The sequence below is a fragment of the Dryobates pubescens genome, chromosome 1, assembly GCF_014839835.1.
Source record: "Dryobates pubescens isolate bDryPub1 chromosome 1, bDryPub1.pri, whole genome shotgun sequence".
In the NCBI taxonomy this organism is placed as follows: domain Eukaryota; kingdom Metazoa; phylum Chordata; class Aves; order Piciformes; family Picidae; genus Dryobates; species Dryobates pubescens.
The window spans coordinates 12,382,563-12,454,651 of NC_071612.1; the positions used below are offsets into that span (position 1 = coordinate 12,382,563).

Consider the following 72,089-nt stretch of genomic DNA (forward strand, 5'->3'; position numbering starts at 1 on the left):
ATCACAAGGGAATAACTGAGGCTGAATGAATACTTTCTCTGATGCTCATTAGATAGAGAAGTATGTCCCAGACTTACAGGTGTTAACTAATAACTCTTGGCTCATAAGGGAAGGGAGTGATTGCTGTACTACTTTTCCTTGTAATGGGTTGTGTGCATTTGGTAAGATACCTGCCCAGGAACGATTTCAGTGATACTTTTGTTGGAGGGCTTTTTATTTTGTGACTGTGATTCATCCATTTCAGTACCTGAGGTGCTCAGAGGATGTGTATTACACTGTTCAGCTTTCCCTAAATTTCATGTTTAGATTAAGACAGCTTTCACTTTGTTTTGTGTGTCATAATGGTTTCCATTACGTGTACTTACAAGTTTTTTATTTTGATGGGTGGTGGTTTTTGAGCTGCTTCAACACCTTTAAGCACAGATAGATATGGGGCATCTTGTTTTTGACGTCTGTATTCTTGTGAGAGAAAGATGGGTGAAATCTTCAGCTGCTTGAGTTCTGACAGCCTTATCTGTCTGATTGTTTCAATGTTCTTCAGTGGCCTGGCTGTTGGACATGTGAGCATCTACATGACATACCTTTAGAACCTTGTTTAGGCAACATTGTCCTCCCACAATGCAGCAGCAGCAGCACAGATAGGTTTGCCCCTCTGTTTTCATTGCTGTAACTACCCCTATAGAGCACTTGACACCATCCAGGAGTCAGTACAGAAGTTGGATTCTGGACCTTTATTCAGCAATCTAGGACTATTTGGATGGCTTTTATTTTTGCCAACTCATTTGATTTGCTGTCTCCTTCAGCAGCTTCAGTCACTTGTGTAGGGCTCCACACAGCTTTCCACTTATAGTAGTTTTCTACCACACAACAGGATCCATCAGTAAGCAAAGCATAGTACCATTCATCTTCTGATTACTCATTATATGGTGGTGCCTCTTGGACACAAGCCTCCTCCTCAGTTAATGCTTCTGAGTAGTCCATGCTGTCTTCCAGGACTTCTGGATAGTTGGATATCTCCAGATGAGGTAATTGTGGGATCAGTGCTAGCTGTTTACTCCATGTAGTGCTGGTTGCATGACATATAGAGGGAATGTTTCCTTTAATCATGCAATGTAGCATGGGCAGTAGTGGTGCCAAGAGGCAGATCTGCTTCTGTACCAACTTCTGAAGCAGCTCTTCCTAGTGCAGGCTTTCCTGAATTCAAGCTGTCCAGATGCTCTTAGCTTTCCTGTGTGAAAGAAAAGGGTTCCTTCCAAAGTTTTTTTTTTCCTTTCTCTTTCTACTAAAGAACTTCACAGCTCTGTCTTTCCATGTTGTATGCATCAGTGCTTCTTGAGGAACAATACTTTTTAATCAGGGGAAGCTTCAAGCAGTTAGGTGTTAAAAAGTTTAATTGATGTTATCAGTTGAAATTTTAGATGTCACAGGAATTTCAGATTTTGTCAGAAGTTTTATGGCAAAAACATTTGGACAAAATTTCTTCTAAACATTCAAATTAACAACGTTGAAAAGAGGCTTTGGAATGTATTAACCAGGTATTTAGGTTAGTAAAATGTATTTATTCCCCCCCTCCCCCCCAGAATGACTTCTGGTTTAGAAATCTTCCTCTCTGATAAGAAATACTACAAATGTTCAAAGGAATCAAATGAGACTTTTCTTTTTGGCTAAGCACCATTACAATATTTTTTGGGATTGGATTGGAAGGGGTTTTCATTTTTCAAGATTTTTTGATTGATGGCTTAGCACCATTAGAGACTGGATTGAAAATCCCAAATCTTTTGAGTAGTGCAGTAATTCTTCTCACCTTCTTACTTTTCTCCTCTGACCTTCTTTGTTTGAAATAGCAGGTTTCCCTACTGTTAAAATTACTGATTTTCTTAATGGCCCAGAAAGATTGCTTTACAAATAATAGTTCTGGCAAATAATAATTCTGTTTCAGAAGCTCATCCTTTCTCCCCCAGAAAAAGCTAATGACATTAATCTTACTGGATAACTGGAGCAGTGGGTTTTGATGGGTATTTAATTGTTAAATCAATTTCTCTTGCTGTCTTTAAAAAGATGTACTATATTTTCACGAGGCTTTCATGGCTATTTTGATAAGACAAATGGAAAAGACTCTCACATCCTTCAAACAGGAGCACTTTTCCATTTGGAAGCATTAGACAAGTTGTTTCTCTTTATTTCTTGCTGTGGTGCTGGTGGCTTTGTCAGTAGTTGTTTGGTTTTTTCCTTCTGAAATTGAATGTTCCAGATGTAACAGTCATTCATGCAAGCCATTGTTTAGGCTTTCATACATATCTAAAGAAAACCTCTCAGCCCCCTTTCTGTTTCGGTACTCTTGCGGAGGAAGAATTGTATGGCAGAGAATAAAGGACAAGTAAAGAATCCATTTTCTGGTGCATGCGAGTGAAGCCTGTGTCACAGAGGTTAAAGCAATTATGTTATGACTTTCCAGTCTATAGCCCATTAGCTGTTGAGGTAATAGATTCATAGAGTAGTTTGGGTTGGGAGGGACCTTGAAGATCATCTAGTTCCAACTCCCCCACCATGGGCAGAGACACCCTCCACCAGACCAGATTGCTCAAGGCCTCATGCAGCGTGGCCTTGAGGAACCCCCAGAGAGGGGGCATCCACAACCTCCCTGGGCAACCTGTTTCAGTGTCTTACCACCCTCACTGGAAATAATTTCTTCCTAATATTCAGTCTAAATCTACCCTCATCAAGCTTTAATCCATTCCTTCATGTTCTGTCACTACAAGCCCTTGTAACAAGTCCCTTCCTGGTTTTCTTGTAGGACCCCTTCAGGTACCGGAAGGCTGCTGTAAGGTCTCCCCAGAGCCTTTTGTTCTCCAGGCTGAGCAGCCCCAACTCTCACAGCCTGTCCCTATAGGGAAGGTGCTCCAGCCTTCTGATCATCTTCGTGATCCACACATCTGGATCCACCTCTGCAGCATGTTGATGTCCCTCTTATGCTGGGAGCACCAGAACTGGATACAGTACTCCAGGTGAGGTCTCATGAGACCAGAGTAGAGGGGGAGAATCGCCTCCCTTCTCCTGCTGGTCACACTTCTTTTGATGCAGCCCAGGACACAGTTGGCTTTCTGGGCTTCAAGTGCACATTGCTGGCTCATGTTGAGTTTTTTTGTCAATTTACACACCCAAGTCCTTCTCCTCCAGGCTGCTCTCGAGCCACTCCTCATCTGGACTATATTTGTGCTTGGGATTGCCCCGACCCAAGTGTAGGAGCTTGAAGTTGGCCTCGTTGAACTTCATGAGTGTGGCTGGGGCTCACTTCTCAAGCTTATGCAAGTCCCTCTGGATGCCATCCCTTCCCTCCACCTTGCTTTCTGTGCATTTGCTTCATGTTTGCAAAATATTTCCATGGGCAAGAAGCAGATTGATCTGAAATGTTTTATTTCGTGTTTGCACAAGTTGCACCAATTTAAGATCTGGGATGTGCAGTGTTGAGCATCTTTGGCAAGGTGCCAAGCTACTTTGCAAGCATCTTTCTTGACTTTGTTTGGAATTGGAGCTTTTCAGTACTTCAGAGAACAATGCTCTGTAGTGTGAAAAGGCCTTAGTTTGTGTGAGCTAAATGACTTAAATAGAGGTGAGAAAGTGTGTGAAGGTTTCAGCCCTTGGTTTCTCAGTTGAGCTAGTGAGTTCCAGATATACTGGTGAATTCACATCCTCAACTCACTGAACTGCCCTCCCATGATAGCTGTGGTGTCAGGGGTGCTTTGAGAAGCTCTGTATCTTCTTAATAACATCACTGAGATCCTGAACTCAAAACACTGTAGACCAGCTGCAGAATAATGCTTATTAGTATGCAGATAAGCAGATCTCTTGCTTGTTCATACATTCATCTTATTTTATCTGAATTATTTTATCTGTTCAAGTGATTTTGACTATTTACAAGTTCTTGCTGTTATGCAGCTAGGAAGCAGGGTTTGTGTATTTGAAACATTAGGGCTGTGGTTGTGTAGCCTTGCAATCAAGAGTTCCATACGTTAACATGTACTGAAGGATAAATATCAGATAGGTGTAGAACAGAAGTCAGTTGCAAAAGATCATAAAATGCTGGTCAATAAGGTAAACAAGTGCATTAGAAGTTAGTAGTTCCAATGGACTTAAACAAAGAGAAAACCGATCTAGCAGAAACCAGACTGCTGTGCAAACTGCTCCCTTTGTTGACTCTGTGTCTACAAGTAAAGATTTGATTTCACCCATCATGCCTTCAAAATGTCACCAGGTTTTGAGAACAGATCTTGGCTGTTACATTTCCAATAACTCTAAGATTTCTCTATCCAAACCCACTGTTGTGCATCAGGAAAAGCTTTTCCTCTTACATTCAGGAAATTAAATCATTTGAGTAGCTTAGCAGAAATACCTAAATGCTCATTAATGATTGGATGCTAGCAGTGCTTTCTTCTTCCATCTCTTTCAAAAAATCATGTCATTTATAGCTTTATAATTTTAACAGATTATCAGTTTCTGTGTAAAAGGATGCATTTGGAGCAAAACTGGGGAAAATAATGCCTAATGTTTTCTTCTTTCTCCTCGAGTGAATACAAAAGAAACTCTGTAAAGAAATTATCTGAGTGGATTTTGTTCAGTTATATCAGAGTGAACTCTGGTGTAATTTAATTAACTTTATTCCATGCAAATGAAATGAATATAGTATTTGGTCTCAGATACTCTTACACAGATCATTCTGTGAATTCAGAGGTAGCCTTGCAAGAAGAGAAGTGTTGTATTTTTCTACTTGAGAGAACCAGGAGAAGTTTTGAAAGCTTTTTCTAATCAAGTTGCCGAGTATTATTATCAAGCCTATTTTCATCTGTCAGTCATTTCTTGTGTTGCATTTAAATTGTAAGCTCACTGAAGCAGCAGTGTTTTTGTTTTCTGTAGTGTGAAGTGTGCAGCACCATTGCTTCATGGCAAGAACTGTGGCAGTCTTATGTTACTAATATTAGAGAAGTAAGTAGATGCTTATGTGTTATGATTATAAAACAGTATTTTCTCATACTACCATCTATGAGATGAGACATATTAATTCCTTATCAAAGTTTTCAGTGTCATCTTCACCCAGTGCCAGCTGCACAGCTTGACATATAAAAAGAAGTATCACTGTTAAAGGTTTTTCAGGTTCCTATTGCTTTTCCACATTAGAAGGATACAGAAATTTGTACTTTGATATTATATGATCTGGAGAGGGGGGATCAAAAAAAGCTTTATTGGAATTTGTGGGAAGTCAACTAAAAAGAAATTACTTTTGGCCCTCATATATGTCTCTTTTTAAAAAACTCTCTATTTCCAGGAAAAGCTTTTCTGGTGTATTGTAAAATACTGGACCTGAAAACTCTATATTCAGTGATTTCTGTAGCTTGAAGGCTGACTGCTTTCTCTCAGAGTGGGAGACAATACTACCATCTTTTTTGATACCCTTTCCCCACTTTTTCTTCCTTTTACTCTAAGGTCTTCAAGACAAAATGAACAATCAGATATTTATTACAGTCTTATTTAAAAACATTTAATGGCACAATGCACCTTGGGAGAAACATAATACAGATACATAATGGTAGCCATCAGCTTCTTTTTTCTGCTCTGAATTTGTGTAATGTTTGTTTTTCTCCTGCTGAGTATCAACGCATCTCCTGCAGTTCTCACTTTTAAGATAATGAGCAAACTGAATATCCCCTTCTCATCTATGCAGATTGAGACAAGACTTTTCACAGAGGAAGAGCTGCAGACTAATGTCTCTCAGCTGTAGTGGCCTAACTACACACTCTTCTTAGGGAGGTCATGGTGATTCAGTGGGACCACTTCCAGAGGAGCTTGAAAGCCCAGAGGAGGAAGATGAAAGAGGTGGAATTTACATATGTAGGCAGAAACGTGAGACTGATGGCTCTAACACTATTTAATCTATTGGAGAAACTTCAGATATTTGCAAGGGATTGAATTTCATCAGTTTCTTACACTGCAGTGATGTGATTTTTAAAAAAAATGTTCATTATTTTTTTTTAAAGCACTCAGCCAAGCTGTGAAAAGAGAAGAAAGTAAAGTACATGTTTGATTACTCATGTCATGGTAAAGTCCAACTCTGGGCATCACTAACTTGTGGTAAAAAGTTATTTACATAGAATACATAGAATACATAGAATAAACCAGGTTGGAAGAGACCTTCAAGATCATCGTGTCCAACCCATCAACCAATCCAACACCGCCCAAGCAACTAACCCATGGCACCAAGCACCCCATCAAGTCTTCTCCTGAAAACCTCCAATGATGGCGACTCCACCACCTCCCCAGGCAGCCCATTCCAATGGGCAATCACTCTTTCTGTATAGAACTTTTTTCTAACATCCAGCCTGAACCTCCCCTGGCGCAGCCTGAGACTGTGTCCTCTTGTTCTGGTACTGCTTGCCTGGGAGAAGAGACCAACATCCGTCTGTCTACAACCTCCCTTCAGGTAGTTGTAGAGAGTAATAAGGTCACCCCTGAGTCTCCTCTTCTGCAGGCTAAGGAACCCCAGCTCCCTCAGCCTCTCCTCGTAGGGCTTATGTTCCAAACCCCTCACCAACTTTGTTGCTCTTCTCTGGACTCATTCCAGCAAGTCAACATCCTTCCTAAACTGAGGGGCCCAGAACTGGACACAGTACTCGAGGTGCGGCCTAACCAGTGCAGTGTACAGGGGCAGAATGACCTCCCTGCTCCTGCTGGCCACACTGTTCCTGATGCAGGCCAGAATGCCATTGGCCCTCTTAGCTGCCTGGGCACACTGCAGGCTCATGTTCAGTCTACCGTCAACCAGCACCCCCAGGTACATATGCTGATTTAATTTGTGTGCACAGTTCCAATTCTTTATAAAACATCAAGCTGATGCTCAGCTGCCACAAGTGTCAGCTGCTCTCATGGTAGTTATGCTACTCGGGAAATGGCTGGCTCCGAAGAGCTGATCCCAGCATAGACAACAGAATTCTTTGCCTTGCTGTCCAAACTAATTACATATCCCCTGTGGAGAGGTAACAGGTAAAGTTTCCTGAGAGAGAATCTATAGTGTATCCAAAAAAAAAAAAGAGAAAAGGCATTGTGCAAACTGGGAGAATGTTTTGGGAATTGGTAGCACTATTACTGCTGTGAGCACCAACTAAATTACTGTGATTGTGGGGTCTCTCCAGGGAGGAGACACTAGTAGCTCTAGTTCCTTGGTGCAGAGTCTGGCTCCCCACCTCTTTATTTAGCACTGCAGCACATTGGTGTGTGGACTCCTTGTTCTTTAGCCTGACCAGTGTGTTAGGATTGCTGCCTTTGATGCTCCCCAGTGCCAGTGTACATCTCTCCAGAGACAAACCTTTCCAAAATGTAAATTATGGCTGGCTGGCAAAAGATAGCTTTTTATTGCAATGTGTTCTCTTCCATCTTTCTCTACTCTCATCTTCAGGCAGGAGCTGTGAGCCTTGCAGAGTTAACAGCCCTGCTATATCCTCTGCTTTCTCAGCAAAGTTAATTTAGTGCTTGACCTTAATTCTCAATACCTTTAGCAGTGATTGGAAAGACAAAAGCAAAGTTAAAAGTGCTTCATCAGTTAAAACATCAAGGCTTGTCCTAATATATCCAGAAACATGGTGGCTAGAGTAAGAGAAATTTAATTTAGTTTCTGTTTTCAATTATCTCCAAAGTCAAGGGCTTCTGGGTATTGTGGTACACAACCTGCAAGCTCCTTTATCACCTCCTCAGAGGCCTCAAAAGAATTAAGGCCCTTCTGTAATTATTAGTCACCAAACCATTTTTTTCCCTGTGCAACAGGAACATGCATTTTGGGCTGTAGGTCACATTGATTGGGAAAATGGTGACCTAGATACTGTCAAAGCTGTACATCAAAATAATATAATTAGCACACTTCTCCCTGTCATATCAACCTCTGCTATTGGGAGAGACAGGGACATGATTATCTTCCAGCTATTTGTTTGTCCCAGCATCCCATTTGTGAACTCCTGCTGGGTATTTGTTGTGTCACTTGCAAATTCTTGCAAGGATCTGGGCTCTGTGAATGGGCCCCAGAGCCACCACTGAGAGGCCAAGATGTGCTAGGAAACTGCATAGCTCTTTTCCATGGATGAAACTCATAAATTTCATTCAAGGTCTTTCTTCCCTGGAACTTGTGTGTGTATGCATACATTGTTTGTGCTATTTCAAAATTTGTTTATGTTACACTCTCTTTGGTTTGCCCTGTGACAGGCAAGGCAAGTGGAATTGCCTGGTAGAAAGCAATTAGAATTGGGACATATTGCTCCTGCCTTATTCAAATCTGTAGGTCTGTGTACAGAAAGATTCTAGAGCTCTCTCTGTCAGAGCCTGCAGAAGCACAGCCTTGCTGGGAAGCCTGTCTGGCTACATCGACGCTCCCTCATGGCCTCAGGGTCAGTCTTCTTTTGAGCTGAAATGAGGAGAGGTTGCCCAACAGTCTTGTTACAGTGGGATGATGGGAAGTGAGTAGGGTGCATAAGGAATTTTGCCATCTTCTTTGGAACAGGCAGAGCTAATATATAAGTATTAAATACAAATATAAATGTTAAATGTGAGGGCAATAGTTTAATAATAACTTCTCTTCCCTTGTGAATCACAGCTACCCTTTCATTTGCTGGATTTCATTGTACTTTCATTTACAACCCAGCCTTCCCATTCATGCCTGTGGCCATGTCCTCAGAAACTGAGTGTATTTCCATGAGCTCCTATATAGCCTCTGATAGCAGGGTGATTGATGCTGTAATGCACATAATTTCTGGAAGGTGCTTATACCAAGTTTGTAATAGGAAAACAGTAGTTAGCTAAGCGCATATAGGTTATGTAGCAAATTGGTTAAATCCTGCTGAGCTGTGGGGTGAGCCTTGTATAGAGATAGATCCCACTGTTGTATTGGGTGACATAGTGGCATCTGAGAGTGGGAGCTGGCCAGATGTAAAGTTAGCCTCGTCTCTTCCTTGCATGAGAGACTGGCATAACTTAATTGTGTTTCCTCAGTAGGACAACCAGCCTTGATTCAGATGCTTAATTAAAGATAATTTCCTAATCAGCCTGCCTGATCCTTGGGAATGCGAGCCACTGGTGCTTAGACTGTTTGAGATGGAGATAACATCCAAGGTAAATAACAGAAGTTGTTGGATTTGTTTGGTAATGATTTTCTGGTTTTTAAAGTTGCTTGTGCTATTCTATTTTTAGAAAGCATTTAGCTAAAAACGTTTCCTTTGTGGTAGCACACTTGCAGACTGTAGGTTTCAAGCTGATTCAACAGTTCAGTGCTGTTCATCATGCATGGTTTCTTGCACAGTACAGGCATGTAAACAGGCTTTTGATATGATCTTTCAGCGCGTTCTGTGGTCTGTCAATTCAGCATTCAGATACCAGTGCTGCTCATAAGAGCTGGGGCAATGACTCTTCCAAATTTGCAGAAGTATTAACAGAACTCTGACCAATTCTGTTCATTGGTCTAATTGCCTGACAACTCTGCTAAATCTGGACAGCTCTGTTAGTTATTTGGAATATTCAAACAAGATTTCCCTCCCCTCCTCCCCCTTTCCCCCCCCCCAGTTAATTGGTTTCTTTTTCTTTGCTTTCTATACCACATATTTTTCCAAAGATGAGATATAGTTCAAATAACACTCCTGTGGTTTTCCTCAGGATAAGACCAGAAGGGAAGGGAGCTGGGATTTTATGTTAATATTGGAAAAAAATTATTGAGGAACCATAGAAACTGTAAATTCAGAGGGGAAGCTACAGTAATAGTGAGGGTATTTCTGACACTCTTGTCTATTTCCTAGGGAGTGCTTCATTCCTAAGAGACAGGTAGCAGTATGTTTATTGATACCAAACAGCAATTTAATGTAGTTTGGTAGTAATTGTGACAGTGGCTTAACAGGATTTGCTGGCAGGGTACATTTGATTATTTACTACATAGAGAGGATAGGGTCAGCAAAACTGCCCGAGAGACACTGCAGTTGAATCATGCAGTTCAGAAAGAATCCCCTTGTGTTATCAACTCCTTCTCAGAGGGGAGTTGGTGTGACTGGATCCAGACTTAATCCCAGACTTGGCCAATGGTTTGTGTATAAAGGACTATATGTGCGCAATCAATCCTTTATATCGTTTAGTTAGGATTTCAAAGTTTAGCCTGCTATTAATCACTCACTGAGAATCTGTTGTGGCAAGGACTCTCTCAACCTCATTGAGTAACCTTGAGAGGTGTCCCTACTCAAGGGAAGATCTTGGCACACAGCTCACTGTTTGTGGAGTAAGAAAATTGACTTATGATCACACTTACATGCTGACTACAGATGTTAGTTTCTTTCAGATTTGGCTTGAGTTGGACATTGGCCAGCATTGTGGTTAGATAGGCACACTGTTCACATTAGTCCTTGGATATTGTGTTGTTATCTCTCTCCCCTGAATCTACATTGAGCTGGATATATCCGTCATGACATGACCAGGTGGATCCATTACAACCACCACTGGTAGTTATCGCTGGAGCAAGATTTTGGGAAGTAAAAATCAGACTGGGGAAGAGGGAGGCACATCACCACACTACCCCACCAAAACACAGTGAGATTATCAATGGATTACTTGTCCAGAAGGTCATACTCTAAAGTACTTTGTAAAGTGAAATTGTTTCACTAATTAAAGACACAAGTGTGAGGAAGCCACCATTTTTTCCTCAATATTTGTCAACCAAGGATCATAACTGTTAAATGAGAACGAAGTTTCATAGGTTTGTGATGCCATATCTTTATATACAGCTCTTTAAGATTTATGCTCTCCTTTTAAACTCAGTAACTCTCATTACAACCATGTTATTCAAACTTACATTCATTTATTGATGCTTATCAACACTGATTTTGTAACAGCCATAGTTAGAAAACACATTTATTTAACAGCTATATGTTTGCTGTACGTTCCTCAAAAGCTGTACATGAGGCAGAGGATGTTACAGCATGGGTTTGTAATATGTCACCATCAGGCTTAACATGCTTAGGTACATTTTTGGGGGGGTAGGTGTATGGATACCTTGAATCCTGTCAGAAGAGCTGATAAATACCTGTGAGGATTTAACATTCTTTAAAGAGGTTATTTCAAGGGAATAGAGTAGAAAGCTATTTTTATAGGCGTTGTACAACACTTGCTAGTTTATTATACCCTTTGTTTTAAAGCAACAGTCAAAGTACAACTATGGCATGATGGAAAATAGAGCTGTTCAAGAAATGCAAGCCAAAAGGAAAACTGTTAATGAGGAGAGCTCATTGCTTCAGTGGATTTAAGATCAGGCCTTGGACAGGAAAAGTGTGAGTTTGGGACTAATGATACATTTTTATCAGAGTACAATGTTCTATGACCGTGTTCTTCATTTATTGCATGTATGGAGGGCTTAATATTAAATACTGGGTTTGATGACATTTCACCTCCCACAGGATTTTAATTTAGCTGAGTGATACAGCAACGCACTGAAATCACAACACAGAAATTACACTTAGCAGAATACAGCAGCTGACTACACAGAAGAATCACAGCACAAACATGATTCTCATTACTGGTCTCTTATGCTTACTGTCACAATGCCTTGCACCCCCAGTTGCTGAGAAGGAATGTTAGCTAAAGCCAGCTCAAGCCTTTCTCTCTTCAAACTTTGTTATAATTGCTCAGCTTTGGTAAGGTGTTGAGTTAAGCCAATTATACATTCCCCTGTTCCAGTCTGGCTGACTTAGGAAGACATTCACACTCTCTCGCTTAGGTTTCGATTAACTCTTTCAGAACATACACAACCAGTTGATGAAGAAAGGTTGTGGGACTTGGGGACTTTTAGCCTAGAGAAGAGAAGACTGAGGGAAGTGGATCTTACCAATGCTTACAAGTACTAAAGCATGAGTGTCAGGAGGATGGGGCCAGTCTGTTTTCAGTGGTGTCCAGTGACAGGACAAGAGTTAACAGGCACAAACTTGAACATAGGAAGTTCTGTCTAAACATGAGGAGGAACTTCTTTACTTTGAGGGTGATGAAGCACTGTACCAGTTTGCCCATAGGGGTTGTGGAATCTCTATCTCAGGCATTAGGGCAGGTTTCCAATGACTCACTTCTGTACAGCCCGCTCTAGGCGAACCTTCTTTGGCAGGGGGCTTGAACTGGATGATCTGTAGAGGTCCCTTCCAACCCCTATCATTCTGTGATCCACACAACTGATAACAGCCATTTATCTAAAGCAAAAAATGTCTTCTGGTTTTTCGGTATTAAGTTCAGCTTTCTTTGCAACAGTGACCATCAGTGGATTTTGACTGAATTGGGTGGGACGTTGTTTGTGTAGTATTGCCTGACATGTTATCAGATGAAGACAGAGGAGTATTTTTTCATGCATCCAGCTATGGGAAATTTGGGAAAATAGCCCAAATGCTAATTTTTTTTTTCCCATTGTGAAGGTGTCTCATAGTGAAATATATGTACCTTCTACAAAGAAAAGTTCATTAATGGACACGTGAGTATTTTCCTTGTGTGTGAATCGCCAGTTTAAAATCTGAGATACAAAGCTATAGGACATTAAACAATGCATCCTCCTGGAAGTACACTTTCCATTGGAGTCAAATGTTCACTGATATAGAAACTTCAGCAGAATCTAGATTAGTCTCCTAGAGATGTTCTCCTTTTTAAAAGCAAGGAAATGAACAAACAAAGCAACACTTTTCATATTTGAAAAATGTACTGTTGCAGACAGGGCTGAACTTGAATAGACTTGGGGGCCATTAGGTCTTTATAAAGTTTTTTTTCCTCTTTTTATTTTAGTCAGCTCATATGTAATTTTGTTACTGTAGATTAAATACTCTCATAATAGAAACCATCATACAATTCAGCTTCAATACACAAAGGAGCCTGTTAGATTTCAGTGAGTGAAATGTAAGCGCCACAGATCAGGTACAGCTGAAACAATGTCTGGGTTTGTGTCTGTGTGCCCTTAGCTTATTTTATGTAACACCTACAAACATTGCCTTGTAGAAGGTGCAGTTGTGCTTTTGAACTGATGCATGCATATGTCTTCAGGTTCCTCTTTCTTTCCAAAGCAGAAAAGTAAGTGATGCTTGCAAGTCTTGTATTTATGCCTAGGGTTCATCAGTGGAATTATGTTTACTTTCCTGTAGCATGAATGTCTAGTCCCAAAGCAGATGATCATTGTCCAGTGCTGCCCTTTCAGCAACTGTCACCATGAAATGCTTAGGAATAATCATCTGCTGATGTATGCAGTGAACTGATGAGACTTGAGGCTGTGGAGACAGTCTTGGAATTCCTCTGTGAGCAGCCGTTGAAACTTGTGTCCCTTTGAGCTGCTCTTTTCTTACGGCTGGTGTGGATGTTGTCTCCATCATTAGCGTCGAACACCATTGTCATGCTGGACTCCATTCTGGACACAGCATATAGGCTACTTTGCCTGGTGGGATGAAATCTGGCTGCCTTGAGCTCTAGCTCATCATAGCTGGACACCTCAATGAAGGGACACCAGCGGAAAGCTCGCTTGAAGCCAGCTCGAAACCTAGGAGGAAAGGTAATTGGTGAAAGCCTCTGCTTGCAAGACCCAGCCACAGGTTTTCATTACAGAACACACACAGTGCTGACAGGACACTGACTTAACTCATTATCTTGCCCCTGATAGTGTCTGTGGTCAAGTCAGTGGGAGGTTGCTTGATTAAAGTCTAAGGAAGGTAAAAAATATAGCTGTCACAGCTCATTTCTGTCTCTAATTTTCTGTGTACTTTCCCTGCTTTTTAACATTGTTGTTTTCCTGGTGCTCAATTTTGCTTCCTTTGCACATACCTAACTAAAAAGACACAAACTTTCATAGCTCTGTCTTCACAGAAATTGTTTTGATGTGACCTATGATGAAACTTCATCACTTCTCAGCAAGAAAATTTGTAGCCTTCTTGTCTCTAAAATACCAAGGCAGCTTCCAGCTTCCAAAATCCTTTCTGTGCTTCCTTACCAGAGATGCTTAAATGGGAAAAATGAGGAAATGACTGATGCTTGTACAAATCATTTTCCAAATATTTTATAATTAAAGAAAATCCCAGAATCTTTAGACCTGAATGTGAGCAACATACCAGTGGCAATTTTGAGGCTCTAGTTGTTAGTACCTGCAGCAATCCCAGAGGCAGAGATTTACTCTAGAGACTGTTGCTACTTCCTGTGTGAAAGCATTTCAGGAATGGAAGTTATACTAGAAAAATAATTTTGGTGTATACTTACGGAAAGAACATCTTTGCAACTTGACATAAAACTTAGCTGACTTTCTCCCCTGTCTTGCTTCTCTTATTTTTGTTTCATTTTGTCTGTAAGCTTTTCCCCACACACACCTTTTTTTTTTTGAGAAATAGTTCCACTATGACAGTGATGACTACAGATAAAAATTGAGAGCAACCTTTCAGCAGAAGTTGACTGATCTGACAGAAAGAAATTTGTTGGGGCCTGCCTCTCTCTCTCTCTGCCTGCCTCTCTCTCTCTGCCTGCCTCTCTCTCTGTGCCTGCCTCTCTCTCTGTGCCTGCCTCTCTCTCTGTGCCTGCCTCCCTCTCTCTCTGTGCCTGCCTCTCTCTCTCTCTGTGCCTGCCTCTCTCTCTCTGTGCCTGCCTCTCTCTCTCTGTGCCTGCCTCTCTCTCTCTGTGCCTGCCTCTCTCTCTCTCTGCCTGCCTCTCTCTCTCTCTGCCTGCCTCTCTCTCTCTCTGCCTGCCTCTCTCTCTCTCTGCCTGCCTCTCTCTCTGTCTTTTTTTCCCTCTCAGCTTTTAATGTTTGCCACAGAGTTGTCTTACGGTGGTGAAGAAGGAGGTAGCTTGCTGCTCAGCATTCCTCTGTTTAGATGCAGTCCACAGTACAAAAAGATATTAAAAGAACCTCTGATGGAAATAGGCTTAGTGAAGGAAGATGTAAATGTTTGTAAATGGTATTATTTTTTGTCTCATTTTCTACCCTTTTTCTCATTCAGAACATGACTTTGCTTCATCTTGAAATCTTGATCTAGAAACATAAGTAATGTCCTAATTAGCCTGTAAGATGATACTAGGAACAAGTATTTCAACTCCATCTGATACTATACCCAGCAAAGGTGTCAATACTGTATCAGACTCTCAGTGATAGGCTGAATTTTCCTACTGCATGAAAAGTAACCAGGCATTCTGGCTTCTTAATTTCAATATGGAACTTAATTAGAAGAAAACTTTCATCAGTGTTTCATTCTTGCATTAAATTCTGAACAAGATGATCTTTAGTGTGCCTTAAAATGATTTTTTTGGGGGGGTTAATTTGTATTCTTTACTCCAGACATTTAATTTTGCAGAGTATGAATGCCAACATAAATCACATTAGAGATTATTTTTTTTTTATGAACAACATCTGCCATAATTTTATTTATTTATTTAAAGAAAAGGGCAACACTTTTGTGACAGCAGATTTTGTGACAGCAATTGAGAGAATGTGAGACCTGGTCCTTCCTCACCTTTGGTTTTGCAGATACCTTCTGTCTTTTTCACTGGGGACAGCCAGTGAAATCTGATTGGTGTTGAAATTCATGGGAAATTTACTATTTGAGTTAGCATTTCATTCTGACATATTAGAGCTTTATCTCTTCCTTACACAGCTGTAAATGTTCAAAAGGAACAGAAGGCAATGTGAGATCAGGCATTGCCTTAAAAGACTGAATATTAAGCACCACAAGCTACCCTCATCAAGGAGGCAGACTCCAGTGTTTTTACACCAATAAATCTCAACAGGTTTTGATCACTTCATTAACAATTAGACTTTTTTAGGCTGGTATTGCATGGTCCATAGTGAGGTCTTATAAATATTTAACAGATTTGGTATAAAGCTTGTCAGCAATTAAACTTCACAGTGGCTGCTCATTCAAAAGATGATGCTTGTTCAAATAATATTTAAGCTTATTAATTCAGCACTAATTCATACTGACTTTTCAAACTAATTCATTGTTCATAGCACTCTTTATCCAGTAATACTAGAAGAAACACTGAAAAATAGGGTGGCTAGGATGAAGTTTGTCTAGATCCTTGTCCTACAAGAATGAACATGAGTTCAGGCTGCAATCCAGTAGTTTAAAACTGCCAAATATCTGTAAAACATCACCAAACTCAACAAGTGCAGTGTCTCTGGAATTCAAAGCACAATGTTTTGCTATCAAGTACTGTATTGTATTGTAACTTATGACTGAGGAATGAGAATAGAAATATCTGTTTTCTTAGCCTGTTACAGACTTCAGAGCAGAAATCTAATGGAGAGGTATGAAATACGTAGTGAATCACTTTTTTGTGCTATATCCTTCCAGCACTGCAAAACAAATTTGTGGCTACAGTTAGATAAGGAACATACAGACTGCACTGTATGCTATTAATGACTATCTTTACTTCTTTATGCTAATGTTTGTAAGACAAAAAGTACTAAACTGCTATAGATTTTAAATTTTACTTATGGAAACCATAAGAGTTGGTTTTTTTCAAATTTCAATAGACTAAAATACTCACTGGAAGTCCTCATTTGGTTTGTTGAGATGTGTTTCAAGCAGAAACCTAAAGGAGGATCTTGTTTTCTTTCCCATTAACTGAGAAGTATTGAAGTGAAAATTCTGTCTTTTAAACCGTTTATGTTCTCGTTCATGTTCTGCATACCAATCGTTTAATAACCATCTCTTACCTCTTATTAAGACAGCAGTAGATAATGGGATTGTACATTGTGGAGCTCATGGCAAGCCAAAAGCTGGCCAGATAGATTTGCTGAATGTATTTCCACCGATTTAGCTGTTGATAAATCCCAGTAACTATGAAGTAAATGTGGTAGGGCAGCCAGCAGATGGCAAATGTCAGCACGACCACGATCATCATTTTTACCACCTGAAAGAAGGAGGTAATAATGCTGTTTTATAACATTTCGACATCCATTAGTAATTTTCTTGCGTTTCATTATTGTTAGTCAAAGCAAAGATGAATATGCTTTTGTATCATTTTCCTTTGAATCTGACCCACCTAAATTTAATTTTGTTGTTGTTGTTGGGTTGGTTTTACTGGGTCTGTTTGTTTGTTTGTGGGGTTTTTTTTGTGGGTTGGGTGGTGGTGGTGGTGTTGCTGGGGTTTTTTTGAGGTGGTGGTGTTGGGGTTTTGTTTTTGTGTTCTCTCTTGGCTGAAGATCCTCCTTTCCCTAAGGAAAATAACATTAATATCTTCTCTAACTTTATTTTTATTGATTCTTCCAAGTAATATATTTGCTTCCTTATACTTGACTATCTAAAAGATAACTTTTTGTCTCTGTAGACATAGTCACAGAATACAGTTACAGGGTGGATGTTTTTTTGTTTTTGCTTTTATTGACCCTGGTGTCTTTTTCTGTTGGGATCTGCAATTACAGTCCTTGTCCACAATTATTTGATGTGATTTGAGTAAACACTAGGACACTAGGTTGTAGGAAATGAGCAACTGCAGTATTCTGTTTAATTTCAGAGGCTAACAGTTCCCTTGGCTGGTGATCATTATTTGTTGTTTTCTGCTGGCATTGTAGCATAGTTTCCATAAAGCAGAAATGAAGAGAAGCTCTGTTTTGTTCTTGAAACACAGGAAGAAGAGCTGTGAGCCATGTAAAATTTTTTACTCCTGTCTTTCTCTCTTCAACTATGCCAAGTACCAGCCCAGCTACCATTTTCAACAGAGTATGTCACAACGTGTCCTGTTAACAGATGTACTTCTTGTGTGTAAAATGAAACCAGACGTGATGGATCTGTGCTGGGAGGTCTCTTGTCCATTTGTACTGTGAATACTGAGGAATATTAGAGATGGTTACCAGCAGTTCCTTTCATGTCTGTGTGCAGGCTGTTGTTACCTATTGTCTCTAGTTTTGCCAGGAGGAAATTTTAAAAACCAGAGCACTGAAATTTCCAATACTTGCATGTTTTAGGCTGGTAATTTTATAGTATTTCTGCAAATGTAATTAAATAATTTTGCATATAAATGCCATGATGCCATCTTTAGCTCTTATCACAGCTTCCTGTGGGAAGCTCGACCGACTGGACAGATGGACGGAGTCCAACAGGTTGGCATTCAACAAGTCCAAGTGCTGGGTGCTGCACTTTGGCCACGGCAACCCCATGCAGAGCTACAGGCTGGGGTCAGAGTGGCTGGAGAGCTGCCAAACAGAGAGGGACCTGGGGGTGCTGATTGACACCTGCCTAAACATGAGCCAGCAGTGTGCCCAGGTGGCCAAGAAGGCCAATGGCATCCTGGCCTGCATTAGGAATAGTGTGGCCAGCAGGAGCAGGGAGGTCATTGTGCCTCTGTACGCTGCATTGGTTAGGCCACACCTTGAGTACTGTGTCCAGTTCTGGGCCCCTCAGTTTAAGAAGGACATCGAGACACTTGAACGTGTCCAGAGAAGGGCAACAAGGCTGGGGAGAGGCCTTGAGCACAAGCCCTATGAGGAGAGGCTGAGGGAGCTAGGATTGTTTAGCCTGGAGAAGAGGAGGCTCAGGGGAGACCTCATTGCTCTCTACAACTACCTGAAAGGTGGTTGTAGCCAGGAAAGGGTTGATCTCTTCTCTCAAGCATGAGAACAAGGAGACACAGTCTCAAGCTGCGCCAGGGGAAGTTTAGGCTTGAGGTGAGGAGAAAGTTCTTCACAGAGAGAGTCATTCGCCATTGGAATGTGCTGCCCAGGGAGGTGGTGGAGTCACCATCCCTGGAGGTGTTCAAGAAGGGATTGGATATGGCACTTGGTGCTATGGTCTAGTCATGAGGTCTGTGGTGACAGGTTGGACTCGATGATCTTTGAGGTCTCTTCCAGCCTTAGTGATACTGTGATACCGTGAAACATAAAGCAGCCTTGCATTTAGTATCTGGCACCACTTTACAACCAGTTTCCTGCTGGCTTGGACTGTACTGTACAAGATTTTGTTTATGAGAATGCTTATTATTACTGATACATATATTTAAAGAAACCAAAGGGATGTCTGTCCACACACACAACAACGCTGTTAACATTCAGTTCTCCTAAAACACTTTTCATCAGTGAAACTGTGAATAATTGCAGAAGGGAGACCAGCATTGCTATAAGGGAAGGCAACACACCAGAGTGTCACTGTCACCTTTGGTAAGTGTACATCTCTATCTAGGCAGGTACAGAGGCATATGAGACTCTGTGCACTATGTGATTTGGAGGAGGGAATTCACTGTATATGAATAGACATGTCTGGACTAAATCATATCTGAAATGATGCCATAAAAATGTTGTCAAGTCACAGTCTATCATTAAATGACATATCTTTTTTTACTCTGTTACTTCGCTGGGGATTTACACAAATCAGCAAGTCTACCAATGATGTAAAAGTGGGAGGGGTGGCTGATACACCATCAGGCTGTGCAGCCATCCAATGAGATCTCATAGGCTGGAGAGCTGGGTGCAGGCAAACCTCATGAAGTTCAATAAGGACAAGTGCAGGGTCCTACATCTGGGGAGGAATAACAACAGACTCCAGTACAGGTTAGGGGTTCTAAAGAAAGACCTTGGTGTCCTAGTGGACAGCAAGTTCTCCATGGGCCAGCAATGTGCCCTTGTGGCCAAGAGGACCAGTGGTATTCTGGGGTGCATCAAGAAAAGTGTCCAGCAGGTCCAGGGAAGATCTCCCCCTGTACTCTGCCCCAGTGAGACCACACCTGGAATGCTGTGTCAAATTCAAAGGAGACAGAGACCTGCTGGAGAGAATTCAGTGGAGGACCATGGCAATGATTAGGGGACTTGAGCATCTCCCCTATGAAGAGAGACTGAGAGACCCCTGGGGCTGGTAATTCTTGAGAAGAAGAGACTGAGAAGGGATCTGATCAATGTCTATAAGTATCTGAGGGGTGGGTGTCAAGTGGATAGGGCCAATCTCATTTCAGTAGTGCACAGTGATAAGGCAAGGAACAATGGATACAAACTTGGACATAGAAGGTTTCTCCTCCAGATGAAGAGAAACTTACTTACAGTGGGGGTGAGAGAGTACATTCAAAACCTATCTGGATGCATTCCTGTGTAGACTACCCCAGGTGATCCTGCTTTTGGCAGGGGGGTTGGACTTGATCTCTGGAGATCCCTTCCAACATCTAATGTTCTGTGATTCTGTAATGCCTTGCACAGATTGTACAGGTGGAAAACTCTAACTCTGTAGTTTTAGCACAGTACTTAACCTCTCTGTTCATTGATTTATGGGTGCACTTTGCTTGTTGCTGTGTCTGTATAGCTGCCAGGAATGGTAAGTATTACTTCAACACTGTTCAGTACTTCTGTAATTTCAGGACACTTGAGATTCTAATTACTTGCCTTGATATTTAATTAGGAAGTATTGCAGTACCAGCTGTGCATGTGAAATTATTCCTAGAATTATTTATTATTGGACTGTCATAGGTACTAGATGGAATGACTTTTATATCCAAGTTTTCAAAGTGTAATCAAGCAAAGGCATATTTATAGCGAGCATTGCAGCTGTGCAGTGCTTGAGCACTGAACCAGTAGAGATTTCCAGTAGTTTAATATAGTTGATTACTTTTGTCATTTATGCCCCAGACCCTCTAGAAGTCACATTAACAGTGCAGGTAGCCAGTTTGGCCTACTAAATTGCATCAACAAGATTTTCAAAAGAGAGTTGCTTGTCTTTTTTCTAAACCCCAAATTCTTTCTGGCCATTTTTCTGTGCTACATTGAAGGACAAGGCAAGCAGTGCTTCAACAGCAAACCTAACGGTCTCCTAAAGTTAATAAACCCTCACAGGCTGTACCAATAACAGCTCTTCGATTTCGACTGCTGCACTCAAAAATTAACACAAAATGCATTAAGTTCTGGTTTAACCCAAATATGGTATTTCAGCTTTTCTTCAGGAAAAGAGAAATCCCAAAATAGGTATGTACACTATGACCCAAGTAAAATCCTTAGCTAAATTTTTTTTTTGTCACACATTGATTGTTTTTTTTTTACTCTGAAATGAAAAAATCCAGATCACCCCCAGAATATCCTGCAACTCTACTGTTTTAAAAGCCATGAAATCAGTGTAGAGTTGGCTTGTTGCTCTTTTTGTCTGGATATCCATGATTAGATATTAAGTCATTGTCATCCTGAAAGCAGATGTTTCTGCAGCAAATCATCCTGAAAGCAGAAGTTTCTGCAGCAAATAATTAAACAGACAAAAGCAAAAGATGATCTTAGGTGGAAATTAGTCTTTGATTTGTGAAGTAGTAAGTTACTGGAATGACAGACAATGAAGCATGCTATATTCTTAACCATTCAGGTGTGCAGCTGTTTTAATAAATAACAAAAATTACCTAAACATTCAAAGTATCATTTTTCTCTCAAGTCTCTATCAGTCTTAGTTTCACTGAAATGAATGGTAATATGCTGGTACCTCCCAGTTTAGGGGGAGACACACAATGGGCTTTCCTTAGTAATGGGTACAGTGTATTTCCTGGAACAAAAAAGTGCTAATCTTACCAGGAAAAAGGGTTGTTTAAGACAAGGTTAAGTTGCCATACTTTTGAGTACTTATGTAGTGCAATGCACTTATTGACATATTTATTACCTAAGGAGAAGATAAGTGAAATGTTGCAGGCTTTTGTGGCACAAAATTGTTCAAAACACAGGACAGTTCCATTTGAATTTGAGATCAGCCACAGAAGCTAGGAGAGGAATCCAAGGCACTATTCTGTCTTCATTTCATCAGCTAAGAATGTGTATGTGCTCACAAAAAAATGGAGAGAAAGAAGAGGAAGATGAAAAGAAGGGAGATTATTCCAGTTTGCTTTCCTATTTCAGAGACAGGCACACACAGTGCAAGGCCATACTTGACAGTTTATGGCTGCAGTTCTTGGTCTTTCCAGTGTTAAGTTTAATTTCATGATGATTTCAGTAGTGATGAACAGAAACTGCCTTCAAGGTCTATAAACCTGGGACACCTTGATTTTACATGGTATAAATCCTGATGTGTAAGTGCCAGTAAACTGTTAAGCTCAATCAAGGCACAGGGAAAATAAATGCAATAAGCCAAGTATGAATTTGCTGCAAAAGCCTGATTGTCTTTTCCCAGTACACTGTGATATTTTGCTAAATAAGGCTGCAGTGACACTCTGAAGGTTCAACTGCAAAGTGAGAGTCTCAATGGTGGTCTGGGTTGGATTTTATTTTATTTTATTATAATTATTTATTTTTGTTTTAACACTTAGGCTTGCAACTCTGACTATACAAAGTTGTTTTATTTGGTGTCCTTTTAATACTCTTGTTCTGGTTTTATTTAGTTAATTATTTTAGATACTACCATTTTTCAATTGCTTTCGCCTCGGCTCTGCGTCGCATAGAATCCATTAATAAGGGTTTGCTCTTGTGCATTAGCAAACATTTCTAAAGCAAGCAAACCAGAAAATTACTACACTCAGCTGTGCTTAATCTCTAGCTCTGTTCCTTCCTTCTGTTTGCCCAGGCAGCCAAAAGGGCCAATGGCATCCTGGCCTGCATCTGGAACAGTGTGGCCAGCAGGAGCAGGGAGGTCATTCTGCCCCTGTACACTGCACTGGTTAGGCCGCACTTTGAGTACTGTGTCCAGTTCTGGGTCCTTCAGTTTAGGAAGGATGTTGACTTGCTGGAGCGTGTCCAGAGAAGGGCAACAAAGTTGGTGAGGGGCTTGGAACACAAGCCCCATGAGGAGAGACTGAGGGAGCTGGGGTTGCTTAGCCTGGAGAAGAGGAGACTCAGGGGTGAACTTATTACTCTCTACAACTACCTGAAGGGAGGTTGTAGTGAGGCAGAGGTTGGTCTTTTCTCCCAGGCAACCAGCACCAGAACAAGAGGACACAGTCTCAGGCTGTGCCAGGGGAGGTTTAGGCTGGAGGTTAGGAGGAAATTTTACACAGAGAGAGTGATTGCCCATTGGAATGGGCTGCCCGAGGAGGTGGTGGGGTCGCTGTTGCTGGGGGTGTTCAGGAGGAGACTTGACAGGATGCTTGGTTGCATGGTTTAGTTGATTAGGTGGTGTTGGATGATAGGTTAGACACAATGATTTGAAGGTCTGGTCTGTTCTATTCTATTCTACCATCTCACCATGGATCTTTCCGAAATGCGTGATTGTATTGAACATCACTAACCTGTGTCCCAGTAGCACCATTCTCCCCTGGTGTTCAGTTCAATCTCTCTTTGAGCATTGTGGGCAGCATTGCTGCAGGAAAAGTTTTTTCCTCTGTTTCAGGACTTTTGTTAAAGAGAGTTGTATGGAATCTTTCAGTTGTGCAACCTGTAGGCAAGTCTTGAGGCTAGATGCAGAATATGATAAAAACCCCAAAGCATTTTATATTTTGGCTTTCAGTGTGTTTTGCTGGTATCGTTGTACTTCTGCGTATGTCTAAGGAAAACTGTGTTTATAAATGAGTTGATTTATGTGCTGCAGTCTTGCTTGCTCCTTTAAATCCTTCCTCTCTAAGAAGCATTCTTTCATTAAGTGATATTTAAGGAGAAAAAGAACATTTAAATGAAAAAAACAGGCTTAAGTTCATTGGAATTGGAGACTTCATATTTGCTTTTGTGGTGAAACATTTGAAATGGTGAAAGTGAAAAGGAGCTAACAGATTCTGCTACATTTGGCAAGAGCAGGAAACACATTTGTCTTTTCCCTCCTGTTTTCTTTTGCATTAAAAATAGCTAGAAAAAGGAGCCTGATTTAAATGTAGCATTGAGAGCAGCTCTTGAAAGATTAGGAAGAGAATATACTTTTCTGAGAGACCCAGTTGCTACTGGGGGGGCTACAGCAATTCACATTACAAGGCATTGATTTGCCATCAATACCTAAAGATTTAGGCAATGGAACAATTTCCTTTTCAATCAGCAATGCAACCTTTCTAAGTCATCTTTGTTATTACTGCTTCTGCAAGGTCAGGAATTTGGCTTCTGATTTCATTGGCACCAACATCGCACACTATTGTCTCATTAGTTCCAGAACTTTTGCTCCTAGGTGTTAATGAGAAGCAGAGGAAGTACTTTAAGAATGCATGTAGCGTAAGAATGTCTTTGTTTACCCACTCATGGTTATTATCTGTCCATAAATACAACTTAAATACAGTTTGCGGATAACCTCCAAGACTCAGAATGTTTCTCTCTTTCTACTTTGTGCATTCTTGCAAGAGGTAAAATGGCAAGCTTAATACTGCGTAAAGTATTTGTCCCAGCAGGTTAAGGTGCAATCACTAAACCTACATCCTGATCATTGGGACATCCGTGGCATTTGTGCACTGAGCGTCAGAGAAAAGGAAACACCATTACATCTTCCACTTTGCAAGAAAAGCAGGATTCAAGGGTGACTCTACTGGTATTAGGACAGAAATAGGGCTGATTTCTGAGATACCAAGTACCATGGGTTTTCATAAGAATTCAGCATGGGGATTTTCTGTGCTCTTTTCACCTGTAGAAAGGATAGATTCTTAATAGCTGAAGTAGTTCAGAGAGCTTGGAAGTCTTCCTGTCAAATAAGGTACTTTTCAGTTCCAGTGCTCAACAAATAATGTTATTCTTCTGACTTACACTTTCCAGCCATTTTTTTTTTCTCAGTTGCTTGAAATAAAGTAACTACCTTTCATTTTAGTTTGCATAATCCCTTACTGCAGAGAGAATTCACAATCACTTACTTTGTTATTTAAGATGTAAAGTTGAAAAAGACACACTATTCCGGTAGGAAGCCATTCTGAATCAGATTGCAGTCTTACAAATGTTAAAATGTGAGGTGTCTGTCCCCAGTCCAGTCAAAGCAGTTCTGTAATTTTTCAGGAACATCCTTTACCACTGCCACTTTTAAATTACAATTTTCTAATGTTGCATGGCATGCATCTTTAACAGTGACTTCAAGACACTCTCAACCTGCCAAGAAATATCTGTTCTATTGAAGACTTTTTTCCTTGAGAAAACATAGTTTAATAAGCATCTGATTGGAGGACAGAAGGAAGAGTTGCCACAGGTCTTATGCTACTTTAGAACACAATAGAATTAATCAGGTTGGAAAAGACCTTTGGGATCATAGAGTCCAACCTATCATCCAACACTATCTAATCATCTAAACCATGGCACCAAGCACCCCTTCCAGTCTCTTCCTAAACACCTCCAGTAATGGTGACTCCACCACCTCCCTGGGCAGCCCATTCCAATGGCCAATCACTCTTTCTGTGAAGAACTTCTTCCTAACATCCAGCCTAAACAACTGGTTAGGCCACACCTTGAGTACTGTGTCCAGTTCTGGGCCCCTCAGTTTTGGAAGGATGTTGACTTGCTGGAGTGTGTCCAGAGAAGGGAAACAAAGTTGGTGAGGGGTTTGGAACACAAGCCCTATGAGGAGAGGCTGAGGGAGCTGGGCTTGCTTAGCCTGGAGAGGAGGCGGCTCAGGGATAACCTTATTGCTCTCTACAACTAACTTAGGGGAGGTTGTAGACAGGTGGAGGTTGGTCTCCTCTCCCAGGCAACCAACACCAGAACAAGAGGACACAGTCGCAAGCTGCACCAGGGGAGGTTTAGGCTGGAGGTTAGGATGAAGTTCTACACAGAGAGAGTGATTGCCCATTGGAATGGGCTGCCTGAGGAGGTGGTGGAGTCACCACCATTGGAGGTGTTTAGGAGGAGACTTGATGGGGTGCTTGGTTGCATGGTTTAGTTGATTAGGTGGGTTGGATAATAGGTTGGATGTGATGATCTTGAAGGTCTCTTCCAACCTGGTCTGGTCTATTCTATTCTATTCTGTTTCTTTTCAAAGATTGAAGCAGAAGTGTTTATTACTAAGAAATAATAATAATGTCCCCTGGTCTACTTTAATTTAAACTGAGTTGAAAGTGTCAGTGATGCCTGAGGTTTATATTTTGCATTTGAGGCACTTAGAGTCATTTGTGGATAACAAACTATCAGGGCTATGAATTGATTAGAAGTAGACTTGCAACTCACAGACAGGGCATCTTGGAAATGCTTGGTCAGTAAAATGGTGATATATGTCCTGGTCGATATTCTTGCTCAAATGTATCAGGAGTGGTATCCTGACAGCATCTGCTGTTTCTGCTTTTGTGAAGACATTTTAGTGTTACTTCAAGCATTGAAGGATCTACACTGCTTGCCCATAATGGTCAACATATTGATCATTACTGCAGTGTTTGGTACTCCTATGGAATAAGGTATAATCTGACCTATGCCAGGGTGGCTGAAACTGTTTCCCAGGAAACCAGCTCCAAAGCCAGTAGAAATCAAAGAAACTCTATCCAGCTCAGGAAATGAGTAATGACATAAAGGTGCTTTGAATAGGTTGTTTACAACGTTGCAGTACAGAAATTTCTAAAGCATGATGTACTTGAGTTAAAAGAATTAATTTATTAGGTGAAGTTATCAACAGACATAATACAGACACCCCTCTGTGTGTAGGTGATAATTGTAATCTGCTCCTAAAAAGGCAAATTTGGAATATTGTAGGTTCTCTGCTGTTCAGCTCCTGCCACTGTTTCTGGTATCTCTGGGCTATTTCGACTGCTTTCCTCTGTAAGCTTATGCTGTAGCAGGAGTTTAGTGAGGTCTCTCCTGCTAAGTCTTAAGGAATTAGTCATACAGCCTTCTGCTTTAACTCAGGAAAAGATATACTGAAATTATGTTTTTTTACATGAATGGCAACATATAATAAATGTAGAAGTCTCTTAAGTGCAATACTGGAACTGCAGTTCTGCTCTGCTGGAATGTGCAGCTCTCAGCAATGCAGTCCTCCAAAACAACCGATCTGTGTCCAGTTTCCTGGACTTTTCACCACACAGGTTCTGGGCACTATGCCAGAAAGCTCAACATACTCAAAGCTTATTTTATTCTAAATTAACTTGTTCAGTACGTCCTTACAGAGAATCAATGAAGAAGGGGCTTCTGAGGTTTTTAGTGTTTGTGAAAGAATTTTCTTATAACTTGAAGAACCTACTTTGTCCTGAGTGGGACGTTAAGGTTATCTGGCTGAAGGATAGGATAGGATAGGATAGGATAGACCAGACCAGGTTGGAAGAGACCTTCAAGATCATCGTGTCTAACCTATCATCCAACACCACCTAAACAACTAAACCATGGCACCAAGCACCCAATCAAGTCTCCTCCTAAACACCTCCAATGATGGTGACTCCACCACCTCCCCAGGCAGCCCATTCCAATGGGCAATCACTCTCTCTGTGTAGAACTTCTTCCTAACCTCCAGCCTAAACCTCCCCTGGTGCAGCTTGAGACTGTGTCCTCTTGTTCTGGTGCTGGTTGCCTGGGAGAAGAGACCAAGATCATGTCTAACAATTGAAGAGAATTCCACAGCAGGGGAGGTGGGGGTGGGGGAATAAACAAATCATCTTTCTGAGGAAAAAAGTAAACAGCCAAATCAACTCCATAGTTTTAACCATGGGGATCATAATCTCCATGCATAAAACTGAAATTTTGAAAAAGATACAGATTTGATTTTTCATTTATTTCTTCTGGTAGGTGTCTTGGTTTCAGTATTAAGGATCCTGTATGGTTCAGTTCAGCAATGCATTTAAAAACACACTGCATTCAGTAACACTGGAGTGGCTTTGCTGAAATTTTTTGTCTGATTAATCCAGTAATACTTTTTCATTAGACAGTATCTAATACTAACCTCCCTCCAAAGCAGGGTATATTCTGTGTCAAATCAGCTTCATTTCATGTATTTGCTGAGGAGTTTAATACAGGAAAAGTAAGAACGTGACAAGTAAGTTCGGTGAAAACATTTTTGTGTGCAGCTGTGCTGCTGCAGAAGAATAGCAGAGGAAGAAATTGGATGTTGAAGAACTGCAGGAGCAGAAATGCCACTTCAGTGTGTTAATCATATACTCACTGTGGTACCTGTAGTGATTGTGTCTCTAAGAGGGGTCATGGCTGTAACAGATATCACAGAACAAGCAGAAATTGCTTGATTGGTACTGTGCTAGTTTGGGGGATTGTTTTACACTGTCCTTCCATAGGTAGGAAAAAAAAGTGTGGTATTTGCTGAATTAAGGACTAATAAATTTTTCTGCTCTGAGTTGTGGAATGAACTGTTGTGAACAAATGAGGAGACAGATGTACTGATCCATTACAGCACAACCAGTTCATCAGTTTAGTGAAAGGAATAAAGAGGCATTAGGATGTGCCAGATGAGGCATTTTCAGTAGAGATAGGAAAGTGTGCAGAACCGAGGTGAGACTTCATTGATGGCATTCTGCATCTGGGTTTGGTCACTTGTGGCATGCAGATGTTGTATGAAAGAAGACCAGAAGCACCTTTTTTGTTTATGTAATGGATCTAAATAAAAGCTGAGAGAGGATATGGCTATAAAAACATCTGTAGATGTGGCATCAGTGAAGGATAATAAGTAATTAATTAAGGTAACACAAAATAATTGCATAAACAAAGCTGTCCATAAATAAACTTTGCCTGGAAACTGGAACTCTAGGAGTGGTGAGATTTCTAGAACACATTCTATTAGATGTAGCAATCCAGAAGGGAAACTGGTTTTAAGATGAACATTTAAGATTAGATCAGAGGAGTTCTGTTAGGGTTGTCTGTGATGGCAGGTCTTGGACCCAGAGGCTGGTTCCTGTCCTGTTTTCATTTAACAATTTAATATTGAAGGAGACAAACTGACACTCAACGAATAAGTGGAGAAAGTTCTGGACACAGTTCAACATCTTCCAATGTCTGGCAAACAAGGGACAATTTTACATTTGAGGGAGCTTTCAAAAGCTTCTGAGAACTCCTTCTTTATAGATTGTTTTTCTCTTTACCTTAAGAAAGAAATGTGACAATGTCAAACACAACCCCAGATAAAAATGGTATTTGAAATTTGCTGTGGCTCATTGATATGGAAACCTTCAAATTGATTTAATTTCTAAAGCAGTTTCACAAAGTCTAAGATATGTGACTATGTGAGTCTAAGCTCAGAAGAGATTCAGTTGAAAGTATGAAAACGTAGCAACGTAGTTTTATGATAAGAAAAAGAGAGGTTCAGAGCCAATCACTTCAGAAACTTTTAGTTCAGTTCTTTGTGTATTGCATGAGCATAACAAGCTGCCACTTTGGGTGATATTTTGTCACAACTTTATCTGCCTAAGGAATAGATCATTGGACTTTTCCACATAGGTGCTGAAATAAAAAGCATCTCTTTTTTGGTTGTTGCCTGACAACAGAGCAGCAAAATGTGCAGAACTGGTGCTAGCTGGCATAAACTGTCCTTCAACCTGGTACTACTTAGCCTTTTTGGTTTGTTGAATGGGCTTCTCTCTGCTCCTCCTTTTCTAGCACACTCCTATAATTTTTTTCCTTCATTTTATTTTCATTCTCAGTCTCTGCCAAGTCAAAGAACAGACCTATTTACAGAAGAAGATTACTGATAGACCAAGAAATTACACAGGCATCTATTTTTGGCAGGAGCTATATATTATTCATAACAAATTGAATTTCTGCACCTCATTACTCCATGATGGAATGGGTAAGTTGTTTCGCTTCTGACTCTCAGAAATGTCAAATCAACCAAACAGAAGGGGTACCTTCCCAGGGGGAAGCATGTGCGCGCCGTTGTACATGCTGGTATATGCTGTTCTGGAGTGAGCCCCTTGTCAGTACGTAAGCAAAGTGCTCCTACATCGCTATGGTAGGACTTTTTGTCCACAAGCACACATGAATCTGCAAGGTGGAAACATGCCCCAAGAATAACTAAGTAGTGGGAAAGGCACAATGGCATTTTTTTCCCTTCCACAGCCTGTTGCTACCTGGCTAATTTGGATGAGTTATACCCCAAAAGCCTTTCCTACGTATCTCTGTGCTTCAGGATTTGTTTCTCTTTGAATACAGAACAGGAAGAAGTGAATATTTAGACATACATGAAGCTTGTTAGACCATTACCTGAATAAAGTCTAAAAAAAATAAACAATCTGTGGTTATTTCTGTGTAACTTACAAAAAATATTTTTAGGTGAGGAGTCAGCTGTGACGATTGGGTTATCCACTGAAGTCTGCAGTACCAAGCTGTACAGACTAGCTGGTTGGGATATTTTTAATGGAATTTAGGATAATCAATTCTTCACCATGAGAGTGGTGAAGCCCCAGAATGGGTTGGCCAGGGAGGTGGTTGAGGCCTCATCCCTGGAGGTGTTTAAGACCAGGATGGATGAGGCTCTGGCCAGCCTGATCTAGTGTGAGGTGTCCCTGCCCATAGCAGGGGGCTTGGACTTGATGATCCTCGAGGTCTCTTCCAACCTGGTCTGGTCTATTCTATTCTATTCTATTCTATTCTATTCTAAATATGTGTAAGTGGCTGCTTATGAATTGTTCATTAAATAGTTCTTAGAGACTATTTGCTCAGATCCTTTCCTGTTGCTTACTTCTGTCGACTTCTGTCAGGTTGGACTCGATGATCCTCGAGGTCTCTTCCAACCTTAGTTAGTTATACTATGACTACAAAAAAGGGCAAATATCTCATGTAGGTGTTTCAGAAAATTGTTTTAAATAATTTTGTAGTATTTACTTGTAGTCCTTTAAACTTCACCTGGGTGTTTCTGTTTAGCCAGCTCAAGATTTTCACAGTCTTTTGGAGGGATTTTTGAATTTACATGTAACCATTCTGACCCTGTGTGACCGTTTGACACCGTGCCTTTAAGAACAAACACTGCTGGAACACACTGGCTAAATGTTTTCGGTACTAGAACCAAAACATTCTGATATTCTAAACGAATTTCATTGGTGGATAGACAAAATGCAACTTTAGACTGTGGAGCAGTTGGAATTTTTTTTTTTTTCCTCAGTTCAGTTTCGTTTGGGAGTTGGGGGAGTGTGGGTTTTCAGCCTGTTCTCCCTGCCTGCTCTCTCTGCGAATTGCTGGAGTTGGCCTTCAGATAAGCAGAAACTAATCCTGCATGGGCTTATGAAGCTTACTAACAACTCTTTCCCTTAATAACTTGCCTTTCTTTCTCTCTAACCCCTTTTTGGGAAAAAAAGGGAGGTGAGGGGGGAGAGAGGGGGTTACAGGGAGGGGAACCCTCCTGGGGGAGGGATTTTTGTTGTGTTATTTCCCTTTGCTGTATATTTCTGTGTATATATTGTAAATACCTGTATATATTGTGTTATATATAACCTGCTTTCCATATATGCTTGTAAATATATAGCTTTGCTCCTTCGACTGGGCTAGTTGTGGTTTCTTACTCTGTGGAGGAGGGAGAGCTAAGCCCTCTCAACCTACCACACCCTGACATGGAATGGTTACATCTTGGCTTCCCACCATATCTCATATTCAAGTTAATAGTTAAAAGCGATTCTTGTGACATCGTTATTCCTACAGGCCTACCTTGTTTTGAGTATCATTTTCTTTTCAGATGGAAGTCTTCAATTGTCTACTTTCTAATTTTCTTCTCCCCTGTGGTGCATATAATGTATTGACTAATTAAATAGATGCATTTGACTGTAAATGGATAGGAGATGTCTACTTTTGCTGTCAATACTGTGAGTCATTAGCAAATGTGGGTTTTTTTCTGGTTTTAAATGTAAATTTGCAGAAGATTTTTGATATTGAAAAAAAAGTGACTCTTAATCCATCTTCATTGCAGTTAGAAGTTGAGATGCTACATCAAGCAGCATTAAGAGAAGGAAAGAATGCAACCAAACCCAAAAGTATGGAGGAGTCGTGAAAGCTGCTGAAAAAGATGCACAGCGATATATTAGCATAAAGTCAATAGAGGTAAGGGGAACTGTAAAGAAAAGTTTAAAAAGTGGGAGTGTTTTCTGTTCTTCTGATGCTTCCTATTGGGAGAAGGCAATGGTATCTTCTGTTGAGGGAAACAGGTTTTTTTCAGAAGGCAATTGGATCAGAACTGCAATTTTTCACACTGACAAGAGAAACTGATTGATTTTACTTACAGTGCATCATTATCCTCTCCTAGAGGTTAAATAAAATAAGCCATTGGAACAGATCAGACAGAAAAAGCAGAGTGTGGAGACCACATCTGGGAGCAAGTCTTTGAAGTATATATATGAAATTATGAAGAAGACTTTGGCCTAGTAAAGCTGATAGTTACACTATGAGCCACCTATATAAACTTCAGTTATGTATAAGAGTATTGAAACTATAATTCCATCTTGTGAAAATGGAAACTGCAGGACACTAAATGATGTTCAGTTGAACATTAGTGACTCTCATGCCAGGAGATGTAAGAAGAACAGGTAATGACTACAGTCTTCACATGTAGTGAATGTTACAAAGCTCAAAAGACTGATGTCAGGCAATGTTAAATGGGTCAGTGCCTGAGATGTTTGATCTATGGAGAAAAAAAAGGAGGGAGATAAAAAAGGTAAAAAACCTCAACAAGTGATGCTAGTAGTCTCATGTGGCAGTAGTCTCATGCAGGCCTGAATTTCTAATCATTGCAAGTCTTAGACCCTTAAAGCATGAGTTTGTGTTGCCCAGCCTATGGTGCACGCTGTGAGTGTCTTTGAATCCTCTGTTATAGAATAGAATCACAGAGTGTGCTGGGTTGGAAGGGACCTTTAAAGGTCACCTAGTCCAACACTCCTGCAGTGAGAAGGGCCTCTCGCTCTTTGATACTGCTTTGAGGAGGACTCAGGATGTGTTGCACAGTCACATGTATGAAGGGATAAGACTACCTATTGAAATACTAACAACTTTCTCAAGCTTCAGATGTCTTATTGAAAAATTATTGCTTTTAAAGGTCTTACATGAGCTGTTCACTATCTTCTCAACATTAAATACCATTTCAAGCAATCCTAGTCAAACATCCTTTTCACTTTATTCTTGCATAATATGAAAGATGTGGTCAGCTATTTTATCTTTCTCCTTCACTATAAGTGTGCAGAGTTTCCATGTGTCTGGGTATCTTCGTGCTAAACAGCAAAAGAACCAGATGATTTCTTTGTTTGAATAAAGGAAAAGCAACAGGTCTGTTAGAAGCAGGCTGAGTGATGCCTTTATTTGAAATCTAGTCTATTATTTCATCTCTATGAATGACTAATTATGATTCATCTTTCCAAATACCAGTTATTTCATAAGTCCTGCCAGAGAGCACAGCAGTGGAACTGAAGAGCTGCCGTGGAGCTCTGCCAATAAAGTCACTGATGCAGTTACAATATATTTCCATGTAATTTAATCCTCTTGTTGCCTGTGTTGAAGGCACACATTCCAGTACTTTCACATTTAAAATCCTTTTATTAAGGACACTATTCCTTTTCTCTTGCATATATTTAGAGCTCTAATGAGGTGCTGTATGCAAAGGATTTAATTGCACCCTTCATAGTGAGTCACCTTTCCTCTTCAGAAACCATTAGTTTTTATGATATAAGATGTTTATTTTATTTAGTCATTATGATAATAAGGTGTTGAAGTTCTGGGATGTCCTAGTGCTCCATGTTACTTTTTAATGATTTTTCTTTCCATGCTGGCTGTTGTGAATTGTATCTGTTGCAGAAAGTGATTCCTTGGCTTCTCTTTACAAATCATAATGTGGCCAACCTCCACTATTTGCTTCCTTTTTTTTAACACAGCTGAAAGGGCAGTTTTGGTTAATAGCACAGTTAATCAACCAGTTAATTCTGCTTATGCTCTGTAGGAAAGGTAATTTTGTGACTTTGAATATACACTTCTGAGTAAGTGATATTAAGCAAGGCAAAGACTGTGATGGTAACATTGGACTTTCATGGACGATGTTAAGGAGTGAGATGCTGATCTTTTGAAATGCTTTCAGCATTTCTGGACATTAGTGCAGTAATTTTACTTTGGGGCAAATATGCAAAGCCATACTGCTTAGTTTTCCATGATGATTTTTCAGCATTTTCTCTCTGTTCACAGTCAAAATAATCTTTGAACTGTTACAAGGCAATAGAAGTGATAATACCAGTCAAATTGCATTTTTTCTTTCATAAGAGAGACTAGCATTTTGCTTTCTCAAAAAAAAAGCTATGTAAAAGCAAAAAGAAATAATGCTTTTGATTTCACAGGAAGCACATAGAATTAAGAATCACAGAATCATAGAATTGCCAGTGTTGGAAGGGAGCTCAAGGATCATCTAGTTCCAACCCCCCTGCCATGGGCAGGGACCCCTCACACTAGATCAGGCTGCCCAGAGCCACATCCAGCCTGGCCTTAGAAACCTCCAGGGATGGGGCTTCCACCACCTCCCTGGGCAACATGTTAGTGTTTCACCACCCTCGTGGTGAAGAACTTCTTCCTGACATCCAATCCGAATCTACTCATTTCTAGGTTTGCCCCATTCCCCCTAGTCCTATCACTACCTGACACCCTGAAAAGTCCCTCACCAGCTTTCTTGAAACTGGCCACAATTAGGTGTCTTCAGAGCCTTCTCTTCGCCAGACTGAACAGCCCCAACTCCCTCGTCTGTCCTCACAGGAGAGGTGCTCCACCCCTCTAATCATCCTTGTGTCCCTTTTCTGGACACATTCCAGCACGTCCAGATCCTTCCTGTAATAGGGGCTCCAGCACTGGATGCAGTGCTCAAGCTGGGGTCTCACCAGAGCTGAGTAGAGGGGGAGAATCTCCTCCCTCGACCTGCTGATTATGCTTCTCTTGATGCAGCCCAGGTTCTGGTTGGCTTTCTGGGCTGCAAGTGCACACTGGTGGCTTATGTTGAGCTTCTCATCCACCAGCACCCCCAGGTGCTTTTCTTCAGGGCTTCTCTCAAGCCAGTCACTGCCCAGCCTATATCGGTGCCTGGGATTGCCCCGACCCAGATGCAGGACCTTGCACTTGTTGAACCTCATGATGTTGTCATGGGCCCACCTCTCCAGCCTGTCAAGGTCCCTCCAGATGGATCCCTTCCCTCCAGTGTGTCTGCTGCACCACACAGCTTGGTGTCATCAGCAAACTTGCTGAGGGTGCACCCAATGCCACTGTCCACAAAGGTGTTAAACAAGAGTGGTCCCAGGACTGATCCCTGAGGGATTCCACTTGTCACTGGCCTCCACTGGGACATGGACCTATTGACAGCCACCCTTTGGGTGTGGCCCTCAAGCCAGTTCTTTATACACTGAATGGTCCATCCGTGGAACCCATCCTGCACCATGTTGGAGACCAGGATGTGGTGTGGGACAGTGTCAACGGCTTTGCTCATGTCCAGGTAAATGATGTCAGTTGCTTGGCCTTCATCTATTAATGTTGTGACCTTGTCATAGAAGGCCACTAGGTTTGTCAGGCAGGATTTGCCCTTGGTGAAGCCATGCTGATTGTGCCCAGTTGCCCCTTCATTATTCTTTTGCCTCAGCAGTGCCTCCAGGAGGATCTGCTCCATGATCTTACTGGGCACAGAGGTGAGACTGACTGGCCTACAGTTCCCTGGGTCATACCTCTTTCCCTTCTTGAAAATGGGAGTTTTGTTTCCCCTTTTCCAGTCAGTGGGGACTTTCCTGGACTGCCATGATGTTTGGAATATGATGGAGAGCAGCCTAGCAGCCTCATCTGTCAGTTCCCTCAGCACCTGTGGGTGTATCCCATCAGGTCCCATGGACTTGAACACTTTCAAGTTCTTCAGATGCTCACGAACCTGATCTTCACTCACAATGGGCAGTTCCTTCTTCCAGTCCCTGCCATTATCTTCCATTGTTCTGGGAGTGTGGCTGGAGCCCTTGCCAGTGAAGTCTGAGGTAAAGAAGTCATTGAGAACCTCAGCCTTCTCCATGTCACTCATCACCAGCTCACCTGTTTCCTTTCTGAGGGGGCCCACACCTTCCCTAGTCTTCTTTTTACCATTAATATACCTATAGAAACTTTTACTGTTCCACTTGATCTCCCTGGCTAGATTTAGTTCTAACTGAGCTTTACCTTTTCTAACCAGCACATTATGGTGTAAAGCTGTCAAGGCATGCCTACCATTCTGTCAACTGAAACTGCCAAAGAAAGTTTTACTCTGGTCTCTTAAAAGTCTGAAAATATATGAATGAGAAAATGATCTTAATCTTTCCTTTCATATATCCTCTGCCATCAAAGCTTCTTCTGTGTAGAATGTGGGGAAAAGCCACTTTTGTATTCCTAGCAGTGTTCTGAAAGAAATGGAAATGTCAGTGTTCTCTAATATTTGGAGAAGATCTCCTATTGTCTTGTGACCCAGCTGCTACTGCTGCTGTGTCATGGCATATACACAGCACCAGGAAGCAAACTGAGCAATTGAAAATGTGAGTTAGAATTCCATGTTTGGGTACTGGTTTTTCAAATCTACAAGGCTACATGCACTTTAGGATGAAAAAGGGTAGAAGTAAAAAAGCAGAAGGGCTGCCTTATAGAAGAAGAGAAGTTATGTTATGAAAATGAATGTTACAGGAGAGAAACCTTCACAGCATTGCAATGTCATGCAAATTGAACAGGCAATAGTCAAACAATCAGTTCATAAACAATCCAAAAGCCTCATTAGATCAGGAAATGCTCACACTAAAAAATATGGAAATAAAATAACTGGGAAAGAATAGTTTGTGTTTCTCACCTAAAAGCTATTGATTCAAAACCTAAATTACTCAATGTGAACAGGGTGGATTAGCAGTCATCTCAAAGAAGCATTGGGCTTAAGTCACTGAAAATTACAAGATTCACTTACAATTCAGTAAGTGGAGCATCTGGCCTAAGAGGAGCTTAATAGTCGACTAGCCCATTGTTCAAACTCCAGTATTTTAGCTCTGTAAGGCTGAACATTGGTGCTTAGTTTCCACATGTCATGCACAGTATATGCTGCTGCCTGTGGAGTATAATGTCACCTTTATTTAATGATGAACAGTAAAGCTACAAAAAAGAACAGTTTGTGAACATGGAAGACAATTTGGCAGACTCACATTTTTAATCAAACTAGATCTCTCATCATTGTCATTTCAAGTAGCCTGGGTTTCTGAAAGAATATACTGTGGTACTTTGCAATGCAGTTGCAGATAATGTTATCAGGATTCACTTACTGAGGTTTAATGGAACAGTACCTTTCTCTTAGCTTTGAGCTGCTCATGATACTTGTTGGATGTGTCACCCGGTATTTCTCCTCCCCAGAGGGTAATTCCCACTATGGAGTAAGTGATGCCCATGACAAGCAGTGGAAAGCAGTAGACCAGCACAATCACAATGACATGATACCTGCAATGAAAAAACATTAAGCAGATGCATGCTTTCAGAGGAGCTCTGCCTTCTGGCTGCTAGAAGTCAACAGTGCTACTGTAGCACAAAGCATATTTTACATTGACTCTGTGTTTTCACTTTCTTTTTGAAGGTCTTGAATTGCATTTAAATTTATTTACATTTTAATGCAAGTACTGTATGGGGTTTCTACTTCTGAACTTGTACTAGCATAGATTAAGAGTGGGTTTATAAATTATCATGATCAGTGCCTGCAGAATAAAGAATGGGGCTGTTCAGCCTGAAGAAAAGAAGGCTCCAGGGTGATCTTATAGCTGCCTTCCAATACCTGAAGGGGGCCTACAAGAAAGCTGGGTAGGGACTTTTTACAAGGGCTTGTTGTAATAGGATGAGAGGGAATGGACTGAAGCTTGAGGAGGGTAGATTTAGACTGAATATTAGGAAGAAATTATTTCCAGTGTGAGTGGTGAGACACTGGAACAGGTTGCCCAGGGAGGTCATGTATACCCCCTCCCTGGCCTTTAGAAGCCTGGTCTAGAGGAAGGTGCCCTGGCCCATGCTGGGGTAGGGGGGTTTGGAACCAGGTGATCTTTAAGGTCCCTCCCAACCCAAATATTCTTGAATCTATGAATGTTTGTTCTGAAATTATTTAATTATTGCACAGCCAAATATCCAAAGAGCAAGCTAGGAATTTTGAGCTTTAGTCTGGACCATATATCAAAGAGGAAAATCAAGTATTCAAATGGGAAGGCCCTGATAAATGTCCTGTGGTGTCCAAAGTAATTCATAAGGCAGATGTGTCACCCCTGTGCAACATACTCATCGCTGCTGATGTAAGCACTGAGGGGAAAAAGCTAATTTCTTTTCTCTCCTGTTAACTCCTGGTTACATGACATCTTTAGATAGAATTCTGGTGAATCATCAGTGAAGAATCCCCAACCATCACTTAGAATAACCTTCCTGCCCTAAAGAAAAATATCTGTGTATGGCTTTTAAAGTGATAAAAATTATACATAATCAGAGTCTCTCTCACCAGCCTGAAAGAGCAGAATATCAGATTTGAATCTCGATTGCTAAATCAGCTTTCAGCCTTGGACATGGTATTCATCTTAAATGTCAAAGAAAATGTGAAAGGGCAAATAATGTTGTTATGGCTAGGTAACCACTTATTCCTAATTCTGGCAGGGGGTTGAAGAGGATACATTCAATTTAATTGACTGCTATTTTACACTTCCAGAAACTGCCACAAATTACAGGTATTGCAGTGTTCTTATTTGAACTGATATCTGATAAAAGTAATTGTAATCGTGTAACAGAATAAAGGGGGAAATCCAACCCTCTGATGAAGAGACCCAGAGATAAAAATCTGATCAGGAAAAGGAGATGCTGGAAATACTTTTCTGGTTAAGATGAAAAGAAAGCTTGTTTTGAATTGCATATTCTGTAGCCATTTCTGACTGTCTAAAGAAGTAGCCACCTTAAGTGACACTATGATGGTATGGAATGGAGAACTCTCATAGATGTAGAAGAGAATAAATGTGCTCCACTTATCACTTAAAATGCACTGTCTTCCTAGCTTTGAAAATCCCTTCTCACTTTCTCAGTGATCAATGCTGTTATTCTGTATGAAACTCTACAGCTTTTGCCAAGCCCACTGCAAGTGTAGACACCACAATGCACAAGTTTAAAAGAACAGAACTTACGTAAAATGCTGTTTTGGACCACCTGGCCATGCTACATAGCAAAGAGTTCTCCCAGGCATCACCTTGGTTATGGAGTATAGGCATTGAGGAAAGGCCAACAGGAAAGCCAAAATCCAGATGCTCCCGATGACCACCTTGGTAGCCATTGCAGATAGCCTAGGTTTCAAGGGATCAATAATGGCCATATACCTGTAAAAGAAAGCAAAAATCTGTGTATAAGAATCAATTAAAGCTTAGGGTTGGGAGAAGGATAAAAGCAGAGATTTTGTCTTCCTGGAGTTCTGAAAGCATTGTGCATTTGGGTGGTTCAAGCTCCATAAAGGCAGTGCTGGAAGAAAAGGCCATTGGAATGGGCTGCCGGGGGAGGTAGTGGAGTCACCACCATTGGAGGTGTTTAAGAAGGGACTGGATGAGGCCCTTGGTGCCATGGTTTGGTTGATTAGATGGTGTTGGGTGAGAGGCTGGACTTGATGATCTTGAAGGTCTTTTCCAACCTCGTTAAATCTATTCTAAAAAAACAAGTGTTCACTGAATATTATTTTAAAGCTGTGGGACGCCTGGTTAACTGTGTGTGTATGAGTGGAGGAGTTACTTAATGCTGTTTCTGCATAACCTGATTCAAAAGCAACAGGGCAGCCAGATCCTCTGTTGCTCTGTGACACAATACTGGGTTTACCTCTAATTAAAAAATCAACAGCCAAGCTGTCAGGATTATTTGACATCTCTCCAAAAGCTACGGGAGCCTGACAAGTCTGCGTGTAGTTATTCCAGCAGACAAAGACTGACCAGGGATGGTCTGCCAAAGTGCCTCAGACTGCAAGTGGTTCATACAGAGATTGAGAGAGGAACCATATGAGCATTTCCTGGGGCAATGCAGATGTGATAAAAGCACTGAGAGAAATAGCTGCATAAAGCATGAAAACATCTCATTTGCTTTCTCAGTTCCTGTGCTCTCGGGTAGGATGGCATTCTGCTTGCTGCCCTGTCTTGCACTGGCAAACAATGCATGCTGGTAACTTTACAAGAACATGCAAAAAATAATTTCAAAGTCTACTCAAAGTATTTAAAACTTAAAATTGTAGGAAAAGAAAGCAACAGGAAAGCATCGAGACAGGTAGAAAAAGAAAAACAGGTCTTATTTTCCGTCTTTTGATCTCTGTTATAGATGTAAGGAACAAGGGAGATAGAAATTTTGTCTTTTATATACTCCATATTACACACTTCATGTGTTTCCCATGTTTTTCTTAGCATGACTATGTCTTTGCTTTCTGGGCTAAACCCTGAATTAATGTATTTTCCACCAACTTTTCTGATCATATTCTTTTGTTTCATGTAACAATGACCAAGGTATGACTTGCAAAATCATTAATCAGATTAATTATTTAGGAACACTGATCAAGATTCTCCCACAAGTAAGGGAAATGCTGATGACTATCATTCAGAATCACCTTTAAAGAAGTTGTTGTACTTGATAAAGCCAGAGAGATACTGGCTGCGTTGTGGTGGTTTAAGCCTTAACTGGTTGTTAAGAGCTCAGATGGGGGCAAGGCTGAGAATCTCTGCCCTGCTCCCCCCTCCTCCCTTCCAGCAGAGGGGGGAGGGGGGGGAAGGAAAGGAGCAAATCCACCAAACAATAATTTGGAGTCGGCTTGGAAGTGGAGAGGTTTAGCCAGATTTGGCAATGACGGAGGTTCTTGGAATCAATACGGCTGACCAATATGATCGGGTATTGATCCTTTATTGTTCCAGTATTGCAGGCCTATGGCGCAGGCCTATGGTGAACGCATGGCACAGTAAAGCATGGAAGGAGAGGAGACAGGACAGGCAGAAAAAGAAGTGCGTAGCAAGGAAACTGCTACAATTTATATAAACTCGAAGTGCCTTGTTGGCATGGACACATTGGTTCCCTATGAGTGACCACACATCGCACTATTACAGATTATTGGTCCAACTATGGATGACACGCGAGGTTTGTTGATGCAGGTGCATGTCCTGTTGTCCCAAGATAACTTACTATGTTTCTAGCTACCAGCGTCTTGTTTCAGTTACAGTGCTGCAAGCACAGCACTGTTTTGGCATACTGGTAGCTGGCTCTGCACTCATGCTGAGCATGGCCTACCACCATGTCGGGCTCTAGGCCTGCACTGCCAGATTGCTCACACCGCTTGTCGCTGGCATTGCCTCAGAGAGGTAAAGAGTTTTCTTTAAACAATATATATATATATATATATATCTCAATAACAGGTAAGGTTCACAAGCGCAAGTGGGACAAAGAAGAATACAAAACCAGTCTCTCTCTGAAGAAGCACAGAGGCAGCAGGGAGAAGGATCAGGCCCGACCACGTGGCAGAGGAGCAGGAAGGCAGCCGCAGTAGCTCTCATCCAGGAGAGGCAGGAGCCAAAAGGAGCTAATGACTCCAATGCCTTCCCTTTTATACCCTAGCTGGGCAGGGAGGGGGGAGTGGAACAGACTCAGTTTCCCAGGGGGAAAACGCCCTGCAGGGAGGGCAAAGCACTCGCAAGCCCTCCCCGCTGTGCTTCAGAATGGGCGTTAACCCTCCACATGCGTGTGTGTCCATATTGTGTTACCAATACAGCATACTTAGTAAGAAACTATATGTTCTTCAATTTGACACCATGGTGGTTTCCAAAACAACACAAGGAAACGTTTCCTTTGTATTAATCTTTTGCTTCAGATACAGAGGGCTTCCAAAGTGTATTAGAAAAATCTTTTTATTTGTGACCAAAACAATAGTGTTTGTGAGTTGCTGTAGGAGTTAAAGGATCAGCAATTTCAATCCAGACATTTCCATGGAGGTATTCAGTGTACCTCTGTCTTTTCTGAAGTCATTGGTAGCACTGACATTCTACATTGTGTTTTCCAAAGCATTGCTTTTCCCAAGTAAGAATTGGAATAGGAATAATTTATAAGCTTCTTGGGAATAACCAGGGCAAGTCAAAATAAAACTAACAAAATGATTTTTTCCCCTGTGTTTTGTTGTTTGTTTTCTTTGCTGTGTTGTGGTGTTTTTTGTTTGGTTCTTGTTATTTTTGTTTTACACTTTTGTGTTACATGAAAAGAACTGAGTTGAATGTGAATGCCAGCTTGAATGTTTTACTGATGAGTTTTCCAATTTCTAGGAGAATGTCTGGATCACTTGCAATCACACTGTAATCACTCACAGGCATTAGTAGTATTTCTGGAAGAAGCAAACTTACTGCTAAAGAATAGTTGTGGCCTGTTTACTTCCACTCTCTTTCACGGTACACATGTCCAGTTATCTGATCACCTTTGACCAGATTATGAGAGTCTATCAGTGATCTCCTAAAGGTCCTCTTTTCCCATTGTAAGTCTTCAGCCTTCATGCCTCATAATTGCCCCTGTCCATGTCTGCTTCAGCTTTTAAATACAGTTAGAAAGTCAAACCACACCTATCCCAGCCTGTATGCAAAGAGAAAAATATTTTCAGAGCTTTCAGTATTGCTTCCCTCTTTGTGTTATGTTACACTTCCTAAAAGGAATTTCAATAAGTAAAAGATGTACTATGGCTCTTCATCTACTCTTTCTGTACATTTCTACCTCATATAAAGATGGTTTGGGATAGACTCAGAGATTGCTTTCTGTATGGAAAATTACATAGGCAGTAATAGGCATTGTAGGGCAAGATGTGGGGAAAAAATCAGTATGTCTCATCAGCATTAGTAGATACTGTGCTGTTGTTAGACTCCAGGTGTTGCTGTGGGGCTTAGAAGTTATAAAAATCAGATTACTTTATACTCACAGAGAATTAATTGTTTTATAGGTAATCAAGCATAGATTAGTAGATCCTATTCCAAAGGGACACTAATATGCAGCTACTGTTATTCTTCTTGTCTATATTTGTCCTTTTGACATTCATAGATTAAAAGAGTTTCAAAGACATTCATAATGTTTGCTCTTTGTGTTCTCATCTCCTGCTTTAGATCACGGGCACCCTTCTTATAGCATCATAGAGTCATTAAGGTTGGAAAAGACCACCAAGATCATCAAGTCCAACTATCACCCCAACACCGCCATGCTCACTAAACCATGTCCTGAAGTGCAGTGTCTACGAGGTTTTTTGAACACCTGCAGGTATGGTGACTCCCGCCTCCCTGATCAGCCCATTCCAATGCCAGACCACTCTTTCAGTAAAGAATTTTTTTCCTAATATCCTAATACCTAAACCTCTCCTTGTGCAACTTGAGGCTATTTATTCTTGTCCTATTGCTTCTTATGTGGGAGAAGAGACCGACCCCCACCTCACTACAATCTCCTTTCAAGTAGTTGTAGAGAACAAGTAGGTCTCTCCTCAGCCTCCTCTTCAGACTGAACAATCCCAGCCCCCTCAGCTGCTCCTTGTAAGACTTGCTCTCTAGACCCTTCACCAGTTTAATTGTCCTCCTCTGGACACACTCCAGCAACTTCTACTGTTGGCTCTGTGTGTCCAAATCCAGGCAGAATCTGAACTGTGATCAGATTCTGCCACTGATTTGAATCCATTTTTTTTGTTGGATGAATAAATTCTGTTCTGCTGCAATCAGAAGAGCAGCAGACATGTAAAATGAAGGATGATGTGACGTGTCCTAATTGTTATGTTAACATGCCCTAATTGCACATGCCTAGCTTCTAGGCAGACTTAGCCAAAATTTGTAGGTACAGACATTAACTACAAGCCAATAACACTAATATTCATAAGCCAGTGCTCCTGATAAGAATTTGTGTAAGTGATTCTCCATATTTCTCCATATTTACTTGCTATACTCAAGAAATTTCAATCCAGGTCATCTTACTTTTTGGAAATTTCATACTTGTGAGACGGATAATTGTCATGGGTTAAGTCATTGACCTGTTACAGTAATTATAGAATAGGTATTTTTCTTAGCAAAAGTAACTCTGTTTATATTTAGCCATCAAATATGTCACAAATGCAACATCTGCCATCACAGTGTTCCTCAGCCTCTAGTGGGCCTGATAACTGTGCTATTACTTCAAAATAATTAAATGCTGTTAGAGTACTCTAAAATAATTTCAGTTCTGAATGATCAATTTCTATATCTAGAATTCCAGGCCTAACCATTTTGCTTTGGTTTTGCTGGACTGACATTTTTTTCCCCCACAAAATAATTAGTTCCCCTTTCCTTTACCTACTCTTTTTATTTGTTTCAGCTAAACTACTGGGTTTGGTTTTACATTCTAACTATTAAAGTGCAGGATATCTTGTCCTGAGAGCAGGAAATCTGGTGAAAATAGGCATTGATTGGATTGTTGCCCTCTACCCCCTAGTTCCCTTGTCTTCCAAAGAGTGAGCACAGCTTGGTAACGAAGTTAAGTTTTTAGCCATGAGTCCTGTCTTTCAAATTGAGCTAGCTTGAGTATGGGCTGCCAGATACAGTCCAAAATGCTTGATTATCTTTACCTGTAGTAGGTGATAACACATAAACAAGTCATAATTTTCACATGCTTGTGGGATTCTTAAGGCATTTTCTCCTAGCCTGGAATAATGTCTTTCAATTGCCAGTTTTCTTCAGGTTGTGTATTGATATTATTTTGTGTGCTGTTGCCAGTTTTCTATTGCATCCACATTATTCTTATTCTCAGTTATATTACCCTTGATCTCAACAGGTATCAGCAGTAATTCCGTTGTTTGTTGTTTTATCTCCCTGCCTGGCGACTACCCTTGAAAGATGTGGATTGCTTGTGTGAAATGACTCATGCAGCTCTTCTGATGGAAATTCTAACTATTGGCTCTCTTGAGTGAGGTAAGTCAAAGGACAAGGATCAGATAAAAAGCAGGCTACTTGCCTTTTTTTGTTGTTGTTGAAATTTGAGTGATAAACCAACAGCCTAGCTTTTGTGCAAGATAGGTTACAAAAATGTAGCAGGCAGTCATTTTAACAAACAAGATGGGGAGGAGTTGGAGGAGCCTTAACAATGCCTTTGAGCAAGAAGGACTTAGCTGACCAGGGACTATTGACAGCTCTCTACTACTGAGCTTTTGTAACAAATCTAATTTATTCTAATTTGCCAGTACACTAACAATTACAATGAAGTCTCTAACTTGTTCCTTCAGTGACTTTTCTTAGCAACAAAATTACTTAATTAACACAGTGAGATATTGCTTTATAGCTGCAATTGTTATACTCACTGAAATTCGTCATATAAGTGTGCTAGCATTTTTCCAGAGAAGCCATCATTATCATAGTTAAAGATACAGTGGAAAATGTGGAATGACTCTCAGCTACAGGTTAAAAAATACACACCTCCATAGCTGAACTGTACCTAGATGTTGATCTCTGTAGGCTGAAGAAGTGCAGAAGAGAGTTGAGTCATTCCTGCACTATTAGCTATTGTTTGCAAAGGAGGCTTAGCCACTCCTGCCTTCAGTTTTAGTTACTGGAAACGTTATTTTGCCATTACTGGTAGCTAATGTGGTAGCCTCAACCTGAAGGAGTTAATTTTTCAGTTGGCCCTTGCCTTTGGTCTCCGTCCATTTTGGCAAGGATACTTCCATAAGGAATGAAAGCTCCTGCTAGCCTAGGCTAGGTGTTCCAGGCTCAGGAGAAAATTAATGAGGTGAGAAGGCTGGGTGTGGGATAATGTGTGTGTATGCTGCAGGATATTGCCCATTATATTCCAGTTATCCCTGGCTGACAACTGTTGTCTGTCATGGTTTAGCTCTGTCATTAAGGCTGACTGGTTTCCTTATTCTGTTTGATAGCCTTACGTACCTTTTGCACAACAAAGTGTGGGGGAGCAGCAGACAAGCTGTCTGAATTGTGCACTGAATGGTGCTGAACATGGGGTAGAAAATTGAGAATTGTGTGAGTAGGACAGGAATGAAAGGGAAAATGATGAAATAGGGAATCTAGAGCAAAAGCAAAGGAACCGAGACTGGGAAACCGCTGAATGCAAAAGTAGGAATAGAAGCAAAACGAGTAATGAGAAATGAACAGGAGGAAAAACCAAGAAAGATGAATTGTAGAATAACAGCAGATAGAAACTGTGTTGAGAGAGGGGAGAATAGGAGAGGAAAATGGGGTGATGTAAAGGCAGATATTGCCAGGCAAGCAGAACTGGTAGAAAATCACAGTGTTTGGATTGGTTGATGGGTTGGACGCGATGATCTTGAAGGTCTCTTCCAACCTGGTTTATTCTATGTATTCTGTGTATTCTATATTTTGATAGGAGTGCTCTGTGGTGTCAAGCCCCTTTGCCTCTCCAAGTGTGTGGGAGAGAATTCCCAAAGGTTTGTTCTGTTACCAGTCAACCATAAACAGTCTGCCACAGGAACAGATGGACTTTTCTGGTGCTCTGCTGTCATGTGTCAATGACTTTTCTGGTTCTCTACTGTGCTTTCAAGTGGCCTGCAGTCCTGAAACCAGTGAAAGCAGCAAGTGCTGAGGTCTGTGTAGCTCTGCCATATTCTGTGCCATTTAGGAGAGAGAGAATGAAAACCACTAGAGATAGTAAGCATTTGAGGTAATGGAGGATTTATAATGGCTGCAAGCAACTGAAGTCTTGTTGCACCTCTGAAAAGCATTCTATAGCCACACGAACATTTAGTGAGTGGCTATGCCAATTTGCTTTGCAGTCTTTGGGCATTTACTGTTCAGTCAGTCACCAGACTGGAGAAATGGGATCCTCTGCCAAACAAAGGGCTCTGGATTCTTACTTCAATATTGGACTCCTAATGCTTTCTCACTCCAGTGGGAGCTGCTAAAATGTCATAGATGGTTTGTTCCATGCAATAAAGCAGGGATACTGAATCTAAATTACTTATCAAGTGGCAAGAATTAACTCATTATACTCTTTTATCTCAACAAGCAGAAGCCATTATTACCCTGTGCAATATAAGCACCAGCACTTACAAGATATTTATAAGATGGAATATGCACATTTAGAAATTTAGGGATCTAAATTGGTGGTGGAGTCACTGTCCCTGGAGGTGTTCAGGAGGGAATTGGATGTGGCACTTGGTGCCATGGTCTAGTAGTCATGAGGTCTTGGGTGACAGGTTGGACTTGATGATCTTTGAGGTCTTTTCCAACCTTATTGAATCTATGACTCTATGAATACTTGCAGGTAGAGACTGAAGCCAATACTTGAAAGAATGAGAACCACACAGCATCTGCACCATATTCTAAAGCCTTATTCTAAATCATTTTTAGATAGCACTTTAGTTTCATCACTGGAATCATGAGCACATGATTTTTATTTTTTGCTGTGAGCATACTATATCCCACTGTCATGGCTTTTCTTCCAACTTGGGCTTGTGTCAGTCTTTGTCCCTAGCTAATTACTATTGAAGTCAGCATCAGTCTTTCCATCGAAACTGGGGTGAAATCAGTCAGACAGCAAAATATAACGGCTGGTACATCGCGGTGTGCCTGCTGCAATGCCTCTTTTTCTTCAAGACTCTTTTCTTTTTTATCTGCTGGGGCCAGAATAGATCCAATTTCCTGCTGGAGTCTACAATTTACTGTTTGGTACTTGTTTTTTGGGTTCATAAAATCAGGAAAATTTGTTTTCTCTGAAATGGTAATAGAGGCAGTCCTCATTTGAGTAACTTTGATAAACTCTTTAAGACAGTGGTTATGACGACAGCATAATCATGAGGCTCTTTTGCTCTTTGAAAATAACATGAGACAAATAGCTGGTAAGTGCTATAAAAGATTCTGAAGTTTGTGATGATCCTGATAGTAGAAAGGATAAAAATAATCCAAATTTATCCTTTTTGTAAAACAGCATAAACTGAAACAGGCAGGAAAATATTTCCTCTTCCACACATCATTGAGGAAATTATAGCAAAAATACATAAGACATTATAAAAACAAAACAATGTTCAAAAGTGGATCCTACAAATGCCATCTGGCGACACAGTTGGAACTCTTTAATCATCCTAAGTGATTTGTGTCACACGTTTACAGTGTGTTTATAAACTCAGATGGGTGAAAAAGTAATCAATTCAGCCTTAGATTGCAACAGGAAATTGGGGCTTGACAAAGGAAGAGACAGAGAAAATCATAATGCTTGTATGTAAGTGCCTTGTCAACAGCAGACAGCAGTGTGCTTCCTTCATGAATACACAGATGCTGTTATTGCCTCAAAACAGAAACTGGGTTTCAAACTTTATATTTGGAATCAACTGGTAATTAGGAAGCTTAGGCAGGGAAATTGCTATGATTCTCTGCCCTTATTTAAAACATTGTTGTGGAAAACGCTACAGAAGATCTCTTTTGGGTAGAAGAGGATGGAATGAACTGTGAGATTTTAGAGGGTTTTTTTGCATGATGAAAACCAAATATTGAACTTTGGTATTCTTTGATCTTTATCTTCTACCTGCTAGATCAAGGCTGTGTCTTGTCTTGTGGGAATGGTCTTTATTCATTAATTTAGACTGACTTTCTCTGCAGGAAGAGTGGCTACAGGCATTTTCCTAGGACTGTCTCTGACTCTTGAATAAGGCTACTTTTGGTGGCTAGAGGGATATACAGTGAACAGTGTTGCTGTTACACCATTCTCAACTAAACCTAACAGCACAAAGAAAGTTAATGACAGCAAACAAACACATTGTGTGGTTGAGAAATCATTGATCAATATTCCTGAAGAATAACTTGGCCTTGATTTACCCAGAGGCACATGTGACAGGGCTGCTGTGCTTTGAGCAGAGAGTAACACTACAGTTTTTTCTGAATTCAGGGCTAGTGTCCAATTCCTTAAAACAGGAATATTGGAATTCTTTATTATAGCTGAGCTCTTATAAACACTCCAATGCGTTCTACTTGAGAAACACTTTGGTAAGTGATAATAGGCTAGGTTGTTGGAAGCATATGATTGATTATACGCAATGTATTCTCTACCTATGCACATTGAGAAGGGATAACACTTTTCTTTGGTGTGTCTCATAAAATGCTAGACTGACTTCCCTCCAGAAGTGCTTCTGTTTCTCTTACTCTTTGAATACAGTAGGTCTGGGCTATCGAGGGCCAATATCAATGCAAATTCTGCAAACCCAGCTCCATCTGCACAAACTACAACCCACTCTCGTTACTGCCTGCATTTCTGACATTGCCATCTGAATGCCTTCCTCCTCCTTTCTGCGTTTTCTTTTGAAACAGTTTTCATTCAGGTGAGTAATTACATGAATGGTATAAAAATTTCTCCCTGGTTGGACAACCAGACAGAAATGCATCCATATAGCAAATAGCATTAAATTAAAACCACCAAAGAAAACAACAAACCCCAACCAGAAAAAAAAACAAACCCCAGCTTCAACCCTTGACTTGTCTTTGAAAAAGTACTTCAGGCTACATTACGCAGTAAACCACAGATATATCTTCTAATAGTTTTCCTGAAGCTATGAATAAGGTCACTGAGAAATTGTATTTAAGGCTAAGACTGTCTGAGATGAACTTCTCATTTGAACATACAGTTCAGATTTGTCAGATGTTGTTCCCTGCCTTGAACAAGAGGACACAGGGTTAGTCACTGTTGTAAATGTTGCTTATACACCTCGAGGTATTGGCTTATCAACCTCTTTTTTTCATCCCCCCCACTGCATATTTTGAAAGCAGCTTGTTAAATATAATATTTATTCCATGAAAAACAAGGACGAAAAAAAATAGCCTATAATTATCCCCAGGCTGTCTCAGTATGTTACTGATAACATAATTCTGTCATGGGTTTTGACCAAAACTCAAAAAGATTTTTATATTATTTTTTGGCCTAACTATTACGAGTTTGTATCATAGCAAGAAATGGATTATTTTTCCTGCAACCCTGGCAGTCTGAATCTTGTGGCTGTTGCATCAGGATGCTCTGCAGGAATTATTTCACCTCTTTTCTCAGAAAGAAAGAGTATTGTAAAACCAAGAAAATAATTCTAGGCCCCCAAGTCATAAAGGATCCTTTGTGTCTCTCCTCTTGATTTCTGAACCCATAATGCTCTCCTGCTCAACTCTTTCTCTCCAGGTCTGAGGAGTAGTATTTTTCAGAGGGTAGCCTAGATACTCAATACAGAAATAGGACGTGCTTCTCCTCAAAATACAGATTTGGGCAATGCAGAGAAATGGGGATTCCCTCTTTGAATTCTATTTTATTGGCAAAGTAATAGGAGTAATAATAGTGATAAATTTAAAAGTATGATAGGCAGTGACAAAGGCTGATTCATGAAGTCACAATTATGAAGTCATCCATTAGTTTGGGGGAAAAAAAAAAAGGATTAAAAAGAGCAGTATTGAACTTTACTTTGGGGGATATGGTAGGCAGTGTTTTATGTAGCTATGTTATACCAGAGGAAGCTAAAGCTAACTAACAATAAAATGTCATCTTGTGGAAAAATCAAGCATAGTGAGTTTACATGAGCTACACTTTCAGATATGAGGGGGAGGTCTCTCTCGGGAAAATAGCCTTTAAAGCACAACAAACTTGAAAACAAATCCATCTAGCTTATTGTTTTTCCTGTTCCTATGATCATCTGTTTCTCCGTGGACTTCAGTGCAAATTCCTCTCTCCATTAACATGGAAACCATTTACTTTGAGGTATCAGAGTCTGAGGCAAGTGTGAGACGGGGCAAAGGCCGCATTTCTGTTGGAGCTGAGCTCTGTGCACAGGATAGCAGCTGGCTGGGTGATGCAGGTTTCCTGCCTGTCACTACTGAAGCCTCTATCCATTGACCCAGCACATGTACAAGAATGCAAGTTCCAGTATACATCTTCTTGCTGGAACTGCTGCCATATGACTACAAAATAGGGCCAGACCTATTCAAGGTCATTTTTCCACACACACATTTCCCTATGTTTCAGCATTTCTGAGCATACAGGGGAAGTAAGAGATACTTAACTCCCAATTCAGATATCTTATTCTACATTGAAATGGTCACATATAATTTGGCAGAAGTATTAATTTAAAATGTTTATGTCACATGAAGGCTTTGAGCAGTTTGTCTGAGGGATAGGAACTCATGCAGAGGTAGATACTAAAACGTATCCTACTGGCAAGGCAATACATTTTCTAATGTGCCAACTGCCTACTTCATAATTTCAGTAGCAGATTCCTTTATAGGCCATGTGGAACTACTTTTTGACAATAATATCTGCTCTTACAACATACACGTGAAGAGAATGAAGAGCCTGAGTCACAGAATCACGGGATTAACCAGGTTGGAAAAGACCTTTGAGATCAACAAGTCTAACCTATCACCCAACACCATCTGATCAACTAAAGCATGGCACAAAGTGCCTCATCCAGTCTTTTTTTAAACACCTCCAGGGACACTGACTCCACCACCTCCCTAGGCAGCCCATTCCAATGGCCAGTCATTCCTTCTGTGAAGAATTTCTTCCTAACATCCACCCTGAACCTCCCCTGGTGCAGCTTGAGACTCTGTCCTCTCATTCTGTCAGTGGTTGCCTGGGGGAAGAGACCAAACCCCACCTGGCTTTATTGTTAACAGCTCACTGAGGCACAAAATTGTAACGGCATCAGAGCTTACATCAACACAATCTGTGAGGAAAGTTTTGTGATTGAAACAAAAGTGCATGAAAGGGGAAGACTTTTTAACACTGGACTTTTTTGTTTTTCATCTATTATAGTGCCTTTGACTCTGCCAGTAGTTGATCTGGAAAATGAGCTGGGATTTTTGCAGAGTATAAGGCTAGGAAAAATGGTTAACATTTAGCAGAATCTGATCTTTAGAAAGGGTGATCCCAGATCCACACTTTCCTCCTTTCCTAATGATTTGTTAAGAAAAGTTACATAGGTCTCCTTGATGCTATTATATTGACTATGTTGAGCAGCAGTTAGCCTTGAAGGCTGTTTTGCAGTAATGCAGAACACTGATGTATCATAAATGTAATTTTATTTACATTTGTGTGAAATATTGGTGTATCTGTCAGTTTTTGCAATTACTTTTGTATACAAGGAAATCTAATGTGTATGTGATAGCTCTCCAAAGTCCAAAAGTTTGTTTGCATGCTGGGAAGAAAAGAAAAGGTAATATGTGAACAGGATCAGCAGCTAGTCACTGCCATGGTTAGAACACCTTGTTTAATTCCAGAGCAGCTGCTTTTACAAAGAGTTAAACTTGTTGAAATGAAGAAATCACCATGGAATCGCTGGGAGAACAATAACTGAGGAAGTCATAATCTAGACATGCTAATAACAGGGAGAAAATGTATAAAGATATACAAGTGCTCTACTGTGAGACAGGTTGTTTTGTGCTATATTGCTACGTCTCCAAGCTTCCACTATACCCATCAGATATCTGCAAAGAATTTCCAGGCCTGCACACAGAACTGGTTGCATGGTATGGTAATCTTGTGATTGGAAATGAATTGCCAGTGTACATGAACCACCTCTTTTGCAAGCTAAGAGCCAGTAGGAAGGGATAGTGGTTCCTCAATGGCTAGAGCTAGATAGCTTAAATTCTGCCTAAGTTACTGCCTTCAACATGTCCTAGAACTGTACCCCAGCCTAGTCACAGATGGAGTTAAGACACATGATGCTTTAGGATGATGCGCTGGCCAGTGGCAAGAGCTTATTTACTCAAGAACTATACCCTGTTTGGTTTATATTAGGCTATTTTAAAAGTTTGTGTCCATAAGGCATCTAAAGAAACTATTACACTGGATGCAATGTAGCTGTGGTACTGTATGACATGAGCTATAGAAGAGCAAATGGATGAATGTCTATGAAGCAGTAGAGTGTAAAACCTCTCTGCTTCTGATATTTGAGCTGACTTGGTTAAAGCTACCTGTGGTATCTCTGCAGTAGACTGAAAACAGCCTCTTGGAAAACAGCAGGAGATGGGAAAAAGACCACCAGGAAGAGGGGGACAGAAGAGTGAACAAACTCACATAAATCTGAGTTCAGTTACCAGGTGGTCTTACAGCAGTCTTGGATACTTTCATCCTCAGCTCCAGACACAGCACACCCCACTAGAACTCACTGCTTACTTCACAGCAGTCTCTGTTGGTCCAGGAACTTCACAGTGCACACAACTTAAGGCCTACAGAACCAGATGTGAAAGGAAACGTGCTGCCCATGACCTCTCTTAAGTGATGGGGACTCACTGATACTGTGAACACTTGAGTGTTTTAAAACTATCAGTGGAGCATATCACAACAAACTTCTTAGTGTGTTGCAACCCATGACCTTCCAGTATTTTCATAGAATCACAGAATCAATAAGGTTGGAAGAGACCTCAAAGATCATCAAGTCCAACCTGTCAACCCAAGACCTCATGACTACTAGACCATGGCACCAAGTGCCACGTCCAATCCCCTCATGAACATCTCTAGGGATGGTGACTCAACCACCTCCCTGGGCAGCCCATTCCAATGGCTAACAACTCTCTCTGTGAAGAACTTTCTCCTCACCTCCAGCCTAAACTTCCCCTGGTGCAGCTCAAGGCTATGTCCTCTTGTTCTGTTGCTGGTTGCCTGGGAGAAGAGACTCACCCTCTCCTGGCTACAACCTCCCTTCAGGTAGTTGTAGATAGCAATAAGGTCTCTCTTGAGCCTTCTCCTTACCAGGCTAAACAGCGCCAGCTCCCTCAGACTCTCTTCGTAGGGCTTGTGTTCGAGGCCTATCCCCAGCCTCATTGCCCTTCTCTGGACACGTTCTAGAGTCTCAATGTCCTTGTTAAATTGAGGGGCCCAGAACTGGACACAGCACTCAAGGTGTGGCCTAACCAGCGCTGAGTACAGGGGCACAATGATTTCCCTGCTCCTGCTGGCCACACTATTCCTGATACAGGCCAGGATGCCCTTGGCCTTCTTGGCTACCTGGGCACACTGCTGGCTCATGTTCAGCCAGCTGTCAACCAGTACCCCCAGGTGCCCTTCTGCCTGGCTGCTCTCCAGCCACTCCAACCCCTGCCTGTAGCACTGCATGGGGTTGTTGTGGCCAAAGTGCAGCACCTGGCACTTGGGCTTGTTGAACGTCATCATGTTGGACTCTGCCCATCTGTCCAGCCTGTCAAGGTCCCTCTGCAGAGCCCTTCAACCCTCTAACTGATCAACACCTGCTCCCAACTTGGTGTCATCTACAAATTTACTGATGATGGACTCAATCCCCTCATCCAGATGATCAATAAAGATATTGAACAGGATGGGGTCCAGCACTGATCCCTGGGGGACACCACTGGTGACTGGCTGCCAGCTGGATGTGGCACCATTCACCACCACTCTCTGGGCATGGCCCTCCTGCCGGTTCCTAATCCAACACAGTGTGCTCCTGTCCAAGCCACAGGCTGACAGCTTGGGATATTGATTTCTACTGGAAAAATCATCCAATGTGATCCATAATTCCAGTTCCCTCAGCAGCTTTGTCCCATATTAGGACAAAAAAAAAAAAATTGTAAATGAACGTGAATGTGAAGGATGAGTTTACTCTGTGAAAACTATTGAAGAGTGTCCTCTCTGAAGCACTGTCTGAACTTCTACAGAAGCTAAATAGGAATCAAAGCTTTAAAAAATGTCCACCTAGCTAATCTGGAGCCTCAAAAGACATTCTTTGGGGTTTGCTTTGACTCTTAGTTTTCCTCTGGCTTCTGTAGAGGTGTGCTACAGAGGCAGTCAGGAAATCGTTACGGTACTGAATCCTGTGGAGTGTGATTTAGCACAAAAGGAAGGAATAGGGAAGGAGGGATAGACTGCTTCTCTGTTTCTTTTACACCTGCTCCTTGGTACTGCAGAGAGCTCACCCAAACACAGGGAAGATTTTGATTTGTCTTTGGGGGCAAGTGAACTTGGAGATGGGGAAAGGGGGACGGACATGGTGGTTTCTTCCTGAGTTTTCAGATGAGAGAGATCACAGTGAATAGTAGTAGTAACTGACTCCTGAGCACCAGTGTCTCACATTCCTAAACCAAGGAAAACATTTGCAATATATTGTATCTGACTATTGAACTTCAGTCAGCGTGGAGCAGAGCTGTTCTTACCTCACTCTGGAAATGTACCCTTTGGATTCCAAAAGAACTGTATTCATTTTTATTTCCAGTTTCCTAGCATAAATGTAGCAACTTTCAAGATAGTGCTATGTCTCTGGGTATGTTTTTGTCAGGAAAATGGAAAAACCTCACTCAGAGCATCCTAGTAGCTGCTCAGTTAATTACATGATCTGCTGCAGCAATACCAGATAAATCCCCAGCATCACCTAAAACCATTTTATCTTTCTAAAAGCCTCAATATAGGTGATGAATCTTAAAATGATCCCCAAACGGCAATGGAAGAAGTCTTATTCTGGTTAAAGATAGTATCATTTGCTTTACACTACCTCCTCCATTATTAATGAGAAGCAACAGCTGGGAACAAAATACATCACTGGCAAGAGGAAGGTGTACTGATTCTCTCCTGCCTTCACCCATCCCCAGAGCAGAGAGGTAGAAGAGTTGCTGAGAATCTCATTTTGTCTTTCATTTTTACCTTTATGGAACAGAAATGCAGCCAGCTGAGAATGCCACCTAAAATTTATAATTCACTGAGTCAGCAAAAAAGCATTATGAACTTGTCCACAGAACAAACAAAAGGTAAAACAATGTATTCCCTAATCTTGGCACCTGGAAATGAGAAATAACATTTCAGAAGATGGATTAAATCTCATAAAATCTTAACAACCATTACAGGGAATGCTGCAGTTCTGCCAGGTCAGTTAAGGCAAAGTGAATAATTGTGCCTTAATTGTGAGCACCTTTTCTAAATTCACTTCATTTCTCAGCACCTTCTGAGAAAGATGGTCCATTAAAGCATCTCTGTTGGAAATCTGACAGCTACATTTCCTTTTTACTGTATGAAGGCTACGGCTGTCCTATTCCATTATTATCAAGAGCACAAAGGTAAAGTTCTTCCCTGTCCTATTTTCTTTCACAGTCACAAAGGCTTGTTTTGCTGCAAGTAATTAGAAAAAAAAGCGAGCCCTTTGAAACCATGTTCTTACCAGCCCTCAGATATGCACAGATGGCAATACAAATAGTCTCATTAGTTAAACTCAGAAGGAAGCAAGCAGCTCAGAGCTGTCTGTGAGAAGAGCTATTAAAAACAGAGCCTGAAGTGATTTCTGAGGAGGAGGAAAATGCCTCTGCCAGCTGCAGAAATACAAAGAGGAGGGAAATTTGAAATCTTCTCCCTTCACACAATCTCTACAACTCCTTATCAGTATGAGTTAGATGACATAACTGAGGGACAGAGACTGTTTTCACAGCAATGTCTCCTGTTACAGAATTATTATTAAAAGAGCACAGAGTGCAGATGAAGTCAGAAAGCAGAACTGTTTGTTGTAATTGAAAACAATAGAGTAAACCTAATGAGAAGGTGAAGGAGAAAGATCAAAGACAGGGAGAAAAACAGCGTAAGAGAGAGAGATGAAAGAAGTAAAGAGGAGCACATCTGATGAACTGTCAAGGGCTCTGCCTCTCATCATTTCATAATTGTTATCTCTGTGTTTTTATTTCATCAGAGAATCTGATCTCAGTCTCTCACCCCTGACCTTTTCCTTTCTTTTCTCACCTGTCCACAGCTATTGCTGTCATGGAGTAGATGCTGGCGAAGACAGCTGTGATTGGGAAGAAGTTGTGGAAGCGGCAGTAAGCCTCTCCAAAGTACCACTCGCTGTGCAGCGCATAGATGAAGTTGATCAGGGTATTGAAAGCAGCCATGGAGGCATCGGAGAAGGCCAGGTTCACCAGGAAGTAATTGGTCACTGTCCTCATGCGCTTGTGAGCCAGGATAATCCAGATGACAATGAGATTTCCAAACACAGCAACTGCCACCACACTACCATAAGCCAGAGACCACAGGGCAATGCGCCAAGAGGGTTGCACAAACTGATTGGAGAAGTTGGCTGCTGAGGATGCTACAGGGGGAGAAGCATTTCCAGCTGGCACTCCCAGCACCTCTCTCCAGGTATCACCTGCTGCTGCAAGGCTCATGTTCCACCTGCTACTCATACTCATGTTCCAGTTGGTTGTGGGGACAGAAGTCATCTTGGTGGAGCTCTCCTCTCTTACAGCGATGATGTGCCTCTGCCACCTCCCTCTCCCAACCTTTCAAGATCCCCACCAACAGATAAGAAGAGGAAAGAAATTAGAAAAGAAGTAAGGTAGCACAGCAGATACTGGGCAGTAGAGATCTCTCAGAAAAAGCTTTAGCTGGACTGTTCAAACTGCTAGAGATGCTGCACCAGCTGAGCCAGGAGAGCTACCTCTGAATAGAACAGCATCACCTTTCCTCCTCTGCACAGACACCTCTTGCTTTTAGTTTTGCTGAAGGAGAAGGGGACTGGGAGCCAAGGCACATTTTATAGGCTTGTGAGTTCCCAGCGTCATGAAGGGAGCGGAGCGAAAAGCTCCATCCGCTGGTTGGTAAGTTAACACCTCTTTCTGTTCTCCCTCCTCCCCTTTTATTTCATTCATTGCCAGCAGCAGGCACTTTCAGGAGCTGTAGAGAGTGCCACGAGGAAAATGAATTCTCATCTCCTTTATGTTGAGAGATTTGGTTTATATTGCCTTTCTTTAAGTTTCATTATTGTGCTTCCTTTTTAAACAGTCTTTCTGCCCTGTCTTTGCAGGGCTAATTAGCCAGCTTGGTTGAGCATCCCAGGACTGAGACTGCTTTTTATTAAAGCTGTTTGCAGATGAATTTATTCCAGATGAGTTCAGATCTGTTTTTATGCTGCTGTCTCTTCATTTAGTACATGCTTTCCTTTTAAGCATTCTGTTAACTACGGATTTGGAATAGGGAGCTCATTCAGATAAATAAGTACAGCCTTGCTGCTCTCTAATTTCATTTTGGAATCTGTAATGTAACTGACATCACGAAACATTTATAACACTAAAATGTGACTGGTTTTTTTTTCTCACACTGCTAACTTTGTAAAGCCATTTGCATGTTCACCGGGTACTGATCTTTGTCTATGCAGCCCCAAACATAAATGCCCTTAACTATGGAGAAAATGGTAGGGGGTTGGGGGGCTTTTTTGTATGTCTTTGAAAGATCATTTGTAAATTATTTTTATTTATTTCCATTTGGTCCACACTTAGTGCTAATACTATTTTCAGCAAACAATATTTTCACATGCAGAGAGTTCTATACTGGTAGAAAAGGGTAACTGAGGAAATTTAACACCTGATGTTTTCACAGCCAAGAAATCAGTTTTCATGTTAATATGTTAACAGCAGCTGGCCCTAGGAATTGCATGCTTCATGCAAAGGTTGATTGCAAGGGACTTCGACTGACAAACCTTTGTTATTCAATGGGCTGCAGTCTTTAGGGAGAAAATGTGTTTTAGTGCTGATCTGCTCCATGCTTCAACAATTTAGAGCTACTACTTGTCATCAGCAGAGATTTCAACTGTATCACAGCAGTGGGAGCTATTCAATACCCCTATCAGCAATGACACATTCTACATTTTTTTAAACAAAAGCTTCATACAAATATTAAATATTCCTGGTGTGCCACTTGCTCCCTGCGGCATTTACCCAGTGGAAGTAGTGTCTGCACTTTAATTGTCAGGTCTTTACTGCAGTTTTAATTTGAATGACTGCAGCTGTACCCAGTTATATATGCTTCTCACTTTTTACCAGCTGACACAATCCCAAGCAGCTGCCCACCCCAGGCTTAGCAGTTCTGCTGAAAACCACCTATTGCTACAGCATGTCTAGAACATGAACTGCGAGTCCTTATCACAGGGAAACCACTGTAGTTAATCCCACAGTTTCATCTTGAGCCCCAAATCTTCCATCCATGTACTCTCCCTGGAGGCAAGCAAGTCTGAAGAAGGGAGCAGCAGTTCACAGGCCATTTCCCCATCAGGCTTCCTGATACTATGATGCTATGTTCTCAGGAGATCCCACAGTAAAAAGCGTACCAGCAGAGGTTGTAGTAGTGCTCTATGGCTGAACCACTCTGAAGTTATCTCTCCAGAAAATTGTAGGATATATTTTTCTGCCTTTTGGGCACATATAGAGGGGACTTTGGGAAGGAGTGAAGGATAAGCAGTTGGGTAATTCAGGTGCCTTCTCCTAATAAAATCACTGAGGTGCTGGCTAGAGGGTTAGTAGCTAGGGCTCCTTTTTGTATCGTATTGCCCAAAGTAGACCAGTGGGATAGACAGAGATAATCCCATACCTGGGCAAAGAAATCTGACTTGTAATCAATTATCTAAATCCAAGCAAAATCCAAGTAAGAGGTTGAATTAAGTGTGGTAAATAAAATCTCTCTGAGTTTGAATGTTGAAAGAATTCAAATGTTGGTTCCAATGAGTGAGGAATGCTGGGCTGATTAGTTATAGTAGAGACTTGGACACTCAGCTCTTGAGTCGAGAACATTCACTCAGGTATTTCATATGGCTATGAGCCAGAAGTCATAAACCCAGCCTTGTGCCCTATGCCTTTCTACATTTGTGCCCTAACTAGGAACTCCAGACCATACCCTTTTACAAAGCTGAAGTGTTTTCCACATTCCTACACCAGCTGCCCACATCCTTGTGTCACATATGATTCTCTTGCTTCCCCCCCACTTCTCCCAACCTCATTTTCCTCAGTTTCAGCAGAGACATACAGACTTCCTTTCTTGCACACAGTACTGCTAAACGAGCAGCAGAGCATATTGGAACAGATGACTGTATAAAACTGGCAGTAACTTCCCCTGTATAGAAACACAAAAGCTCTTCATTTGAACCACTCGCTCCGTATAGTTCATTGATTCACATTCTTTCTCAGTGGTGAGTTCCCCTGAAAAAATGTGCAATATGCAGTTGTTCTGCACCAAGGCTGCTATCTAGGGGCCATATATTGACATAGAGAGCAGGAGTCTAATTTTTTCTTCCTGTTTTCTCACAGTAACAATGCTTGTTCTAGCTCTTTGTCTTGGAAAATTGCTTGCAGTTGCATACTGAGTGTTCTGGAGAGACCATGCCTATGTGTCTTTTGCAAATCCATTATTTTCCGTAAGCAGTGCAACCAAGTTGTTCCCCTTAGTGCATTCCTAGTCACAGTATGAGAAGTCAGTGCAAGTCAACATCTCTTAATGCAAGCAGGGCAATTTGAGTTCTTGAGATTTCCTTTAAACAAAAATCAGGAAAGGTTTTGTAGTCTGTGTTTGTGCAATGTCAGCCTAGATCATCAACATGGGATGGGAGGAAAAGTGTCAGCTTTGCGGTGTAGAAATGAAAGTATCATTGGATCTTGGCTTCCTGTTCAGGGGCAACCTGAGGAAACTGAGAAAATATTCTGGTCCTGTAGGGAGCTTTTCATACCCTGTGACCTTCCCCATTCCCTCTCCTCCATGCATGAGGAGAACAATTCTGGGGTACCATTAGCATTATGGAGAACCCAGATTTTTCCTTAGTAACTTGCTCAGTAAGTTGGGTGTCATCTGCTGTGTTGCAGTGGGTATCCAAATCTGACAGAACATGTGGCAGAGTATCTGGAGCTATGTTGTTTTGAGAAGTGGAACACCGAACAGCACATGGCAAATGTTGGGCAACTGGGTCAGCCTCACATGGGGGGAATTTGCTGTTCCTTTTGGAGATGACTGTAAAATTGTCTAGAATAAATTCTCTGTGCTCTGGCTTTCACTCATATTGAAACTTTAGAGGAGCACTCTGGTACAATCAATTGCAGCAAACCCAGCACCTACCTTTCTAGCTTTTTATTTAGCTTGTTAGGGAAGGAGGTTAGGCAGCCAGGTGTTGGCTCTTGCCTAGAGAGGAAATTCACTCGGGCAGTGAAGTCAGTTGTGCTTCTCCATCAAAATTTGTATTATTATATATATACTGATTTAAATTCTATCAGCTGAAGGTCAGCATTCAGGGCAATTTTGTGAAAACACTTGGTTTACTTCTGAGTAGCAAAAGCTGCTTGTCTGTGGTGAAACTTTTGCAACAGAGCATGTACAAACGATAGTTACAGAGGGTAACCATTCTGGCATTTTCTTCTAAAACAGTTACAGGTACATCATGTCTTAGGTTAACTTTTGGCTATGACAGCTTAGGCATATTTGCAGTGGGGAAGTTTCATTTTCATGGAGGTAAGACTGTACTCAATTTTAGAGTGACTGCTTTTCCTGTTCTCTGCCTTTCCACTGATAACTGCTTTGTACTTGTACACTCAGCTGTGGTTATACTTGCAGCTATTAGCAGTTCCCCATTCCCAGCTTCACAGAAATACTTAGAAATGCTATTTATAAGACTATGATTTCATCTTCTACAGGTCCTCTGGTGTACTTGAAGTTTTCACCAGAAGTCACTCTTCCACTAAATTAATCTGTATGCTATGGGAAAGAGCCAGAGAATATCAGTAGTATTATACAGGTAGGGATTTGTAGCACAACAGCAGCCTGTTCACCGTAGCTATTGAGCATGAGTATTAATTGCATCAGTGTTAATTACAGCAGTTCTGCTTCACACCACTTGTTCTCTGGGCTTTTTTTCTTTTGTACATGGCACTGAAGGCATTGCTAACTTTGCTCTTGGGTTTGGATTTTCTTACTTGATTAGACTTAGCCGAGTAACTTAATTCCCTGAGTCCTTCCAGCACCCAGGTGGAAGAGATCCTTCAGCAGCAGCTTTAGTGGTCCAGATATTCTTTCAGCTTTGATACCTCCTGTTCATCAGGAGTCAGTCTCATGCAAAGTGTTAGATATGGGAGGAGAAATTTTGCAATTTAAGAATGTTGCCAACACTGTCTTGTTTATTATGGCTGCATTTTAGCATTGTGCTGCTATCATGACAATACCAACCTACCTGGATTTTGAACAGTTTGCTTTTATTTGTGTAGCTGGAAAACTCACTTTGAACTTGGTTTCTGATTATTGCTTATGTATGCAAAAGCATTCTTCCTGGCAACAAATGAAAACAACTCAGTAGGGTATTGGGCAGCTTCACAAGCACGTGAGTAAGGATGTTCCAGTAAAGGGACAGGCCAAAAGCAGAAATATTTTATGTGGCTCTTTATCATAGCTAGACAATCAGAGCCAAAGAACTGATAAGAGACAAGTCTTCTTCTAGATGCTGAGGTGCAACTTCACTGAAACTACTTTTAGAATAAAAAATAACTAAGTCTAAGGATGAGTTTAAATGAAGACTCTTCTGAATTATAGATGCTAGTCACAAATTAATTTGTAGGAGAAAACTTTTATTCATTCTTGATGAAGAACGAACCAGCACAATTTCTTCAGCCATTGTGAGTCTGATCTTCTGATCCTCCAGAAAGGCTAAATACACTTGGTTGCCATTGCCACTGACATAGCTTAGTCCTCTGGTTTTCATCTGCTGCATGTAGGACAGGACTGAAGGCGCTGAATAGTTGGTAGAGTCAAAATGTGTCAAAATATGATTTGTAGGCCACAGTTGTCCTGTGAAAAATAATTCTTACTCATTTGCTTTCCTGGTCAGCTAGGGCTTTGTGAGGAAAATACATTACCCAATGTGTGACACAAGCAATTTTTGGGGAAAAAATTAAGTACTTTCATCCAAGTGGTTTTTCTACATGACAGCAGTATATCTGGAGAGAAGGTAAAGGCAGAGAGAAATGGGATGTGATATAATAAACATTTTCTTTGTTGTTATATTCTTTGTTGTAGTCCCCAACACAAATTAGTGTGAAATCTTCAGTGAATTAATTTTGGTTTTCCTGGCTGCTCTGCAGTCTTTATTTTCTCCAGTAGGAGATAAATTGTTTACAATTGTAATTCCAGCCACCTCTGCCTTTTCATCTTCCTCCAACTGCTCGAGTGTCTATCTAATGTCATAGATGAGATTCACTAGCAACTGACATATATGTGTGCACTCATACATGTTTCCCCACATTCTAATTTTCTCATTTGCTTTTAAATTGCTTTAATAATTATTTAATAATTATTTTTCTTCCCCACTCCCCCACTTTTTATTTAAAAAAAGAATTACTTACATTTAACAAGGTCTTATAAATCAGAGATGAAAACAATGGCTTTTATTAAATCTTGAAGGTTCTCAACCTCCAGTCTTGAAACTGATAGGTAGTTGTTGATGCCACCTGAAATTCTTGTGGGCCTGCCTATAAGTCCACTAAAGTCAATAGAAAAGACACCGGCAACACAATTTCCTCTGTCTTCTACAGCACTCTAAATGATTTGTTCCCTTAAAAGCATCCCAATTAAGGGGGTTTTATTGGTGTCTTTTCTGTCTCCTGGAGTAGCCAAATATATCTTATCTACAATAAAATGTACATGCATATTCATAGATAATAAAATGCATATTTTAAGGTCTAGAGCAAGCTGAGGAGGCGTGAATGGAATCTTAGTAACTCAGTGTGGATGGACATGGTGAAATAAGATTCAGATAGCTTTATATACATTATTCAAAGAGCATTGGTGGTGATGCATCTGTGTTTCACTGGTACCTGAAAAATAAACCAAAGGGGCTTCTTGATTCTACTTTTTATTTATAGAAGATATTGCCTCATTACCACTATGTAGTAAGAGAATATTCCATGTTACTTTCTTCTTTCATTAAAAATAAATTTTTTATGGATTGTCCTTAAATTCACAGAATATTTCTTTAAAGACTAGACTAGACTAGACTAGAATAGAATAGAATAGAATAGAATAAACCAGACCAGGTTGGAAGAGACCTTCAGGATCATCGTGTCCAATCCGTCATCCAACACCATCTAATCAGCTAAACCAGGGCACCAAGATAATATAATCTCATCCATTTTAGAAGACTGTCTATGCCAGAGCATAATATCATAATATCAGTCAGGGTTGGAAGGGACCACAAGGATCATCTAGTTCCAACCCCCCCTGCCATGGGCAGGGACACCCCGCACTAGATCAGGCTGGCCAGAGCCTCATCCAGCCTGGTCTTAAACACCTCCAGGGACGAGGCCTCAACCACCTCCCTGGACAACCCACTCCAGGGCTTCACCACTCTCACGGTGAAGAACTTCCTCCTCATGTCCAGCCTGAATCTCCCCACCTCCAGCTTCATTCCATAATCTGACAGCACAGGGAGTTTGTAGCTCTTGTCTTTGTTGCATGAAGAAAGAAGTTTTAAAAAAACCCAGCACAACAACAACAAAGCCAAAAAACAATCTCATTTTACACATGATGTTACTATGTTCTTAAGACTTTGGGCCAAAAATTATTTTAAGTGCTGGAGCAGCATTAAAATCAAGTGAATTTTGTAATTGCTTATGTGGTAAGCATAGAATAACTTAGTAGAAAAGCTGTGTTTGCAAATTGTGTAGCAAATATAGGATAGAGCATTTCAGCACGTTTTGCACCTTGAAGTTTGTCTTTTTGCATCGGAAGAACAGCATAAGAAGAAAATATTCTCAGCAACTCTCTCAAATTTGGGGAAACACTTGGGTATTTCCCATTCTGCTTTTTGGAATTTAAGGTTCTTTCCCTGTCTCAGGTTTTCAGGTTCCAGTAAAAGCATCTTGGGACACCAAGCATATTATTTATACTGCTTTCTGTGAGCTGTTCCCTTTAACCTCTGGTACTGTAGTATGAGTAGTTATGTTGGTAGCTAGATCAAGAAGATGCATTAACCACTGGCAATAGCCATTTGTGTTAAAAATACTGGGAAACTGGACAATACATTTAAAGAAAGATTGTAAGCGGTTGTCTTTCCTTTAAAAGAAAATATGTGAGGATAAAGTTATATGTCCTTTCATTCTCTACCAGTGGAGGCAGGAATCATAAAAATCTTGTTCCTGAAAAGAAAAATTTCTGCTGTTGTTCTCTTTACCACAAGAAAGTGAGTTGTAAAAAAGCAGGGTGTCTGTCAATACCTCTCCACTGACACACACCTGTGTGTGTACCTAGCTACCTGTGACTTGCTGACACGAATGATGCCATTCCCCTAAAACTCAGGTTGTGAAAATCTATGTCACTGGCTCTTGAAAGAGTGTTTCAAATACTGCTTTTTGGGCTTTTTTTTATGTTGTTCTGTTTTATAAAGAAGAAGCATGTTGTTTGTGTTTTGAAAAGAAACCTCTATCCAGAAAGCAGGCTTTCAAACAAATGTTTAAGATATTCTCATTTTTTGCAACACAAATGAGTAGTAAAGAAATCATTGTCAGGGTTGGAAGGGATCTCAAGGATCATCTAGTTCCAATCCCCCTGCCATGGGCAGGGACACCTCACACTAGATCACATTGCTCACAGCCACATCCAGCCTGACCTTAAAAACCTCCAGGGATGCAGCTTCCACCACCTCCCTGGGCAACCTGTTCCAGAGTCTCACTACCATCATGGTGCAGCACTTTTTCCTGACATCCACTCTGAATCTACCCACTTCTAGTTTTGCTCCATTCCCCCTAGTCCTATCGCTACCTGACATCCTAAAAAGTCCCTCTCCAGCTTTCTTGTAGGCCCCCTTCAGATACTGGAAGGCCACAGCAAGGTCTCCTTGGAGCCTTCTCTTCTGCAAATTGAACCAGCCCAACTCTCTCAGTTTGTCACCACAGGAGAGGAGCTGCAGCCCTCTGATCATCCTTGTGGCCCTTCTCTGGACATGTTCCAGCATATCCAGATACTTCTTGTAATAGGGGCTCCAGAACTGGATGCAGTCTCACCAGAGCAAAGTAGAGAGGGAGAATCACCTCCCTCAACCTGCTGGCTGTGCTTCTCTTGATGCAGCCTGGGATACAATTGGCTTTCTGCACTGCAAGTGCATATTGGCGGCTGTATTGTTTGAAAACCCCACAAAAAACATATTGTAATGTGATTTAATATTCTATTGTCTAGAAAACAGTATTTCAAAGGGGATATTTTTTCACATGAGAGCTATCTCTGCTGCAAGATGGATGTTGAGAACAGAAATAGTGTCCTAAAACCCCAGACATCTTCAGGTATTTAGAGTTAGTTGGGAGTTTGGAATCAATAAGTTACTGCAAAATCCTTTTTTCCCCCCAGCCACAAGCTTAGAGAGTGTTTTTTTTCTTAATTGTTGATTGCAGTAATCTATGTTTCCCAAACTAAGTGACTTTAACTTTGGTCTTAAGGTCAACTTACATCAACAATTCTGTTTGATAGCTTGTTTTCACTAGGAGAGAGAGTAGTTAGAAGCAAAACTGAAATAGTGAAGTGTAATGAATACATAGAATACATAGAATACATAGAATAAACCAGGTTGGAAGAGACCTTCAAGATCATCGCGTCCAACCCATCACCAATCCAACACCGCCCAAGCAACTAACCCACAGCACCAAGCACCCTGTCAAGTCTTCTCCTAAAAACCTCCAGTGATGGCGACTCCACCACCTCCCCAGGCAGCCCATTCCAATGTGCAATCACTCTTTCTGTATAGAACTTTTTTCTAACATCCAGCCTGAAACTCCCCTGGCGCAGCCTGAGATTTGCAGTTAATAAGCCACTTCTCATCCTTGTTGCTGGTTTTTGAACAAGAAAACAATTTTTATGGGCAAATTTTAAAGAAGTTAGTAGATAGCACTGCTGCTCCTTTCCTGACCACAGTCAAGGCAGGTGGATGGATAGTGTGTCTACACCCATAATGTGTTACTGCATCCACAACGGCAATAGTTAATCAATCATCTGACAATTTCTGTAACCCTATTAATCTGTCAACGGCATTGTTCTCTTTAAAGGATACCATTCATTTACTGTTGGCACTGGGTAGTAATCTCATGCTAAAAAGGCCATCTAGCTTTAGTGGGCTTTTTAAAATTAAAGGTGAGAGCAACAAAGGAAATGGCTCAGACAGACATGGATGTCCTAAAGTCAATTTTTGTGTCTCGTAGTTGAATCATTACTCCAACAAGTGAGAAATTAAAATGAATTCGATGGTATGATGAACTTACAAACTAAAACTTGGTATAAAAAAATCTAGAGGCAACTACGCTTCCCCAGTGCAATGACTTATAAAAGAGTAGCTACAAAAAGGACTATAAAAGAGTTCATAGATCTGGGGTGCTTTTTTTTAATTAAAATGTGAATCTTTCTTAGCTTTCTTGAGGCAGGCAGAAAGAAAAGTATTCTGATTAAATCTCTCATATTCCCTTCAGGCTATTGTCTGGAAATAATTTGTTCTCATACATGTAGCAAACACTTGGGATTGCAGCTATTTCGTAAATCTTTTGCTCTTTTAAATTCAATACAGATGGTGGGTGTTGATAAAATGTTTGTTGTCTCACTGAACTGTTCAGATAATTTAATTTTGTCAAGTAGGTTTTGTAGTGTTAGGAATATATGTAAAGGTAGTTAGTATTTGTTGGCTGAAAAAAAGCTGGTATGTTGTGCTCAGTGTTATCTAATGGATTTATTTCCAAATTACTCTCCCCTTCATCATTTGCTGAAGATAGGGAAATCCTTGGCTGCCATATTACTTAAGAGGACACAGTCTCAGGCTGCGTCAGGGGAGGTTTAGGCTGGAGGTTAGGAGAAAGTTTTACACAGAGAGAGTGATTGCCCATTGGAATGGGCTGCCTGAGGAGGTGGTGGGGTCGCTGTCGCTGGGGGTGTTCAGGGCGAGGCTTGACAGGATGCTTGGTTGCATGGTTTAGTTGATTAGGTGGTGTTGGATGATAGGTTGGACATGATGATCTTGAAGGTCTCTTCCAACCTGGTTTTGTTCTATTGTTCTACTTTGGGTGACTTCTAGCACTGACCTAATGAAGCACACCTATCTCAGAAAGATGAACTGGTGTTCCCTGGTGCTGAGCAATGGATTTATCTCACATTCTTATTCCTTACTGAAGTAGTGTGTGGGATGCCCACAAAGGTAAAGGCTAATTGAAGTCTAGAGCTGGGGCAGTAGAAAATTACATCCATTAAAACCAGCTTCAATTCAGAGTAAGAAGGCCAAAAAAATGGAGAGGGAAAAAAAAAAACCAAAAGAAGGACAAAAGGGTAAAAGACAAATCAATAAATAGTAAGGAGACAGGAAATTGAAAAGAGAACACTGAAGATAATTGGAACATGAACCAAACTGGTTTAGGGTGGGGGAAAAGGAAACACTGGGTTTTATTCATCCTCCATTACCACAGAATCTAGATGCTACTCATGTCTTCAAACCTTTAGGGAAAGAGTTTGACATATGGACTGTGAAAATTACTTCTTTCATGAAACAGAGCAAAGAATTTTGTGTCCGTTGTTTTGTTTGGTTTGGTTTTGTCTTCTTGTTGTTTGTTTTGTTTTTTTTTTAATCTAAACTTTTGATCATTTCCACTTGGGAAAAAATTTATCTTGAGCTCTTGGTTGATGTTTTTGTCTTGATTCAGGACCAAAATGTATAGGAAATGTCTCATGGCTGTACTCTGGAGGCTGGTTGGGTTTTTTTGCATACTATCCAGCTCTTACCATCTCTTTACAGGCAGCCCAAAGCCCTAAGGTCAGAAAATAGCAGTTTGATACTGTGTACAGAAAATTGTATGTTTCACTTAAAGATTTTCTTTATCCAGTTGCATCTCCCTTTCTCCAGCTGCCATTAATCTGCACAAATCAACTGTGTTTTTCACTGCTGTCAGTTCTTGTTTGAGAAGAGCAAACTGTTCCTTTTTAAAGTGAAGTGCAGCCTGACATTCCAAGTCTATATGACTGACAGATTCATATTGATATGCTAATCACTCTTGTTCTCACCTTTGTGCTGAGCTCTTTCCCGTTAGAATGTTCGGCTCTCAAAGGCTTTGGGTTTTTGCAAGATGCCTTGCTAAGGCAATTATTCAGCTAATCCAGGAATCATCTCCCATCACAGAAAGCTAAAATAATCGTTTCTGCTTTATATACTCTGCATTTTTTTTTTTGTCTCTGGTGAAATCGTTACTCTTAGATAGATTTAGAACCACATCATTATAATGATTACCAGCGTTTTCTTCACCAAAAGGGCTGGGAGGCACTGGAACAGGCTGCTCAGGAAAGTGGAGTCACCATCCCTGGAAATGTGCCAAAGTGGTTCTGAGTGTCATGGTTTAGTGATGAACTTGTCTGTGCTAGGTTAACAGTTGGCACAAAGTCCATGCCAGAATCACTTTGCATAACTCTTGGGATGAAACATCTAAGAATTATACTGACATTAGAGAAAAATTAAGATCTCCTAAATGACAAGGGGGAAAACTAGCATTTACTTCAGAAAGGCAGGAGGCTGTTTACATGTATGTCTGTCATACCTAATTCTTAAAGGTCAACACAGTTTCTCTTTTAGAAAACAATAAATTAAATGGTACAAGACGACATCAAACACAAAATACATCCTGTCATTGACGAGGAGGACTGACATTTTGAAAGAGATGTTGGCAGAGTCAGTAGGAAATACTGAAGAATGGAAATTATGTACTTGCAAGCATTAATAAGAGTTAGTGGTAATTTCTTAGATAAACACACTATAATTCAGGGGAATTAAAGTATTTGTAATTCAATAATGGCATTCATTTAAGACATTTGGGTCCGAGTTTTCATTTAGAGTGCCTGATGCAGAGCTGTGAGCTCCTTGTCAGCCTAGCTACTTCAGTGGAAGCCATCAAAACCATGTATGGAATTGCTCAGGGTCTGGTATTCACATCTTGGCCTGGAGTAAAGAAAAATTAGTAGCAGTTGCTTGATGACAATCATTCAGATTATCTCAAAAACATCTAAACTAAGCTACAGAATTGTACTTTGTGGAAGAGAATGCTGCAGTTTTTTATAATTAAAATTTTCAGTTTTGTTAGTCTGCTTTAATGCCTTGGGGAAATACACCCCAGTCCTTCCTCTTGAAGCTTCTTATATGGAAGTCCAGGAACAGATTGTGTAGCCTGAGACAGTTAATCATTTATCTTATGACTTGTGCGTAGATCCTCCTCGCTGAAGGAGCCACCGTCATCATCTTGCCCAAGCCTGAAAGATTGATGCTAGTTAGAGAAGAGGAGAACTGAGAAGATCTAAACATGCTTGGCTTGAGGAAGAATCACCTGGTGGATAAAGCGAGGCGCAAAGGGCGGAGCTCTCTTTAGCTCTTTAGCCTCTGTCAAAGTAGCAGAATGAATTTCAAATAAGGACACCCTCCCCAAATTAAGCTCTTGCTAGTATTAATCAAACAAACCTTTTATTAAACACTGGTCCCTTTTGGAAAAAGAAAAAGGCAATACCTTTTGCTCAAAAAAAGATATGAAGATATTTAGCTGGCTGAGAGCAGAGGGGAAACTTAAAGCAGAAGCAGCTCATTTTGCTGTTAATAAGGTCTGGCCTGGAGTCTAATTTGCTGTGTTCAGAAATGTACTGCCCAGCTAGGACAGCAACAGCATTCAGAATGAAAAGCTGCCACCTTTCACAAGGTCACCCATTGCTCATGCTTTGACGCTGTTTGAATACAAAGACCCCAGTTGGTAGTGAGATCTTTTCAAATAGTGTACGACAGACTGCTAAACAGATCACTTCTGAAGTAGCAAAATAAACTCACAAACAGTAATTCACAGTAATTTTCTAAATTATTTTCCAACAGAGATTTATGTTAGAAGTATGTGGAAGCCAAAGCATGAGACTATGTTAAAGAAAACAGCTCTGGGTTGTGCTCTTGAGGCATTTACCTAATAATTACCTCCTTTGAATCTTTGTTTTGTGAATTAAATAACTAATGCTTATAAAGGTTTTTGGAAATGCAAGTAGAAGCTCTACAAACACTATTATTATTACACATGAATCATTGTATTAAGAGCAGCAATTACCTGCCACAGTTATGGACCCAGTCCAGCTCCCAATGTTCTTGAAAGAAAGTCATAGTGTTTCCTCTAGGCTAATAAGTAGTCCAAAGTAGTTGACTTTTCCATGCCATTTAGGGAGAAAAACTTTTTCTTCCTTGACATTATCATTATATACTGAGGCTTTAATAGGAGTCACATGTCTTTTTCATTATGTATTGTTCCTGGTCCTGTAAGTATTATGTATTCCAATGGTGCAAAAAATGTTAGTTTGGAAATAAACTTGAAAGCCCAGGCTTTTTAACACAGATAAACAGTGTAGGAGCAACAACATGTCTTCCCTGAACTCAGAGTTCACTTTGTTGTTTCACATTACTGAAATAATAGCTTTGACTGCCATCTCTTCTTGACAGAGACTCTCAATAGAAATGCTTTCAGTTTGGGAGTTTTGGTTAAAATTGCTTGCCTTCCTACATTTTCAGTAGTGCTTTCAGGATAGCATGTGGATGCTGTATAATCCCATTTCTCAGCTGTTCCTGTTGTGAGAAATATTCCCCATTGTGGAATTGTACTGTAACATGGCTTTATTTCTTGTTTTTTTTCCCTCCAGTTGTTGTAATACTACAGAAAAGGCTGTACTGAGCCATCTTAACCATGGAACCATCTTAAGCATCATAGCTAAAGAACTCTTCAAGATGTGCTGGAATGCAAACATGTTCTCCAATACTTTTCTCAGTGCAGGAGGTCAGTGACTGAAAATGGAAAAGAATGGAGAGATGTTTGAGGAAACTGACTTTAGCAAAGAGGAAAACACTGATTTCTTAAATAATACATTTTATTCACCCCCTCCTGGAGCAGATACTGATAGTGTAACCCCACCTGGGTATTACTTGTACATTTATTTTTCTGTATCACCCTACATCCACAGTGTTTGAGAATCTTAAATAAGCATTGTAGCTGCAGTCTTGGGTTAGATAAGATAAAGTCTTAAGGAGGTTTTATAAAATATGCTGCTTTCTGATGAATGTCACCAGCAAGCATAAAATTGCTGTGTTCACATCTCCTGTAGTTGTTCTACTAAAAGCTAGCAGGGTGCTTCTCTGAATTTACCATTGTGTTATGTACATCAGCTTTGTATTGATGCTTGCTAGGTATCACCACGCTATGTAATTTCTTTCTCTTTTCTTATCAGATATTAATTTCCTAGCAATCAGATGTTTCTTTGCTCCAGCATTTGTTAGCATTCATAAACAGGAAAGTTAAGTAGCATTAATTAAAGCCCCGTGGCAAAATCCTACAAAATATTTGTGATTTAGATTTGTGTTCCAAGAGCGCTAGCTGCTCTTTCCCTTCATGTTGTTAGCACAAAAGAGAGTTTCAAATACCAGTCTGGGTGTTTCACTCAAGCACAACAATATCTGTGAATACCCAGAGCATCACCGTTAAGCTTGCAGGACAGAACAGAGAGTGGCACAGGTTGCTGTGGTGGGAGGTAAGAGTCTTTGTGTGCACATGCTAACAACTGTCATGCTCCTCTGAAGTTGCTCATCTGACTTGGTTTCCCT

At 40.8% G+C, this 72,089-nt stretch overlaps 1 protein-coding gene across 2 annotated transcripts; it reads right to left on the minus strand.

The window, feature by feature from the left end:
- Positions 1-13,248: 13,248 nt before the first annotated feature.
- On the minus strand, positions 13,249-57,202 carry TACR3 (tachykinin receptor 3). Of its 2 annotated transcripts, XM_054180451.1 has the most exons (6): positions 57,149-57,202; positions 56,414-56,901; positions 38,884-39,072; positions 37,030-37,180; positions 16,721-16,917; positions 13,249-13,564 (listed from the first exon to the last, which is right to left on the minus strand). In XM_054180451.1, exons 1-6 carry the CDS (start codon positions 57,200-57,202, stop codon positions 13,249-13,251), a joined length of 1,395 nt encoding a protein of 464 aa, XP_054036426.1. The 2 variants fall into 2 exon arrangements, with proteins under 2 accessions (XP_054036426.1, XP_009900546.2); XM_009902244.2 differs by lacking the exon at positions 57,149-57,202 and having other exon boundaries at positions 56,414-57,114.
- Positions 57,203-72,089: the final 14,887 nt, after the last annotated feature.

What these genes read in the sequence shown, in the direction of transcription:
- TACR3 (XM_054180451.1), bottom strand. Translation starts at nt 57,202, where the DNA reads ATGTGCCTTGGCTCCCAGTCCCCTTCTCCTTCAGCAAAACTAAAAGCA. An exon ending in GGTCCAAAACAGCATTTTAC is followed by an intron (nt 37,181 to 38,883) that starts GTAAGTTCTGTT and finishes TTTTCATTGCAG; the next exon opens with GTATCATGTCATTGTGATTG. An exon ending in TACTGCTGTCTTAATAAGAG is followed by an intron (nt 13,565 to 16,720) that starts GTAAGAGATGGT and finishes CTTTCCTCCTAG; the next exon opens with GTTTCGAGCTGGCTTCAAGC.